The sequence below is a fragment of the Cavia porcellus genome, unplaced genomic scaffold (genome assembly GCF_034190915.1).
Source record: "Cavia porcellus strain 051 isolate PalLab524CR breed Dunkin Hartley unplaced genomic scaffold, mCavPor4.1 scaffold_12, whole genome shotgun sequence".
Classification (NCBI taxonomy): domain Eukaryota; kingdom Metazoa; phylum Chordata; class Mammalia; order Rodentia; family Caviidae; genus Cavia; species Cavia porcellus.
In genome coordinates, this window is record NW_026947495.1 from 18,721,964 (window position 1) to 18,794,052 (window position 72,089).

General features: G+C 36.6%; 1 protein-coding gene and 1 long non-coding RNA gene across 6 annotated transcripts; one reads left to right on the forward strand and one right to left on the reverse strand.

The window, feature by feature from the left end:
* Nucleotides 1–21,085: 21,085 nt before the first annotated feature.
* Insig2 (insulin induced gene 2) lies at nt 21,086–45,393 on the reverse strand. 5 transcript variants are annotated; one of them, XM_013142496.3, is made up of 6 exons: nt 45,240–45,393; nt 34,875–35,250; nt 28,509–28,633; nt 24,209–24,375; nt 23,974–24,073; nt 21,086–22,846 (listed from the first exon to the last, which is right to left on the reverse strand). In XM_013142496.3, exons 2-6 carry the CDS (start codon nt 35,116–35,118, stop codon nt 22,805–22,807), a joined length of 678 nt encoding a protein of 225 aa, XP_012997950.1. In that variant the 5' UTR covers nt 35,119–35,250; nt 45,240–45,393; the 3' UTR covers nt 21,086–22,804. The 5 variants fall into 5 exon arrangements, with proteins under 5 accessions (XP_012997950.1, XP_012997952.1, XP_063115032.1 ...); XM_013142498.3 differs by having other exon boundaries at nt 34,875–35,138; nt 45,240–45,370; XM_063258962.1 differs by lacking the exon at nt 45,240–45,393 and adding an exon at nt 41,205–41,342.
* LOC134478268 (uncharacterized) lies at nt 41,520–48,419 on the forward strand. Its single transcript, XR_010050768.1, has 3 exons — nt 41,520–41,636; nt 44,446–44,546; nt 46,396–48,419. It is a non-coding gene; the product is annotated as an uncharacterized LOC134478268 (long non-coding RNA).
* Nucleotides 48,420–72,089: the final 23,670 nt, after the last annotated feature.

The following is a 72,089-nucleotide window of genomic DNA, read 5'->3' on the forward strand; positions in this document are numbered from 1 at the left end:
AATAGTATGAAAACATAGAAATCAGCATTGGTAGAGATAAGTTAAAATTCTACAAATGATAAATCTTTGCTGGTGGGAAAACTTAGATTTTTTTAATAGACATCTCCTGCATTGCCCAATTCCTGTGTCTGTGACCTTCATTCTTAGTTTATGAATTAAATGTCAACCTTGGAAACAGAAAAAAAAAAAGAATTAAAGTAATCCAATGGAAAAGAAGACTAGTCAATCCTCAGAGAACAAGATAGTTAATTAAAAACAGTACACAAAGGCATGTGCTTCTCGTATTGATCTCCAAGTGCAGATCTCAGAGCCTTTCTTTGCCTTTCACTAAAAATGACCTAACAGATCTCTGCCTTGCTTGGCTTCAGATTTTTTTTCTTCCACTCCACATTCATTCCAGTAACTATAAAAGAGAAAAGACTTTATGACATCTGTGAAGTATAAGAACAACTTGTGACAACATAAAATATTTCCCCAAAAGCTAGTCCCCAGCCTGCCGACTTTGGGATCTGCAGCAGAAACTGAATAAATGAGTTCCTATCAACCTAAAGAGCAAATGAACATCCCCAGCCCTCTAAACTAGTACCGTGAATGCCAAATGAAGATGAGAGCAGCTAAAACTTTGGCATGGATTTCTTGGAGAGGTTCAGAATTTTCCTACTTCTCGTTTCAAATAAAAGACTGAAATTGTTTCATTTTGGTCCTTCTCAGATTCAAGGGAATTTTTTTTTCAATGCTCTGTCCACTCCATAGGCCTAATGTTATTTGCAAATGAAGAACCTATAAAAAAAGGAGATGTGGCCAATTCAAGCTTAACCTTGTTAATGATCAAGAGGCTTCTCCATTACGCCGAATGAGAAAAGTGAGTTGGGCTGGAGAAGAGTTGAAAAAGTGAGCTTTGATAAAGCTGAGTGTAAACACTGCCTGCAAGCCTGAAAACTTCAGAACCTCAAGTTTTGACCTCTAAGATCACTTAGTTCAAACCATGTGTTTAATCTTATAATGGCTTATTGGCTAGCAGGCTTTTCTTTCTGTTTAGGGACACAGGTTTTTATCATTCTTGTCTCTTATTTCTTTCCTCTTTCATTCCTTTGTTTCTTTTTCTTTCTTTCTTTCTTTCCTTCTTTTCCTTTTACCTTAGTTTTGTCATCATATCCTATTTAATAGAACCAGCCAACAGGGACTCTTTCCAGAAATTGACCCCTCCCCTCCCAAGAGCCAGGAAGATACCAGTTTTTGCTGAAGCTTCTGAAAAATGAGATATAAGTAAGAGAGGACACAAGGTCACAGTTGCTGATGGCATGCTGCCTTTGTTCAAGGCTAAGTCCCACTCAGCAGAAAAGATGAAGGAATAGACAAAGTAAGTCCTGATGGAAGTTCTTAAAATCTGAATCCCATGAATATGTGAGGCCAGTCTTTACTTTTCACAAGTCAATAACTTCATTTCCTGATTGTTGTTTTGAATCAGACATTTAAGATACAACCCTAAAAGCCCCAATTAATATAATTGTTGGCTCTGAGTTACCACTGAGCTGACCTCATCCCTCCATGTAATCTTAAAGCCCTGGGCTCTCGAGTCACCTCGTGCAGAAGGGCGTGTGAATAGGGGAGAGTGGCGTATAGTGAAGCACCAAGGGCTGTCCTTTCCGGAGTAATGGAGGAGTGGGTAAGAGAGAGGAAATAGAAGACCTCTTACAGTTTTATCCATGAATTATACTCCCTGATCTGACAATGAACATAATCATATTTTTTTCTGTCCTGCCTTCATTAAGGTCATGAATGTCAAAATATAAAAGATACAGAAATCCCTTCAAATTTTACACATAATGTTTATGGCTTTTTCACATGCAATTTTAATAGGAATTTAGAAAATAACAGGTCCTTTTTATGGTTACCGCCTTGTATACACATCAAAACTTTACATCTTTTTGTATGCCTACTTTAACCTTAAAATGAATAGAGCAGTTAATTGGTTAAAATTTAAGTAAAAAATGAACATGTATTAGGTAAAGTATCTTCCACATCCTGTATCCTTTAAGAGACTATTTAACACAATTCTCCAGTTTGAAAATAACTTTATCTCAGAACCACGATGCACATGGTTTTTCCCATCTTTTAGGATATTCAACTTACTGAATCAGAAAACAATATATTTCAGTCTCAGACTTTTGTCAAGAATTGTGCTAGAGAAGTTGTTTGACCGGCACAGCTCCCCAATGAGACAGGAAACGCTTCAGGTGGGTAACAGGAACTGCCAACTTTATTGTTGCGGGTTCTGGCTTATATATCTAACTGTGGCCAATCAGGCTGCCACGAGGGCTGCCACGAGGAGGAAGGGCTGGAATGAGACACGGGCTCTGGCTAATATACTCAGCTGTGGTGAATACGAAGTGAGCACGGGGTGACTAATTTGGAGAGGGACGTAGCGCATTGCGGAAGCTGGCGTGGTCCTTAGTCCCGGGTGGGGTATGGTATGTTGAGCGCCTGCGCCCAACAGTTGTTCATTGCTTCAATTAAAAGCTGTTTAAAAGGGGCAAGGATATGACCACCATGTATGTTTAGTTTCCACATCTAACATTTTATGGGAATGAGCCAGATTGCATCACATTCCTGTTGCGATATCCACAGTTGGTGGGGTCCATCCTGGGAAGAATGAGAACTTAGGCTCCATCCCAGGTATACAGTCTACCAGTGTGACCTTGGCAGGTCACATATAATTTCTCTAATCCTGTTCTTCACAGATAAAGAACTGACATAAGAAAATATTGGCCTTTTAGAGATGATAATATTTACCACATAAATTTATTGGAATAATTGAGTTTAGAAATATAAAACATATAATATTATTACTTACCAGCTACTACTAATGTGTACAAATAATTGTCTTTTATTATAAAAACATTTACAATTCATGATTGCCCATTTCCTAACACTTGTCAACAGATATGCTGTATTTCCATAAGCACTGCATGGTTTTCAAATTAAATTTCCATGTTTTATGAATTGGAATACTAATGCCCTGTGAAAGCTCCTGAAATGTCAGCCTCCCTCACTGGCTGATTCTGGGACTTGGAACAGGCACTTAACCCATGAGTGTTTTTGATTCTGTATGTGAAAACGACAGCAGTGGATAGTCCTGCATGAATTTTAGGTCGCTCCCAGCACTCCATTCTTCTTTGTGAGTTATATAGATCGGTCAAGTGGATGTGTGACCTACATGAATCTATGATATATAATAAATATGTCTTGATTTTAAAGGAATCTGTATTCTTCTCAAAAGAAATACTGTGGCCATTTAAAGCTAGTCTCCCAAATTAGAATCAACTTCACTATCAAAAGAGAGTATCTGAGAAGTGGTGATAGAACAATTCATACGCTCAGATTTTGTAAAAATCATCTCTTAAAATTTGAAGAAATTGAATTTTGAGGCATAATTCTAGTTAAAGTGTGCTGCTTTATGTTTATAAACTGCAGCCCCATATTTAAAGCTTAAACCCAAGTTGCCTTAATTTTTGAAATCCTAATGAGTCATATTTTTTTATTCTCCTGGAAATGCAACAGTCTTGCATAATTAACCATTCTTTTGGTATTTATTTTGAAGCCAACTGAAAATTTCTTGGCCACTTCATGTACAAATAATGCCAACTCCTATGCAATTTGACAAAATGTTTCTTCAGTTCCCATTTGCTCTGTCCAATTTTTTTTTCTTGAACTTTTTCCTACATTACCTCATAGTGACTATTTCAGAAATAATGATCTCTTTGAAAGGGGAATATCTTTAAGGCACCAAAGAAAAACTCAAAAGAGACAGAGCAACAAAAATAGAAAAAGAGAGCATAAATTAATGGATCTAGCAACACAGGAAAGAGTTGGGCATGAAGAGCCAGATTCTCCCTGACAGATGGCAAGCCAAGTATGCAGCTAGCTGGGCTTACTCCATTGCAAATACAGAAACAATAAAAATGTTTATTGATTTTAAAGGGATCTATAATTATGACATTCTAACTGATAGAGGTTTACCAAGGCAGAATAACTGTATTTGAGCGACTTTAATTTATTTAAGCATTAATCCTAGGATGGCAAAACTTCAAGAATTCCAACTTGTATGCATGTGTGTGCCTGAGTATGTCTTATGTACACTCAAAATTGGATCTAAAGTTTTAGTTGATGTATGCCCATTTGAAAATTTCATAGAGCTTAGAAAAGCAACTGTTGTGACCCTTATCTTCATTTGCGTTGGGCAAGCAAGAAAAACATCTGACAAAACCTGGATTTTGATGTTCAGGCTGGAGTTGAGAAATGCCCTGCAAATACCTTGAAGTCAACATTAGCTATGACAGAAGCAAGAATTATTTAATAGTGGCAGCAAATGTCAAAAACAAACTGTATCTGTCGTTTTGACAAGACACTATTGAAAAACAACCACTTTTTCAGCACTTGTATAACTGTGGGGGAGAACACGACAATTAATATCCTGAGGTCTTAGTAACAGGATTTTCAGGCAGCTCGGTGGTTTCCTTCTGATACACATGAAAGCAGCAGACAAGTGGTGGACATGTGCAAAAATAATCCGAAATGATGAGGCCCAGAGAAAAAGACTGATACGTCAAAAATCAAGCACCTTTTGGCTAATTAAAATGTAACTCCTCCTATGAGAAACTGTATTTTCACAGTTGTGACACTATAAAGTATGAGAACAGCCATCATCCCTAGGCAAAAATAAGATGTGGGCAGAATTAATTTCCTGTTTCTTAACTATTTCCTTTCCTCTGACAGCCTCGTGGCATCCAGGGGCACACTTTCTGAGCTCCTCCATGATCAGCAGACTGGCCAAGCTGGCCAAACCTCCTTACCTTCTGTCAAGCAACCAGTTAATCAATAGAATAGCTATTGGCCAGTTTTCTGTGCTAGGTCTTTTAACATCTTGCTCCCTGTGAACTATCCCTGGGAGACAGTTACAGTGAAATGGTCAGCAGGCCTAGTAGATTCATACATTATCTTGCTTTCACTTTCAAAGAAATATCAGGCAAGCATCTAATTTCAATGGAAATGCCCATGCACTGGGTCAGTCCATGTGCTTTGAAGTGAATAAGGAGGAAAGGGAACAAATATTTACTTGGATACCATTATGGCTTATTTTTAGATATCCCCCAAAACCTAATGCAGTCATAAATTGGGCTTTTTCAAAGGTGGCTGAATCTAGGATTTATAATGATTGATAGTGTAAAGCTAGGGTTAAGAATGCTATAATTGAGGATTGGTGATGACTAAATCGGTCTACTGATTGGTTTGACACCATCCTAATCCCAGGAGCCTAGATAGAATATAAAAGAGGAGAAAGAGGATGCTAAGGTCCCTTACTTGCTTTTCTACCTTCTGCCCACTATGAAATGTTTCTCCTCTGCAATGCCTGGTTGCCATGCCAATGTGCTATGGAGCCAGTCAATTATGAACAGAAACCATTACAAACTATGAGCTAAATAAACCTTTCTTCCTCTAGATTTGGGTGTCAGGTATTTTGTCTCAGCAACAAGAAAAGTAACTATGACACTGGCCCTTATGAACTAAGCTCTTTAAATGACTGCATTTAAGGTTAATAGTTCTGAAAAGGTGATATCATACCTTTGTGAAACTAAAGTATAAATAGCTTGACATGCTTGCTTTTGAAGAGGGTGCTGAGTATTGAACCCAGAGCCTCACATTGGCTAGCCAAGTGCCCTACCACTGGGCTATGTTCCTAGCCACTTGAAGTATTTGCCAAGGGTCCCAATATGGAGGTAATTCACCTATAGTTCCAGTTTGGATTTGCTTGATCCCTAAGGCCATCTTCTTCAGTTCTCTCTTTCACATATTGATCCAACTCAGTATTCTTTTTCAATAAAAGTTGGAAAATGTTGCTTAATAATGGGACTATGAACTTCAGTAGACAAGGCTGTATCAATTTATAGCCTCCACAATGTAACCTCCTTGGGCAATTTTGTACCCCTGCTTAAAAGAAACTTGCTGAGCTTGTTGATTATTCCAGAGCCATTTAAATTGCCAAAAGGAAACAGACTCCTATGTTTTAAGTTCTGTCTACCACAGTGACTTCTGACTGCAGTATTAACAACTACTAGACTAGATATTCATCTATTTGTATATATGATTTTACTATTTTATCTGCTATGGCTTAAATATGATTTGCCTGCCTTAGTTATTTCTCTCATCACTGAGACATAATACCCAACACCTATAACTCTGAGGATACATTTATTTGGCTCACAGTTTATAGAAGTTTCAGTCCATGGTCACCTCGTTGCAATGCAGAGCATTGTGGCAGAGAAGGAACAACTCATGGCATTGCAATAAGAAGCAGAGAGAGAGATAGATCAAGGAAGGAGGGAGAGAGATAGAAGAAAGACCTTCTAGGGATGAGTATTAATCTCCATGATCCAATCACTTTCCCAAAGCCCCACCTAGGAGCCTGGGAAAACATCTAGATGTAAACTGTAATAATCTCATGAAGGGATTTAATCCCCTGAGTCTTATGTTAATAGTTTTTTAAAAAGATGGAAACAATTTGACTATGGCATATAAAGGTAATAATAACTTTAGAAAGTGATTAGAGACATCATTAGGGTAGAGTACCAGTCACCAAATTTTTTGGCTCCAGAGACTAGTTTCATGAAAGACAATTTTTTCAAGGAACAAAAGGAGGAATGGTTTTGGGGGATCTTACTCCTTTTACAAAGAAACTCTCCAGTGATGTTTGTTTTTTACTTATTTTGGCAAAGGTTAGCTTGTGGGCTTACCAAAACTTTGACTAATAGAAATGCACAGCACAGTGACGAGGCTGGAATGGAAGTGGTAAATAAAATAGTGGGCAAGCCACATAAGGACTAAAACAAGTGTCAGAGTCTGTCTTAAAGGTGCCACCAGAGGCCATTATATACTTAAAATACATTGATTCACTTGCTACTGAAAAGCCTGGCACCAAATGCAGCTTATATGTCATTCATTGATGGTGTATGGATATGTGTGCAAGCAGTTGATTTGTTAAGGTCTTTATATACCCAAACTGCTTTGCTAATGTTAAGCTGCATTTGCTTAACTTCTCAGTACCAGCATCACTGGCTCAGATTCACCTCAGGTCATCAGGCATTAGAGTCTCATAAGAAACACAAAGCTATTTACCTCACATGCACAATTCACACTAGGGTTTGAACTCTTGTGAGAATCTCATGTTGCTGGTGGTTTGACAAGAGATAGATGAAAATGGTAATTAAGCAATGGGGTGTAGGTATAAATACAGATGAAGCTTTGCTCCTTCATCCATCACACAGCCACTGAAGGGTGGCCTATTTTCTTATACATTATAGGTCAATATCAGTTTTGGAGACCCCTTGGAGAGAGCCCTTCATGATTAAATCTTGATTAAATTTTATAAAAAGAGGGGAAAAAACTGCACACAGACATACACATAGTACAATGCATTGGGGCTGGGGATTTAGCTCAGTGGCATAAGCACCTGCCTCGCAAGCAGGCAGTCGTGAGTTCGATCCCCGGTACCAATAAAAATGAAAAAGACAAAAAAAAAAAAAAGTATCCATAGTATGATGCATCCAGAGTGTCAACAGAGCCCGTGCCCTGTTGTTTGAGTTTCTAGCTCCTTAAACGCATGAGTCTAAATGAATTTCTTTCTTTTATAAGTACTCTGCCTCCGGTATTTCATTATAACAACAACAACAACAACAACAACAAAAAAAACCAGCTTAAGGCCATTTCAAGAGCAGGACTTTTGCCTCTTGAAGCTATCAGCCTCTTCATGTTCAGTAGGTACTTTTCAGAAACCTTTCCTGATCAGTGTGTGACTGTTCTGTTCTTATCAAATGTGCCATCTATAGCCCATTTGCAAGACTCCTGCAAAGCTAGTACTTATATAGTACGGGCCATATCAAAACTGTACTATCCAGAACAATAATTTATACAACCTTCTCCCAGACTAAACCTTTTGAATGGTTAGATGTCAAAGTGTGTTAAAATTTTTCTCCATGTGTTAGATTTCTAGATGGGTCTGTGGCGTCTACAGTAAAACATCTACCGTGGAGACAGGTTTAAGGACTGAGTCCAAGACATTTACAGAATGGGAAGTTTTTAGTTACTTCCTCCTTGCTGGGCCAAAATACCTGAACCCCACAAGTTAAAGGATAAAAGGTTTTCCTGGATTAAGTTTGTAGAGATTTCAGTCAATAAGTGGCTAGCTTCAAGGTAGGGGTAATATGGCAGAGAAGATCACAGAGGAGAAACAGTCCATGAAAGAGCAGGCAGAAGATAGCATCCAGCAGGAAGCAAAGCCTGTCTCCCTTTCCCTTTTATCCCATCCAGGCTACAAGACTTTAGGGTGGTATCACCCTTCCCATTATCCACACACAGATGTATGCAAGACCAATAAGTGGACTAATTTATTACTACACATCCTTAATCTTGGTATCTGCTCCAGCCACCTCTGAAAAGCCCTACCATGAGGCTTTTGGGGGACATCTAGACATAAGCCATAATGCCTCTCCAGGAATGCTTTTATTAACTTTCTAAAGAAACCTTAGTTACACAGCAAAGACAGTCCTTTACTTTTTTTACAAAAGATCCAAGGTTGCATTATGGTCATTTATTCTCAGCAACAGTATTAAAAATGTGTTGGAGATACATATGTGATATAAGTCACAAGCAGTCAAGGGCTTGCAGAGACTATGTACAATGTGGTAACTCCTTCTTTATGGAAGCCAAGTCAGACCAGGTGCTGCAAACCTGTGGTGCTATCCAAAACACATGGATGCGCGCTGTATAAAAGGGGCTCAGTACCTGTCAAGGGTCTGCTGGCAGTGTTCAGAGAAGTCACAAAGGAAATATTTGATCCATTCTTTCCCCTCATTTCTCCTTTGAGATGACAGGAACAAACAAAAGAAAACCTATTTCTTCTTTCTCACAGGATGTTGTAAAAAGAGATAAGATGCAGCATGGAAACTTCCAAGAATCAGGACACCTGAAAACATCCAAATAGTTAAAATGGGTGCCCCAAAGACTTTGAACACCAAGACACTGGACATTTAGAGAACTTTGATCACTGATGTTTACTAAGCTTATGCCCCTTGCCTTCCTGTGAAGAAGCCCACTTCTCTTTGTTCCTTATGGATGGGCTTCTCACCATCTGTGTACCTGCATCCAGGTATTAAATCATATATCGTGTTGCCTTCACAAAAGCCTGTCAAGTGCACTCTGCCTCACATTGTTCATTTATAGGCATTACTGGTGATTACCAATATTTGGTTATTCCCTCCCTCCAAGGGAGAGATTAATACCTCAGCTCCTTTGCAGTTGGCCAAGGCCATGGGATTTTTTTTTTATCAATACAGTATATTGTTTTGGGGACCAATTAGAAAAAAGAGGGCCTGAAGGCCCTTGCCCTTTTGTTCTTTCCTTGGCAATAAATGAGACATGTTCGTGGAGGGACAACATATGTTATGAAGCCAAGTTTTCTATGATCCAGGTGTTTATGTCACACATGTAAGAAATAAATCTGATATGTAAAGGTGAGATTTCAATTGTTAAATTCGTATTATGGCACATACTATCCTAACACACCAGCCAAGTTACACAATAATGAAAACAAGTAACCACTTAAAAGTCAGGTAAAAATATTAATCATTTCTTTTTCACTAATTTATTTTTCTCTGAAAAATATTTCAACCTTATTCAACTTCAGGATGAATTTTACATATATTCTGGGAAAAAATGTGCTTCAATGTGTACTGGCATGCTTCTTTGAAAGGCATAATCTTGACACGTACCAGGTACATTGAAAATTCCACAAAGATTTGTCTTTATACGGAGCTTTAAGTTTCATGTGAAAGTTGTCAGTCTGCAGGCTTCCAGCCTGAGTGTGCAGAGGCCCTACACATCAGGTGTATCTTGCTAATGTTAAGGCAGTGGGGTGGCACTCTGTCTCGCTATTATGTCCTGCTGGAAAATCTAAAGCATTCATTTAAGCAGAAAGATTTTGTTTTAAAGCAGAACTGCCACTGTCATACTTTGCTTGAGCAGACAGTCCCAGAAGAAATAGGAGTGACATGTGATGACTATAAAGGGAATAGAAATGAGCTTCATTCAATGGCAGAAATTCCCAGGAAATGCATTTTATACATTTTTCTTCTAAAACAAACAGATTTGGCACTTGGATTCTTTCTTTCCTTTGTCTACTCAACTGTTTATTAAACTGAATTGGTCCATGATCACATTCTGTACAAATTTCCTTTAAAAATGTTTGTACAACAGAGACGAATCTTATAAAGTTGGAAGCATTAGTAGCAGTAAAATTTGTTATTTTCAGGAAAATAATAAAAAGAATTTTTTTTAATGACACAATGTTTTCTCAACTGCTCATTACTTTTAAATCCCACCTTTAGGGAGGCCATGGAATGATCAGCAGTTACAAATTCTGCTACGTGAAAGCAGAATAGAACCCAGTTGCTAGAGCAGTTTTGATATAGAATCAAAACTGCCCCTTATTCATGAAAATCCTCACAGAAACTGAAACCAAGGAAACAGTGAAAGGTAAAAATCACCCATATACGGCAGTTTTGACAAGAGGCTCATCAATAGCCCAGTCTTTCCAAGGCACATCATTATCTATCTGATCTGCCAAATCTGATACTTAACAACATTGTCTTCAGAACAGTTGACATACCCTCGAAAAGTCTATCTTGTAAATCACAGAGAGAGATGACAGGTCTCACAGATCTCATCAGTGATAAAAAAGAAGGGAGGCATACAGGGGCAGATACTAGGATTCCTGCTGGTAAAATGGACAGAATGTACTACATGTATTTCAAGGGGAAAGGTGATCTCTCTTTTCTTGAGACCTAGTGAGAACCCACTAACTTCATCTGTTTATCTCAACTCCTAAGTTGAGCTTTTAAAATGTAAATGTAAATGACTAGAGAGAATGATTTAGGGGCATCAAAAAAGTGATGACAGAAACTAGTGGGGCAGAGGTGAGGTCAGTAACAGCATGCTTTCCTCAGGCATACCTGAGGTCTTGGGTTCAATCCTCAGAATGGAGGGAGACACTAAAAAGGTGGTGGGAAAGTAAAACTATGACAACAGATTAGGCAAGGTAAAAGTATTTCACCCTACTACAAATTCACAGAAATAACAACAAGCAACTTTTAAAAAGAAGGAATCTACAACTGTACTATCTTTCATGGATCAGAAACTGCAGTATAAGGATTCCCTGAAAGGAAGAAAACAACTGAGAGCAGACAAATGGAGCAAAATCACAGCCTGAAAAACTCAAGGAGACAATATGCTAAAATGAAGACAGGGACCTTCCAAACTTAGAGAAAGCTGATGCCTGGAGTTGGAAATCTCATGGCCAGTTAATCTCTGGGTCCTGGGGAAGGAGCTGGGTTGGCCAACTCTTCAACACTTCTGTGGCCCACCCAGAAACAGCTCAGGAGCTGCCCACTGACACGAGTGGTGAGTGCACCCACAGCACATGGTAGTGAGCCTAAGGACTGACTAGTGGCAGGCTGTACATGCCCATCCCCAAAATGGCTCCTTAGGTAAGTTGAAAACTTTACAAGGGTAAAATTTTCAGGAAAAAAGATACAAGAATGATAGTACGCTTCCATAAAACAAGTGTGATCTTGGAAATTAAAACCATGATCACTGAAATTAAAAACAACTGATGGTCAAACACTGCATAGATATAGCTGAACAGCAACTCAGGGAGCTGGAAGATCCATTTATGGAATATTTCCAGAATGGTGCATGACTGAGAAAAGCTAAGAACTATACAGAAAAAAGAAGCAAAAGGAAAATGATCTCTTAATGAAAGCAAATATATATACACACACAGAGATGGTAAGGCAAACATAAAAGAAAACTTCTGAGAATTAAAAAGCAGCTTCTGAACAGGATTGAGCTAAAGACCCACCTCTTCACATAGTGTTGTGAAATTTCAAAATACCTAGGGTGATTATAAGTACCTGAAAAAGTAAATAAATTTTAAAAAGAAAGATTTCTCAGTTAAAACCTCAACCCAAGAAAAGCATCTGGATAGTGATTTCACTCAGTAGCAGAGTATAGATGACCCCCTTCCTTTCCAATTGACGTCTAAATCATTCCAGTGACATTGCAATCAATATGTAAGACACCCAGGCCGCTCACTTCTACTCCACCCATTCCACTGAACTCAGAGAACACACTTCTTTAGATCACTCTCCCGACTGCTTTAAGATCTGGAAGTATTACACTATATTCTCTTCTGCCTCCCACACCCACCCACAACCCTCCCATTAAACAGTTCTTAATCTCTTTTGATTTGCAGTCCTTTGTCTTCTCATTATCACATGGCATCAGATCAGCACTCCTGATTCAGCTTCTTTCCCCAATTTGTCTTACATTCAACAGTGTTTCTCTTGATCTTTTATTAAAAGCCTCCATCAAGATTTCATACAGCCTTTGAAATGCTAACTGGTGACTCTCAAATTAGACTCAGCCTACCCCGCGGTCTATAAACTTGTGGCCTGCCAAATCCGTGGTACAATCATGTTGATTAGCTGTCTTGCAAATATCTGATCTTTATTCTCATCTGAGTCCTCGGTGGCCTCAAAATTGTCTGACAATTCTTTGTCTCTAGTTAGTTCCTAAATTCTTGTTTTACAAATGTTTTCCAAAATATCAGTATTCTTTCTATAGTCATTTCCTATGCCCATGCTTCATAGAGGTGGTTCAAAACTCCAAAGTCATTCTTCCAAAGTTATCTAGTGGCTGCATGCTCCCCACATTTCCAACAAGGTCATATTATATAATAAGGACTTTAAAAAATTGCTTTAGGGAGTGGGACCTAGGCAAGGAATCCTGCCCCAGGAATCCCCTGCCCGGTCTGGGGGAACTCTCTTCCTTGCCTGGGAACTCTGCCTGCGGTTTCCTGCTGGGGCCAGCCAGTCTGGTAGGCAGAGAATCCCACTCCAGTGTAGGGGAACTTTATTTGTCACCTGGGGACTGGCAGGCTCGCAGTTTCCTGCCAGGCCCAGCTTGTCAGGCCTAGGCACGGTCTGGGTCTGGGGGAACTCTCTCCCTCACTTGAAACAACACTTGAAGCTCGAAAAAATAGGAAAATGACAAAACGAAAGACCAAAATGCAACATCAAACATCCAGCCCATCCCAAGAAAGCCTAGAAACCACATGCATAGAAGAAAACACATTCCACATACCTGAAATACCTGAAATAATAGTAGCTGAAATAAGAAGCAACTCTGGGAAACCTTAAAGGAATTCAAACTAGAAATAATCTCTCAGGTAAAAGAAGAAATGATAAAAGAAATGAAGGAGATGCTGAACATATCTAAAGAAGACACAGTTAAAACATTGGAGGACCTAAACAAAAAGATAGAATTCCTGGATGAACAATATAAGAAACAAACAGAATACATAAAGCAGATGCAAAAAGATATACAGGAAATCAAAAACTCCATTGAAAGTTGTAAAAACTGCCTCAATAAATGTGAAGATAGAATCTCAAACCTCGAAGACAAGATTGCAGCTAGCAAACAGGAAAGGAAAGATCTTTTAAAAATAACAAGAAATCAGGAAATAACAATTCAACACCTGCAAGACAATGCAAAGCGGAACAACGTAAGGTTGATAGGGATAAATGAAAAAGAAGGGGACAACATAGACGATGTCAAGAGGATATTTAGTGAAGTAATAGCTGAAAATTTCCCAAACACAAGATTAGAAACTGATATCAAGATCAATGAAGCATATAGAACTCCAAATAGCCATAACCAAAATAAATCTACACCCAGACATATAATAATGAACATCCCAGAAATTGAACAAAAGAATAGAATATTAAAAGCTGTCAGAGAGAAAAGAAAGATCATCTATAAAGGAAAACCTATCAGAATCACAGCAGACTTCTCAGCACAAACAATAAATTCAAGAAGAGCATGGAGTGAAGTATTCCAGATCCTAAAGCAAAATGAGCAGACAATTAAACAGAGCAGAAAGATAAAGATGCAACAGCAAAAAGATAAAGATAACATGTCAACAACAAACCAATGTATAACAGTTATAACCACTAATGTAAATTCTCAATGCACCAATTAAAAGAAACAGACCAGCAGAATGGATCAAGAAATAGAATCCAACCATATTCTGTCTACAAGAAACCCATCTAACCCAAAAGGATACTCAGACTAAAAGTCAAAGGATAGAAAACAATACTTCATGCAACAGGAACCCAAAAAATAGCTGGGGTAGCTATTGTGTTTGCAGATAACATGAATTTCAAACCAATAATGATCAGAAGGGATAAAGAAAGACACTACATACTGGTTAGGGGAAAACTTCAAGAGGAAGAGATAACTATCTTAAATATATATGCACCAAACTTCAGAGCATCCTGTTATATAAAACAAGTACTAACAGAAATGAAAAACCAAATTAGCAGTAACAAAATTCTAACAGGAGATCTTAACACACCATTGACACCAATAGACAGATCAACTAGACAGAAAATCAACAAAGAAATAAAAGCACTGAATCGCACCTGTGAACAAATGGACTTAATAGACATATACAGAGTATATCACCCAACAACAACAGAATACACATTCTTCTCAGCAGTACATGGGTCCTTCTCTAAAATAAAGCATACTTTAATTCACAGAACATATTTAAATAAATGCAGAAGGGTCAAAATTATCCCTTGCATTTATCAGATCATAGCACTTTGAAATTAGAAATTAATGATAAAAGATATTGCAAAAATCCCACAAACACATGGAAACTGAATAACACACTCTTGAATAATCAGTGGGTCACAGAGGAAATTAAAGAAGAAATTAAACAATACCTACAAGAAAATGCAAACACAAATACAACTTACCGGAATCTGTGGGATGCAATGAAAGCTGTCCTCAGAGGAAAATTTATTGCACTGAGTTGCCACATTAGGAAAACAGAACGAATACAAATACATAACCTGATGTTACACCTCAAACATCTAGAAAAAGAAGAGCAAGTCAAGCCCAAAGCCAAAAGAAGAGAGGAAATTATAAAAATCAGAGCAGAAATCAAAGCAATAGACACCAAAAGAACAATCCAAAAAATCAACGAATCAAAGAGCTGGTTCTTTGAAAGAATAAATAAAATCGACAAACCCCTAGCCAACCTTATTAAAAAAAGAGAAAAAAAAGCTCAAATTCATGCAATAAGGAGTGAAAGAAGCGAAATTACTATAGGCCCTATAGAAATACAGAAGATCAACACCTATTTCAAAAACCTCTACTCTCAAAGATTTGATAACACAGAGGAAATAGACAGATTCCTAGAAGCATACAAAGTATCAAAACTAGCTCATGAAGATGTAAAACTACTGAATAATCCAATTTCTATTAATTAAATTGAAAACATAATTAAATCTTTACCTACAAAGAAGAGCCCAGGCCCACACAGATTCACTGAAGAATTCTACAAGAAATACAAAGATGACCTAATGCCAACACTCCTCAAATTCTTCAATGAAATTGAAAGGGAAGCAATCCTTCCTAAATTGTTCCTAGAAGCAAATATGACTCTAGTACCAAAACCAGAGAAGGACCCAACTGAAAAAGAGAACTACAGAACAGTCTCCCTAATGAACATAGATGCAAAAATCCTTAATAAAATATTGGCAAATAGGATGCAGCAAATCATCAAGAAGATCATACACCCCGACAAAGTGGGATTCATCCCAGGCATGCAGGGATGGTTGAACATATGTAAATCAATAAATGTAATCCACCATATCAATGAAGCCAAAAGTAAGAATCACATGATCATTTCTATAGATGCAGAAAAAGTCTTTGATAAGGTCCAACATTCATTCATGATAAGAACCTTACAGAAAATTGGAATAGACGGCCTTTAGTTCAATATAATTAAGGCCATCTATGACAAACCAACAGCCAATATCATACTAAATGGCCAAAAATTGAAGGCCTTTACTTTAAAAGCAGGCACAAGACAAGGATATCCCTTATCACAATTACTATTTAATATAGTACTGGAAATACTAGCCAGAGCAATTTGACAAGAGAGAGAAATAAAAGGCGTAAAGATAGGAAAAGAAGAAGTTAAATTATCATTATTTACAGATGACATGATACTCTATATAGAAGATCCCCAAAATTTCATTGAAAGACTCCTAGATATAATAAATTCAGTAATGTAGCTGGATACAGAATCAATACTCAAAAATCAATAGCATTCCTATACACTAACAACAAAGTCACAGAGAGAGAAATAAGAGAGGCAACATCCTTCACACTAGCAACCAAAAAAATGAAATATTTAGGAATTACTCTCACAAAAGAAGTGAAAGACCTATACGGGGAAAGTTATAATACACTGAGAAATGAAATTGAAGATGATCTCAGAAAATGGAAAAAGAAAAAAAGAAAATGGAAAGACATCCCTTGCTCATGGATAGAAGAATAAATATCGTGAAAATGGTCATTCTCCCAAAACTTTTATACAGATTCAATGCAATCCCGATAAAAATACCATCAACATACCTCATAGAACTCAAGAAATCACTCCTAAAATTCATCTGGAGTGAGAAGAGACCTAGAATAGCAAGGACAGTTCTAAGCAGCAAAGGCAAGGCAGGAGGTATCATAATCCATGACTTGAAGTTACACTACAAGGCAACTGTAGTAAAATCAACATGGTGCTGGAACCAAAACAGAGTCGAAGATCAGTGGAATAGATTCAAAGATACAACCACAACTACAAACACACTCAACCACCTTATCTTTGATAAAGGGGCCAAACATGTTCACTGGAAGAACAACAGTCTCTTTAATAAATGATGTTGGAAAAACTGGCTCTCCATATGCCGAAAACTAAAACTAGACCCATGCCTGTCACCATCGACTAAAATAAAATCTAAATGGATCAAAGATCTTAATATTGAAACAGAAACACTAAATCTATTGGAAGACAAATTGGGTAAAAACCTTGAAGACATAGGAGTAGGTAAAGAATTCATGAACAGGACTCAAACCACATGGGAAATACTTCCCAGAATCAATAACTGGGATCACCTCTTATTAAAAAGTTTCTGCACATCAAAAGAAATCTCCAACATAGTGAAAAGAAAACCCACAAACTAGGAAAAAATCTTAGTGAACTGCCCCTCAGACAAAGGACTTCTGTCTAAAACATATAAAGAATTAAAAAAAATAAGATCCCCAAAACTCAAAGACCCAATCCAAAAATGGGCATCAGAGATGAATAAACAATTTTCAGATGAAGAAATTCAAACAGCAAATAAATACATGAAAAAATGCTCACCGTCACTGGTCATTAGAGAAATGCAAATTAAAACCACACTGAAATTTCATCTCACTCCTGAAAGAATGGCCAAGATCAAGAAAACCACCACCAACAAATGCTGGAGAGGCTGTGGGGAAAAAGGAACTCTCCTACACTGTTAGTGGGAGTGTAGACTAGTACCACCATTGTGGAGGTCAGTCTGGAGATTTCTCAAAAAGCTGGGACTGGAAGCCCCATTTGACCCAGCTATTCCACTTCTTGGCATATTCCCAGAAGAACTGAAAGCATCATACCACAGTGATATATGTGCATCCATGTTTATAGCAGCACAATTTGTAATAGCCAGATCTTGGAAACAACCTAAGTGTCCATCAACTGAGCAATGGATAAAAAAGTTGTGGTATTTTTATACAATGGAGTACTACTCAGCTATAAAGAATGATCACATTGAGATATTTATGAATAAATGGACACTTCTTGAGACCATACTCATAAGTCAAATAAATCAAACTCACCTGTATAAATACTGAATAGTTTCCCTAGTGTAAGAAATGATAAGAATACATAAAATTATATGGTAAACATGATTCCCAATCATATTGCTTTTAATACATATAATGTTATCACTCATTAATTGCAATGGTTTAGCCTAGGTTGTTCGATTTTAGTATTGATAATAATATGAATAGCTATTCTGAAGAAAACAACACATCATAAAAGCTAGCACTGGTTTAATATCATCTTGTTTTGAAGTCCCATCAAGCTGTTGTACATCTGTTTCCACTGGTTTTAACATGTGATATCTTACTATATTTTACTATATGCGATAGTATAAACAAAATTTTTTATAGGCAAAGAGATAATATAGAAACCATTGTTCATTTTCTGTTAACTGGTTCTAAATACCCTGTAATTTCTTCATTCTCCTGAATAGCTTCAGACTGACTTGATATGCTTGATGCTATAGTATATGAAGTTATACTCAAATAATACAAGGAAGGAGGCACTATGGTGACTATTATTATGTTAGAGTATCTGGGGATGAAACACAATGATGCTTAAATAGTTCGGTTCTGACCTTTGTTGTTCTAATACAGTGTCCTCTTTTACCTCAATCCCATCCTTTTTTTAAAAATTAATCTATTTTTTCTTACATTTTTTTTCAATTGAGGGAAAACTAAATTAAAAAATAGCGGGACATATTATAGTAACTTTTTTGTTTTCCTATTAACCTGATTTGAACCCCAGTATTGCTCTCCCCATCTTGTTCTCTGATTATTCTATATTCTGTTTTGTTTGAAAGTATCAAGTTTGAGGGCATAGGCAACCACTTTGAAGGCAATAAGATATACCATGACTCCCATTATGGTTTGACTATTATTTTTTGAAGTCCTGTAAGGTCTCCAGTGTAGGTTTTATTGGTCTTGTTCTGTACTGTTTTGATCATTTCTATTATACTTGACGATATAGGCAACTTTTTAAAAAAATAGCAAGAGGCAGAATGGTAACCATTTTAGATCACCTGATATTCTATTTTTACATCATGTACTATGCCCATCCTTTTGTTCTGACCGACTCTGTTTTGTTTAGCCACGTTAGGTTTTATTCTCTCCAAAAAATGATAAGAATTGTGGGAGTAAAAAAAAAGTGTAATTGTTATTAAAAAGAGAAGAAAGGAAGATGGTCTAAGGGATATAACTGCATGTATGTTTGAGTGTGTAGGATGGAAATCCATGTTACTGAACTTTTGTTGGATCATTGATCAGCATTGTGTGCAGTGTCATTGTATGAATGTTCACTTTACATGCTTTAATTTTATAATTTGGCCAACTATTTCAAAGATGACAATATGTAACCTGTTAACTAGGGATATCTTACTGTATTTTTTTCCTTGAAATTCTGTATTATTTGTACCCTTTTACTGCTTTGTGGTTTTTTAAAATTTTTTTCTCTTTAAATAATAATAATAAAAAAAATTGCTTTAGGTATTTATTTTGGTACCAGGGATCAAGCTCACAACCTCATGCTTGCCAGGCAGGCACTTGTGCTGCAGACCTAAACCCCCAGACCATTTTAGGAATTCTGATGGAATTTTTAGGTATTCTAATGAAAAATTTTAAGATGTCAGGAAAAGCATTTCCAACATAGAAAATGGAATACCATCTTCTTTATGTTTAATTCACCCTTCATATGTACTTCGCAGAACTAGCTGCTCTCTGCCTCATTCTGTCCACAACTCTCGGTCTTCTCCTACTCCTGACCATTTTCTTTTGCCAGCTTGTCAATGTGTTAGTACATCTCTGACCTTTTTCTTTCACCTAATGTGTTCCCTAGGTGATGTCACTCACTGCCACAGTTTATTCCAGCCACAAGCTGATGATTCCAAAAGGTGACCCAAAATACAAAGAATAGTCCCACAAAGTGCCACCCAAGGGAAAAGTATGTCTTCATCCACTTTGTCCACTGGATCTGGCACTGTACAGCTTCTGGCTTTTTCCAAGTTAAAATGACTATGAAAGGTAAACATATGGAAGTGATTCAGGACACTGAGGCAGCCATGACAGTGCAACTAAAGACATGAAACAAAACTTCCAGAATTGCTTCAGAAAGTGGCAAGAATGATAGGTAAGTGTCTTTCTAGCAAGACGGGAGTATTTGGGGGAATTAATGGCGATACATATTTTACGGTAATAGCTTTTAAAAATGGTGAATATTCACCATATTTTTTATCACAGTGCATAACCACATTTAAGAATTTTCCAGAACTGAAGACATGCACCCACAGATTCAATGTTTACAATGCATACCATTCAAGGAAAATGAAAACAAATCTGCATGTAAACACATCTGGGTAAAATTTAAAAGATCTTTAAGGATAGATAGAAAATGTAAAATATCCTGGAGCAAAAAGACAGAGTGCCTACAAAGGAAGGAAAATTACACTAACCACAGACTTCCATATGAGATGATGAAATATAAGTAGTTAAAAATCTTCCAAGTGTTGAAGGAGGAAAAGGAAAATGGTGAACCTAGAATTCTGCCTCCTAGTGTTCTTCAATAAAATGGACTTTTTCAGGTTAAAAAAATAAAATGTCCCCTTGTCAGACTGCACCAAGTAACTGTTTACACAGAATATATTTCAATATGAGCATAAATGAGTCAAAAGGAATACAAGAGTACTTAATAATACTGAGTCTGGATTCCAACTAGAAAATGCAAGATATGTGACATGTATGCACCATTGAAAGGTTCCGTGGCCTTAAGAAAGATAAAATTGCTCAGTAGAAATAAATAAATTTTACAACAAAAGTATTAGCAGGACTCTGGCTAATCTGAATTGTTTCTGAGGTTTTGTAGAATTTAGTCCCAGTTTTCAGGTATTCAAATTTCTGTAACTTTAAATACAAAGGGAAAGCAGCACTACCAAGGTAACAATGTTAAAGGTATTAATCTTTTTTTTTCATCCCAAAATGACCAGGTTTATATATGTATACATTTACCAAGATATTAAAATTATTTTTTGCAACATAATCTTTCTTGTTTTCCAGGTGATCTGAAAATAATTTAAGAATTCCAATGACATTCTTTATTTTCCTAACACTGTGTCTTTACTTTATTTCTTAGTAAATTCAATCAAACATTAATTTCACAAGGGTAATCCAGAGGGCGATATTCTAAGACTTATCATGTAAAAAAAAAAAAAAAAGACTCTTAGCCAAATGATGATTACATATTTAATACATCTTGCTTTTAACAGCAATTTTCAAGGTAAACACATCATAAACCTTATAACTTATTAAAGACTTCATAGTGCTTAAAAAGTTGATTCTAAAAATATATCTTATTTGTTCTAAATGAATAACAATATCTGGAAGATAGAATAATAAATTACAGTATTATATTTACCACCAGTATAGTTAAGCTTATGTATACATATTCAATATGAAATCCTTTTAGGATTTTCACACTTTCACCCTGAAAATATAAAACATTAAAGTCTGGCATACAAGATTTCAGTCTGATAGCAAGTTTTAAAACAAAAAATTTAAAAATATCTACATGACATTCTCGGAGAGCATGAGCACATGCATATATATATATATATATATATATATATACATATATACTCTCATTCAATCATACACACACACACACTCAACAGAATATTCAGAAGATTTTGCTCTTGGGTATCAGACATTGTCAATTATTTCAAAAAGAAAAACTAGGGGGAAAGTTAGCTAAGAATATATTTAAACCACACTTAAATGGCTTTATAGTTATTAAAAAGACATGCCCAAAATTATTACCAAGATCTTTAACATGCACTGAATACTATTTCAATTCATCCTTTAACAGACTTGAACTATTCACTAGTGGACATGAGTACATAAGAAATTATGCACCCATGCTTTCCCCAGACTGCTTGATAAGGTTACAAGTCCAGGCATGCCACTGACAATGAGTCATAAGACTAAGTCAGCTTAAGTGGTTTGTTTTACAGAATCAATAGACTATAGAACCCAACAGAATTAGAAACTTCATTTTGATCTGTTTGAAGTTTCTTATCGGTCCATGTGCAACAGCACTATGAGATTCTGTGTTGCAAATGACAGTTAATATCACTTTGCATTTTGTGACAAGAGGCTTACTTTGTTGTTCCAAAACATTTATTCTAGTTAAATTCACTAACTTTTAATTTTATGTTTTCTTCCAAGTTTAGACTCAAAACAGTTCAATGATGTTTATCACCTGCTAATTACATGTAACTCCAATAAAATCTGTTGAAACAGAAAATTATTTTCTGGCTGTTTCCAGTAAAGTAGGTTTGAAATCCTTCTCTATGGAGCTTCATTTTCATTATATTCTGAAATATTTGAACTCTCTAAACAACATCAAAATAAAAACCAATCATATATTTGGGAACTCATAAGTCAAATTGCTGTGACTGGAAAAACAAAAAGGCACAACAGTAACTGACAGAGAAAATACCGGCTTCCCATTTGCTTTTTATTTTTGGCATTCCTGTTATTTTATTTCACTAAGTTTATAAATTGTTCAAAGCATTCTTAGACTCTTAGCTGACAGTAATAGAATATTTTGGCACATTAACATTGCAATAAAATGTATGGTATATCTAAGAAATTAAAAAACGCATTTACTAATCAATGTTTTTTAATGTAACGCACATATATCTTACAGTTTTTAAGTCAAATACATAAAGGTTTATAACTGATTTACAGGTGAAGCAATCACAGATTGCAGTAGTAATGTGTGTTTTGTGTGTGTGCCTGTGTGGGTGCGTGCGTGTGTGTGTGTCTATACACACCAATCAAGGGAAAAACTGCATCCTGGCAATTTTACAGTCCAAAACTTTGTTTATATAATTTACATGCTCTTTTCTTCTTCTTTTTCTGTACAAAAGATATATTTTTGCCTTCTTCATTCTTGATGAGATTTTTCTGCAATAACTTTACATTCATACTGCAAAAAGTAAAAGTTAAAAGGTTAAGAGATAGAATCTCTTTGAATTGCAGTTTCCAAATATGCTAAGAAAAGGTTCTATAAATGAATAATACACGTGTACTTTACTCCTCAAAGAATTTGAGTTACATATTTAGCACAGTTAAAAAACGCTTATAGGAAAAAAGTTAATTCACATTCTAGAAGTGAAACAGCCATAGGTAAAAGATGACTTTTCTGCATTACAACGAATGATAGCAATTTATAATTTAGATCAATACTAGAATATTAAAAAAAAAAGTAAGTTTCCTTGAATGCTCGGTAAGGCAAATCAGCAAAGGAAAACCCATAAACTTAAAGGACAGGACTGGTGTAGTGAACTCAGATACTATTTTTTCAAATCATCTTATGATTTAAAAGAAAAAATTTATTACATTACAAAAGCTTCTGGTCAAAACAGAGATTTTAAAGTACAACTATAAAAATGAATAGCCAAGGGGCTGGAGATTTAGCTCAGCCGCATAAGTGCCTGCCTTGTAAGCAGGCAGTCGTGAGTTCGATCCCTGGTACCGGTAAAAATGAAAAAGACAAAAAAAAAAAAAAAAAAAAAAAGAATAGCCACAAAACTATATAAAGGAAACCAATGTAGTTAGAATAATTGCATGGCCAGATTATTAAAAAGACAGCAAAGCAAATCACTCAATTCTCCTAGCTGGCTAAAATAGTGACAGCAGTTATTCATGAAATTGCTATGGTCTCTCTTATAGTTTAACCCTTGCTACTATAACTGACGTTATCAACAACGTTGCTTCCTTCATAACTAAAATGATCAAACAACTGGATTTACTAGAATTCTAATTTATCAGTATTACAGTGTTCCTTTTCACTTTTACAACCATTTCTTTTTTCTCCATGTGATCAATAAATCATATACCCTTATCCTTAACGTATTTTGGACTTTTTCTCCAGTAACTTTTCTACATTTAATACATCTGGATTAAATTCTTCCAAATGGTTTATTTCAATGAGTGTAAAAGAGAAATCCAAGAATGCTGTCTTCACAAATTACCTTCTCTAAAAGGATCACTATTTAGAAAAAAATTCATATATATTTCATACCGACAGTAACAAAGTAAGTGCTAGTTTACCATTGCCAGTTGTCGACCAATGTTTCCCATTGTTATGCCTCCAGCAAAAAATATACATGGTAACCAGGAACGAACATAGAGAAAATCTGGAGATGTATACCTAGAATCACAAAAATATTTTAACATTAAGATAATTACAATGCAAATAAGTGATTTTGCAGATTCAATCTCAATTCCGAATGTTGTTATCATTTATCTACCTAGCAAAGAAGCACCTAAAAAAAATAATACTTACTGGTAAACACCATTATAAACTAGAAGTTGAGTGACCACAGTTGCCAAGAAAGCGATTCCTACTCCAAGGCCAAAACCACTTCTAGATCTATCAAAAGTCCACCACAGTCCAATGGAGAGTGCAGCCAGTGTGAGAGACAACTGTATGTTGTTATCAAAATCCACTTTCTGAGATCAATGTTAAAGAGTCATCTCAAAATCTGTAACCAAATGTCATCCACTCACTTTTCTAAAATGAGAGGTATCACTGTTGAAGGAATCGTTTATTCTAGAGCACACCCAGCCTTTTATCTTTCAATATATGTGATTAGATGGGAGTAAAATTGGCTCTGGAATTTACTAAGCACCAGATATTAAGAGGGACTTAATAAATTCCACTGACCTATTATTCCTCCTCCCAAAAATCTAGACACATTTCCAAATATAAGGTCAGATCATTATTTAACAAATGCTTTCTTTGCTAAAAATGCACATGCAAATTTAAGAACACTTGTATTGCTAAAAGAACACATTTTTGCAAAAAAGGAAACCAGTATTACTTCTCAAAGAAGTTCAGAATTACTTGAAAATCATACAGGAACTTGAAAATAGAAAAGCTGACAGCTATTTAACAGGATACCACATTCTCTATATGATTTACTGACAGACACATTTTATAATAATGCAGTTCAGAAACAAGAGTACCAAGGACACAGTATCCTTTCTATTATGTCAACTGTTCCAGTTTTAATTTGTTGAGGAGAAAGCCTTGAAGGGAACATTATCTCGCAACCTGCCAAGCTATATTCATGTCTGAGACTTTCTGGTATAGGTCAGTTTGCTCAAATGATATTATATTTTCTTCATTTACTTAAGCATCTATTCACAAATGCACAGCCCTTTTCTACTCCAAAATCTCTGGGCAGAACAAAGCTTTACAACTTTCTCTCTCTCTTTTTTTTTTTTTTTTTTTTTGCTAGGGGATTTTACCAAAGGAATTAATTTCAAGTGTCATTAAGAGGGCATTATCTATGTCCCAAACGCCATATCTTGGCTTTATAAGCAGCTCCTTGGAGCGGGAGGGAACTATCATAGTCTCACAAATGGTCATGTTATACGTACAAGTCCAAAAAAATGTATGTAAAACTATTTCCTGCTACCTTCAACACCTTGTTGTTGACCACCATTCTAGTACCTTTATCAAACCAGCATTCTGAACAACCAGCCTGCTGACATCTCAGTATCTGAGAGCTGTTGTCTGTCACTCCCTCGAGGTCACTTCTTGCTTAAGCTTGATTTATCAAGAAACCTATAGTTCATATAGGCATCCTTCCTGGAAAAGTCTTATTCTTTAGCTGTGATTATGTCTAAAATTCTAAAGAAAAGGTTTTGAACGCTGATTCCTCTGTACAATAAACATTCATATAAAGAATGGAATTTGATGTTAACAGGATCCATCTTTGCTAATTAACTTCAATAAACAAAACAAAAAGGTTTTGACGAAAACAAGTAAAATATATCAACCTTAAAAGTAGAATCATGCTATTTTTCAAAGTCTAAGTAACCTAATATGTCTATGCTATAAATTTTGTAAATGTTTTGAATTTTATAAATAGGGCAGTTAAGACACTATATTTAAGTATTTCATTCAGAGAGTAAGAAAAGAGTGAACAAAGGAAACACAATGTAAATTGTATACGAAGTTTTTACAATTCTTGTAAGGTTATTTCAATTTCTCAACTTAAAAACAAAAGCCATAGGTGAAATGACTGGGATAGAAAGGTCTACTTCAGCAGAGAGAGGAATTTGCATAACGATGAGGCTGCTGGGCAAGAGAATGAGATGTGCCTATACTGGCTCCAGGAGTTCTGGTCTTTGGTTTCAGTTCTGCTACAGATTGGTATAGTATATAAAAACAGTGAATGATTCAGACTCTTTTTTTTTTTTTTTTTTTTTGGTCTTTTTCCTTTTTATCAGTACCAGGGATCGAACTCAGGACTGCCTGCTTGCAAGGCAGGCACTTATGCCACTGAACTAAATCCCCAGCCCCATGATCCAGACTCTTGAACTTCCATATATCTTGTCTCTTTTATAAAAAATAAAAAATGGAACTATGTGATTTCTAAGTTCTCTTCTACATAGGACAGTCTGTGATTTGATCTTTAAACTCTCTCAACCACTATATTTGTATTTCATAAAATCCTAAATCTTAAAAACTTTACCAAAATAAACATGCTGGGAAATTCAAAAGAAAATACAAAGCCAAACTAACAGCCTCTGAGGTACTTTCAAATTCACCAACCTGCAGGACCAGTGAAACAGGGAATTATTTCCAGAACATGGATCCTTGCCTCTTCCCATGGTTTCTATTCCCTAAAATATTAAAAGGACTTCAAGACCTGGTGAAAGGCACAGGAATTGACTGGCCATATGACCTACATACTCTCTAGCTGACTCTGCTGGCCCTGAGTCAAAACAAGTTTGAGAGAGCAAACTTTTGGCAGCCTGAGTCATACTTTATGCTCCTCTAAGTTTCCAAGGTTCCTGCTACCTTCATTGTGCAGGCCAAACATTTTAGAAGAAAGACAGGAGTAACATTTCCCACATCCTTTTTTACAAAGTAGAGTCAGACAAGGGAAGAGGGACAGGAGACGAAGTGGGAACAACAAAAGAAAAAACTTGTATGAAGGAAAAAAATATGTTCTAGACTTTTCTGGAAGGAGAAGAAATGGTAGCTATGTAACCTTTCTCATGAGGATACTACAAAAAATATTCATTAGTCACTAAACAAAATGTTAGAATCCTCAAATAGTAAGACTTCTAAAACATATACTTTAGAGGGAAAAATACAAAGTCCACCAAAAAAAAAAAATGTATATACACTTCAACATTTGTCATACAGCGAATGGCCACTACTTTGAGCACCTCTTGTATCTATACAGCCCAAAGGTAACCTGTATTAATTTCATGATGTCTCAATAAATTGACTATTAAAATATTCATAAAAGTTTTTCTTTTTCTGATATACTTTTTTTTGGTGGACTCTATGGTTACTTCTGATCAAGGTATAAATTAGATATCCCTACTGATGCCACTTTTAAGAATGTTTTTCCTGTTTTGATATTATTAAAAACATTGACAGTGCTTTTAAAAATTGTAACTTTTTTAAATTAGAAAAATAAAAAAACACTTGTGTCTTAGTTACTTCTTGTTGCTGAGACATAATATCTATACTCAAAATTGGATGAGAAAAGGTTTATTTTGGCTCACAGGTTGTAGAGGTTTCAGTCCATAATCATCTGGCTTCAAGGCAGGGTAGCATGGTAGATAGGCATTGCAGAAGGGACAGTTCATAGCAAAACAAATAAGAGTCCTTGCCAGCTTTTTTTCTGTCCCTTTTATATGCAGGATACTGGGAACAGAGTGATGATGCCAAACCAATTATTGGACTGATTTAGCAATTACAAACTCTTAATCCTTATATTACATGCTCTAAATTCAGCCACCTCAGAAAAATCCCCACCTATGATTGCGTGAGGTTTTGGGGGACATCTAGACACAAACTATAACAAAGTATAACACTGTGGGAAACTGAGGCAGAAGGATCACAAGCTTGAGACTGAACAATTTAACAATATAGCAAGACCCTTCTCAAAATAAAAAAAAAAAAAATAGAACAAATAACTGGGATGTAGCTTAATGTACAGTCCCTGACTTCAATACACAGTACTTCAAATAATAATAATCATGATAATGACAACTCAAGTTGCCAATCATTATTAGCAAGTCTATTTATTTGTTTGAGAAAAGGTCTTGCTATCTTATTCTAGCTGGCACTGACCTCATTACACAGCCCTGGATAGCCCTGAACTTACAGCCTCCAAATTGCTGGAAATACAGGCATGCACCATCACATCCAGATAAGTAAATCTTCACTGAAGAAAAACAGGGAAAAATTATTTGAAAATGTATCTATTTGAATCACTGAATGATTGGAGTTTCCTGCTTTGACAATATGACTTCCAGTCTTAGAAGACTGTATAGAAGTAATTAAGCAACCTAATTTATTGCAAAAAAAAAGTTTTCCAATGTGTAAAAATTTGTAAATGACACAGAGTAACAGAAATTTAAAGGAAGAACTATTGCCTATACTGCAATTACATAACTACTGCTCTGATGTTTCAAGAATATGATTTACATTTGTTTGATCACTAAGTGGGCACATTAAATATGACAACAGTACAGTTGCAAGAGGCTGTTTAATCTTTGGTTTGTTGGAAGCTGCTTTATTATTGCACATTTCATTACAGTGTAAAGGATACAGCACTGGCATGATTTATACCAACAAAGACAGCTACACACCGCATTACACTGGACCACTCTCTTTTAAATTTATGTGGTTCTCCTAGATGCCTGTCAATGCAGGGGTATAATAATCCAATCACAGCTGTGGAAAAAAGAAAAAAAAATGTTACCTCCAATGTCATACTGATAAAAATTAAACTATAAGAATCACTATGGCCATGATTTGCATTTTAAATATTCTTTAAAAAGATGAAAAAACTCACGTTATTTAATATGAAAAAAGCTCAAATTGTTTAATATCAATCACAGACATTATTAATATCACTGAAGATAGCATTGTAAATGATTACAACAATAGCCTAAATTCTAATAGATGAGGCGCTCTAAGTGTATGACTCACACTTTAGCAGCTGGACTAAAGGATTCACAATACTTTTCTACTACAAATATTTATGAGACTTGAAAAGCATCAAACCAATTAGCACTTCAGCAATGTTTTTGAATCTACAATAACTGTGAAATATGCTTTTAAATGCTACAAAACTAAAAAGAAGTTAGAATCATAAATATATAGAACCACCTCATATACATATTGTTTCAGGATCCTGGCTGTCCTGTTCTGTAGATTAGTCTTGCCCCATCAGCTTCTTCTGTCAGTTTTCTATATCTAGCACCTTTTCCTGACACTCCTTTCCACCCTGGGGTACTTATAATACTGAAGGTCATACTGTCAAAGCAGAAAATTTCTCAACAGAAATCTGTATGTAACATTAATTCTGCACATAGAAAAAATGGAATAAACAGTCTAGAGGAATACAAATTTTCAGCTGAAATTCAAATTCAAAGTTAAAAACTAAGAAATCATTTTACTATATTTCTTAGTTTTAGAACATCTTGAATACTGTTATCTATAACATAATATATACAATATATAATATTGTATACAATTTTGTATATGGTTATTGTATACAAATGTATATGACTGTGATCTAAAATATTTGCCAACAATCTTTACTTATAAATCCTCAGTATTTTCTTCACTAAGTAGGAAAAACTTTTAAATGCTGAAGTAGTTTAAAAAGACTAAATCAACCAAAATATTTATTTAACAAATTGTAAGGACAATACACTTCCACAGATTTTTAACAGGAAATAGCTAGGCAACTTCGATTTGGTAATCTTCTTCAAAACAGAATGATTATGCTACCATACTGAGAATAAAGACATGACCATCACATCACGTGAAAAGCATGTTTGAAATGTTCAAAACCGCCTAAGTGTAATGAAATTGTTGTATCAGTATCTACGCGTGGGAGGGTCAGAAGCTTCTCCCCAGCGTAGTATTAGCTAACTGCGTCTCACAAACACTACATTTAATCTTCAGAGAAAAACAGAAGTCAATTAATATCACAAATCACAGCTATCAGACTGATAGAACATAATTCCAGAGGCTGCCTGGCCACTGGTCCGTCAGGAGATGAGATGCTGCAATGAAGCATGCATTTTCTAGTCCATGACTCTTCTAAGATTTGCTGAACATAGATGGCACCAATCTCAGCAAAGCAGAGCATGAATAGCAACTACAAAACCTAAGTTTCACATCAGTCCTATTTAAAAATTGTTGCTCTAAAATCCTGTAACATTACCTGATAATATTTCTGACACAGTTAAAATGGCAACACACATTCCTAATAATTGAAATACATCTAGATGCATGTTAGTTTTTTCTCAAGGAGTTATAAAACTAAAAGCTCACCTGCCATTCCTCTCTCCTAGCTCCTCACTATAATATATAGATAGAAATAGATACAGACCAATATAAGTATACCTGTATCTATTTATACTCAAATCTATCTCCCTTTCCTCACCATTCCCCTCCCCTTCCTTCCTGTCTCTCCCTATCCACCTGGTTTGCCTACTGCTGAGTAAAATCAACTAAGAGTAGGCACTCCAACTCAATTTTCTTCAGCAGTTGATGCAATGCGCAGAGAATTATCACGTGGAGAATACTGACATGTATGTGGAAAGATATAAATAAGTAAAATTGACTACAATTTTATGCATGTGATGTCAGACTTGCAAGTGAGAGACAACTGAGGAGAGAAAGCAAAAACACAAAAAGGAATTTAAACTGCCACCTGCCAACCTTGGGATTCGCCAGTAAAAAACAAATCCATTGAGTATGCATGGTTCTTGGTTGCTCACTGAGAGGAAGAATTCGAGATAGCTTGTCACTTCCCATTAAATATATTCTTTCTTTCTTTTAAATAAAGGCATGGCAGAATCTGATAGCAATATATATAGTGCTGCAAGGCTTCACTGTTTGGGAGCTCAGAATACATTTGAGCTTCTTTTCCCTTTCTATACCTTAAAAAAAAAAAAGAAAAATCTAAGAGAGACTATTAAAATCATGACTGTGTAAAATTATATGCCAACACAGTCCTGCTTGATCAGATGGTGCTCTGATGCAAAAATCACATTTCTTGTGATATCTTTAAATGACTTACCAGAAACTAGCTACAGTTTGCCAAGACTAAAGACCATTTACAGTAAGTCATCACTTTATGACGGTAGTGTGCTTAAAGCAATGAAGAAATAACAGAGTTAAATTACAAGGAGACGGGCTAAAAAGACAGAACCACTCAATGAGATATACTTCCATGAAAAACTACAACAGAATAAGATACTATTTTGATTCAACAAATATTTCAATCCTATAATTTATCTAAATTTATCAATTTGGTTCTTGGTATTTGATGGGGATTTAAAAGAAAAAAAGAGTAAGCAATCTAATTCCAGTGGCTAAATGAAATACTGTGTTAGGAGGGCAGTTCCTAGCCCTCACGCTACATCTGTTGAGGAGAGGTGGGTTCTGTCTGGTCTAGAGGAAAAGCTTCACAGAAAAGATGATCCTGGATTGCTTGTGTTCAGCAGGTGATGGATAAAGAAATGGTTTTCTCATCAATGGTTCTCATCAACAGTTAAGAGGCAGTTGAAAAGAGCCAGTATCACCAGGAAACTGTAGCTCTGGGCGTGAAAGGAACTCCACAGTGTAGAAGGATTCACGGGAAAATAAAAGCAGATAAAGTGATATCATAGAGGATTTATCCTGCAAGATACTAGGGAAGGAGGAAAATCGTGCCATCATACTTGTCCCAGAAAGAAGCATCTGTTCATATGGCAGTGAATGTGCAGCATGGGGAATGAGCCAGAGGCAACATGAGAGGCACAAAGATAAAGTATGATAATCAAGCAGTGGTGAGGTCTGAACTAAGAAAGAACAAAGATGTAAAACTTGGAAGCTGGAAGTGAAAAGTGAAAGAAAAGGAGTCTTACAGGACTCTCTAGGAGTGGGTGAAGGATTACATGATGAAATGAACAAGATTTTTATGTTTTTCTTTTCCCAGTTACCTACTGCTTAAACAGTCTGGATCAAATGAATTACTTGTGATGTTTGAGGCAGTTTCCCTACTTATTTTACCCACATGTGACTGTTGTCTTTTCTTCTCTTATTTATCTCTTTAAAAAGATTCCTTTGTGGCCCTCAGTAATGCTCAGGAAGTTTTTAATTCTAGTTTCAGGGCATTGCCCATATAAAGAAAGTAATCAGCACTATGAAACTAAAAGTAGAGAACTCAGAATAGGAAAATGAAAAGAAATTTATGAGACATTTCTACTAATCCCTGAAGACAGACTTCTAACTTTTACTAGGACTGCGTGATAGGGAACATAGCAAATAATAAATAGAGGCTCTTCTGTTCCTCGGTAGAAAGTGATTATTCTGGAGACTCTCTAAAACGTAGCTGCTCCAAATGCCTAAGAACTTAGTTGGACAGGAAAACCAAAAGATGACCATCAATTTTTCTGACATACAACAGTTAAAACTTAGAGAAGGGTTTTGAAAATGTGTATCCTATCAACATACGTACTCACAAACTCATATGCACTGCATTTCTTATATCATTTATTTATTTCCCTTTATTTCCTCTAAAATATGGAGGACAAGAGGAGCAGAAATTATGCGAGAATCCATATTCCATTTTTGGCAACTGCCACAAATCTGTTCTCTTCACTCTCACTCCTTAAGCACTATCCCACAAACCTGGTAGAAGAGTTAACTAAGAATCCAGATTTCCTAATACCTCTCCACTTTCTTTTGCCCAGGTATGTTTTGGAACATATGTTTTCAGAAGAAATATTTAAGCAAGGAATGTAAATGCAAATTTCCTAAATGAAAAGGTTTGAGATTAAATGTACAGTGTGATATACACTTAAGAGCTAGAAAAAAAAAAAAGAAACATAGGGACCAAGTGGCTCAACATTTGTAACCTTCCTTCCTAAGTGTGAGTTTGTGAAAAACAGGACAGAGCAACTGGCAGCAGATGCAGCTTTCTCTCTCCATAATGGAGCTAAAATGAAACCTCTACCAATTTCCCCAGAATGTGCAACAGACACAATGTATTACATCTAGTTCCTCAAGTGGAGGGTAGAAAGGAAGGATTCTGAGTAGGGAAGAGTGTCAGTAGTTCCTTCCCCCAGGTGTGACACCTGAGCCCAGCCCCACCGTTCACTGGCTCTGAGATTGTGGGCTTATCAATTTTCTTTTCGTCTCAGTGCCCTTACTCCTTCAAAAGAGGCACACTCTCCCAAGCCTGCTCTCCACAGCTCAGGGGTTAAGGATGTGCCTGGCACGTTAGCAGACAAGTGATACGTAACATTTCCCTCCTCTGGAGCCTGGGGATATAGCTCAGTGGCATAGCGCCTGCCTAGCAAGCATGAGATTATGAGTTTGATCCCTGGTACTATAAAAAAAAAAAAAAAATCCCTCCTCTGATCTTCCTTTTTGCTTGCCTTGAAAAGACATGTTCTTCCAAGTATTGAAAAATTTCCATTGGTAACCACACAAAGCTATATATCAGGAGAAAATAAAAAACTAGAAATTTTTTTGAAAAAAACTTGATTTTTCTCTTTTGAATTTGAATGAAAGAAAACAAATGAGAAGCAGCAAATATAACACTGAGTGATAAATATAATTTGTGCTTTCTTTGTCTGAACTATTTTGTTAATTCTCTCAGAGACTGACAACATTCCCCAAGAATGTTAACTCTGAAAAAATTAGGAATCATTGCCTTTATGACTTCTCTTTAAATGTGAGTACTGCAACGGTTACACATCAATATTTAAGCCACATTAAAACCTCAGCATCAGACTGTTCATGCAACAGAATTACATAATTATCCCATAAGTTTAATGAGGTCATTTTTTAAATGTCTCACAGGTTTTTTTTTTTTTTTGGAGGGGGAGGTGTTACTAGGGATCAAACTCATGACCTTGTGCTTGCCAGGCACTGTGCCTCTGAACTATATCCCCAGCCCTACATGTCTCACAATTTGATTCACTCTTTGAATTCCCCTTCTACCTCACGTTCTAGGATGTAACCCCCAAAAAACTACACTGTTTCAACATATGCATGAATTAAAAATATGGGTATTCAAAAAACCAATTTTCTATCTCAATCATAATTATCTTCTATCATATGATTATGGCTGCTTTATATTCTTTATAAAATAGCACTGTAGTTTATTGGTGTCAGTCATTAGAAAAAGCTAATCTATTATGAAAGCTCAGCATAAATAAAGCACTCTAAAACACTCCACTGTATCCATTACACATCATCCGCCCCCCAAAAAACATGCAAAGTAACTAACAGGATTCTCAAAAGAAATTATCTTATCAGTCCCTCTAAATATTTACTGTAGAGGTACATTTAAAAATAAGATACCAATCAATTAAAAGCTAAAAAAAAAAAAACTTTAAAAGTGAATGAAATCATTCCATTTTTTTCAAATTATGTACTTTTAAATAAAACACAGTGCATACATCAAACTCTTAAGACCTAACAGCAGTGACCTTTAACAAAATAACTAACAAACTGAAGAAACAACAAAATCAAGCTTTATCACAAAGGGAATCAGTTTAATTTTTAGGGTTAAATTTTAAAGGTCACAAAGAAACCAAACACAGAATGAGAAAAACAGAGAAATCAATGATTACATTGATATTCCATCTCAGAAGAGGCAAAAATCTTCAGCAACACAAATCAGATCAATGGAAGCCTGAGGCTGAGGGTGTGTAATGGACTTCAATAGGAAGAAGAAAACTTGAAGGATGACAGAAACATCCTATAGCTGGACTGTTGGCTGTGGTTCTGTGACTACACACATCTTGTTCAAATGCTTCAAATCGATTACTTATAGTAGGTTCATATGATGGTCTTCCATTGTACTTAAATTATACCTCAATAAAGTTGATTTTTTAAAAGTTTATTGGTGAGACAACATCCACAACCCTTTCTAGGCACTGCCAAAACACTCTATACGTACCTGAAGCTGTGCCACAGCATGGTGGTACCCACCACGCAGAAGAAAAGATGCTCGCAATTACATCGGGTGGAAATAAGGTCACATTTCTCTGAATCTGGAGCAAATTTAACACTAATGCAAGAAACACTCCAATAAAAAACAAGACTACTCCTCGAATCACCAAGTTTACACTCTGGCTAGTGACAGATGAGATATATGGGCCACACTTTTTGGGGCCAGGTGACTCCGTCTCTCCTTCTGCCATAGTTTCATAAGTTCAGTAAGCTGAAAGAAAAAAGGAAAGGCTTTCCAGCTGAAAAGCTCAACTATCTGTGAATAAAGGCAGACCGATGTTTCAATAGTGCTACATATTGTCCAAAGGGACCTACCAGTAATCCTGCAAAAGATAAAGAAAAAAATGAATCAATATGTATCTAATATGTGATCATATATTTTTTATTACACTACTAGGTAATTTTAAAAGACAATGAAATGACAGGTTTTATACTAATTTATTTAAATTAGGCACCATTGAATAAGAAAATATTCCAAAATATTTTATACATGACAATAAAAAAATGAAGTGTTTACTAGGATAAAATAAGTGACCTAAGAGATCCAAAGATTACAATAATATTAAAAACATCTTATCCTACCTCATAGAAAAATAGAGCAGGTAATCTGAGCTATTTCTGACAGGTCTTTGTATCTTTCACCTAAATTATCAAGCCCATCAGGTACAGTATTTTATACTCTACAGAAAATCAACAGACTAACTAAAGATAATGTAGTTTACATAATAAAATGTGACTTGCTCATGAGGACAATTCTACAGAAGAATAAAATGTTCTATTTCAATGTTTAATGTTTACATATTTGAATTGCTGCACAAAAGCATTCTATAATAGCTAGGCCACCATGAACTCACCTATACATACAGCAGCCACATAAGCCAGATCTGATCACACTCCCCTGGGCCACAGCTAGGTCCAACTCCTATTTTAACCCTAGCTACAATCATGAAAGTAACTCTGAGAAAGCCAGAAAGAGGAAGAAGAAGAAGAGGAGGTGAAGGAAGAGAAAGAGGATGAGAAGGAGGAGGAATAAGAGGAAGAGAAGGTAGAGAAGGACAAGGTGGAGGATCAGGAGGAGGAAGAGAAAGAAAAGGAGGAAATGCAGAAAAGAAAGAGGAGGAAGAGAAAAAGAAGGTAAGAAAAGAACAACTTCATGACTAGATTCTGAGAAGTTCAGACCCACAGGACCCCTGTTCTAATACACAGAACTCTGTTACTATAGTCAGTCTAAGTATTTGTTTACTCCTGACAAAAGTGTTGCTATGGTTAGGATATTGTTTGGATTCAGGAATTGGGAGCTTGGGCCTCAGTGTGCTGATATTGGCAAATGGGACTTGAAGATGTGGATCCTGGTGGGAAGCCCTTGGGTCAATCGGGACACTACTCTTGGAAGGGACTGTGGGATTCACCACCTGTCCGGTTTCCTGCTTGGTCATGTGATTTTCCCTCAGTCTGTGCTTCTGCCTTCTGCTATGAGCAGAACTGATGCTGACATCACGGCCTTATATCACTAGAAGTATGAAATAAATAAGCCTCTTTTCTTGGTACAGCTGGCCTGCCTCAAGAATTTGTTATAGTAATGGAAAATTAACTAATACAATGATCTTTCCTCTGCCTGTACTTACCACGAACAATGTGAGGTTTTCTGTGTGACACTCTAAGTACTTTACATATGGTAACTCATTTAACCCTAATAATAACCTCAAGATCAAGTGCAATTATTCTATTTTACTGGTAAGTCAAAATAGCAAAGAAAGGTTAAAGAAACTTGATCAAGTCTACATTCATAGTGAGAGGAGGGCCAGTCAAACACATGACTCCAAATCCTTGTTCTTAGCATGTTCTGATCCCTGAATGGTTGCATAGTTTTGTATTTATTTTAGACAAATACTAGTAGTTTTTAAGTAGGAAAATACTACAATTGCTATTTTGCACTTTATTTTTATCTTACCAAGCTGGGTGTATCTTTACAAGTCAGGACATAAACAGTATTTAAAATCATAGCACTTGTAATAACTACCTTATAATCATATGTACAGTTGGCTTTATGGATTATAAACTTTCTATGTAAATGTTATGCACTATAACATCTCCCCCTGTGTTTTTATACCCAGAAAGCTGCCTGCTTAGCACTCAGTGGAAGCTCCATACATTCCTACTTGTTAAATTAAATGAGGGTAACTTTTTTCAGTACCAAGGATCCAACTCACAACCTCGCACTTGCCAGGTAGGTGCTTATGCCACTGAGCTAAATCCCCAGCCCTGAGGGTACTAACCTGAACCAAACTACAGTGGGTTAAGCAGGCCTTTTAGAAGGCGACTTAGAACCCAATCATCATTTAAAATATATTACCTCTAAGTTTCTAATTTTCAAGCTATATTATGAGTGAATTTTAGAACAAAATTCAATGTATAAATTCCAGGAAATAAAGGTAACATTAGAAATAACCATTATGGCCCAGGAAATATAAGTCAGTATCACTGCACCTGACATCTGCCTGGCAAATGCAAGGTCCTAGTTTGATTCCTGGCACAAAAAAAAAAAAAAAAAAAAAAAAAAAAAAAAAAAAAGACAGAAACAAATTATCATTATAATGATATCTGTAAGTACTAGTAACTTCCACAGTCTATTAGTTCCACATGATATACATTTGGATGTTTAAATAAGCCTCTGCCATACTCAAAGTTCTGTGCCCAACACTCTCCCTAAGCTGATCCTCACCAATCTACTTAGTCTATAATTGAACCCCACAGTTTAAAGGACTGGAGAAAATAGTAAATATTACAGTGGATTCATGGGAAAGTTCTAAATGCCACCTGAAAATGTCCTGAAAACATCTTCACCTGACCTGGTATTCAGACCGTTCATTGCCATGCTGTGACATTCAGGTATATTAACATGTCATGTGTTCTGGACATTCATAGCATTAGTAGCATCACCATCATCATCATCAATGACAGAGTACTCATTAATTGATAGCCTACCCTTTGTGTTAGACATACAGTAACTGTGGTCTTCAAAATAATCCTACCTTTAGGATTTTACCTATGAAGATACTAAGTCAAAGAGATTTAGCAACTCGATTATTAATGGTCACAGGACATGCAGGATTAGAACTGGAATTTTACTTTAGGTTTAACTGATCCCATAATCCATTCTCTTTCCTCTATATCCTAAGTCCCATTCCACTTTAACTACTTACACCTACATAAAATTATGTGGTTACTGAAGAGATGGTTAAACATTATAAAACCAATGCAACTGCAGCATGTCTCAAGGAATTGATAGATAGCACAAAGATAATAAATATACAAACATTGAATTTTTTTTAAAAAACCACTAGATCAAAGGAAAAGATGTTCTAAAGTAAAAGCAAAATAAAACAAAAAACAAATGACTAACTTAAACACTATATGAAACCAACAACTTTCTTTCCAATTGGCTTCCCGAACTGCCCGAGGCAGACAAACCCCTTACAGCTTCAAGGGGATAAGTATGTCCTGAGTAAAGCATTTGTTTCCATCTGTAATTTTTTCCAAAAGGGAATTAATGGCCAAGTGACAGTTCATGGTTAATAGTATTGCTAAAAGAACAAAACAAGTTCAGTTTTATAAGATATGTCAGCTGTGCTAACCTCCCAACTCACAATCATTTGCCAGGACTTGTGAAAGAGTATTGGCATTCAGGATAGGACAATTTTCTGAAACTGCCTAAGCCTTGCATATCATTACACATCCCTGGTTTCTGCCCATTAAAATGTCAACTTCCGTCATGTATGATAACCAAAACCGTGCCCACATTACTTACAAATGTCCCGAGTGCCACAGATTGCTAGAAACCTTTTTTTTCCATTCTATTTCAAGACTACCAATGACTTTTTAAAATGTTTATTTTTTTTTCTGCCACAGATATTTATTCAACCTTTCCTGGTAGAATTTTTTACAATTTCATGCATACTTCATTCTTAAAGTTTTCTTTTAAAATACCCCAACAATTGTTTTATGTTTATTTAAAAGAAACCCAAAAAGCTAACTTTGTTCTACATCCTTATACAATACTATACAAATACTGGGAGCAGAAATCAATGCTACGATGTTTTAGAATTGTAGTATTCTAAAATTTAAGGCATTGGAAAGGAAGCAGGAGCTCATCTATTCCAAGGGGTATCTGTGCCTCATTCAAAACAAAAATGTAATATATACACGTGTGCATTTTTCTAAGGAAAGAGTTCAACGATCACATTAAGTACTCAAGCTCTATTATCCAAAAAACTCAGGAATCAGTGACTTAACAGTTCTCTGACTTCACCAGCAAGGAAAATGCCATTCAGAGTCAAGTAATTGACAAGCAAGACTGTATTCTGAACCTTACTACCACAAACATGTAAAGTGAACTCCTGGGAATGACTTGACTCATTAAAAGGATAGGAATTTCCACAAAATCATTCACCAGCTATGTGCAACAATAAAGTTCCTAAAGTTTATATCACTCATTAAGGAAGTCGGTTATTTTAAAGAGAAAACTAGGGAATAAGTATTGCTAAATTTGTTTGAAACTCTGCTCTTCTGATTATTTTCTGATACTTTTAAAAACAAAGTGTATTTATACCTTTAAATATTACTCTTGCATGAATAAAAAACTTTGATTCTCCAATTTTTAAAAAGAAAATATGTATTTGAAAAATTTGGATTATTTGAAAAATATTTTGCTGATCAGAGAAAAAGTCTCTGGTACCTATAGGAATTAGAAGACAGAAAATATCCCATGGATCCTCAAAAAAAAAATGTCAGTAATAACAGGCAGGTGTTTTAAACTCTCATTTTATAAAAATCAGATAAGCTAGCTTCGTAAGATCACAAACTATTACCAGGCACCACCAGAACTAGGCCCAACCATTCTGACACCATGTTAACTTCCTTCCACTTTACCACATTGCCTCAGGCTATAAACACAACAGCAAAACAATTTAAGTGCTGCCACACAGGAAAGAAATTTTAATATCATGTTGATAAACTACTAATTCCAAAATAATATGTTCAACCACTGGACATGAAAAAGTCTACCTTAAACCCTATCTGCAATTTCTATGAAGTATATGACCAAACAAAAATAGTGTGGATACTTTGGATAGCTCACATAGTTCACATAGAACAATGACAAATCACCAATACAAGAAAAACATTATTCCAGATGACGGATAGCCTATTCATGGGTTGACATAACTACTTTTAGAAAAATAAAAAGGTGATATTAAGTGACTCTGGGTATTGTTAATGAAAAGTAAAGCGTATGTTAACCACTGAAACGACCTACAGGCACAGGTGTTTCAACATAAACACAAAACTTCCTAGAAATCTTAAGAACCACATTCATTTTAACAACTGCAACATCCTCCTCTCACCCAGAACCAGTAAAGACCATCGTACTTTTTCCACAGATTAGCAGTCACCCCAAGCTAGTCAATTATCGGTGGAACAACTGTGAAACTAATTCCATCTCAAGGCATTTCTTTAGCATCTCTACAAAGCAGTAAACTATGGTATGTTTTCCTAGATTGTCTAATACCATTCTTTAATAACTTTTCCCAAAATTAACTGTACCGAGGTCATTATCATTTAAGTTTTAGTACTGTCCCCTGCCCCACCTCCACCATCTTTACTGTTTTCCTTTTTCAGATTGCCACCCAACTGAAAGTCCAAAATCCTGGTAACGTGTCATCACCTGATTTCTAGGGCCTGACAAGAACTCTCTTTGGTTCACCCACATATTTAAAAGTATACTATTCCAATTCGAAATGCCAAAGTCCTATTCCTCAGCTCACTGTCACATCATTTGGGCGCATTCTGCATTTGCTGGGATACCGAGATTATTTTCATCTACCCCCTCCCAAGCAGGTCTTTCTTCCCGGCTACAAGTCTCTAAGTCCTGACAGCTCACTATTTGACAGCTCGCCAACCTCAACCCCTTCAGATCTCCAGGGCCGCCCGCTCTCCGTCCTCCAGTCTTCTCCCATTCTGACACTGTGCTTCGACACTGTGCTCCCCTAACACCTGTCCTCAAACTCGTTGTCCCTTCTAGACCTCGCCAACCTCTCTCCAGATAACAGGAGCCCCTCGCCCCGCAGGCCCCATCTGCGGTTGTTCCTGGGTTTCCACGCCAGACACTGGCATTCCCAGGCTGCAGAAGTCTAGTTCCTCTTCCCGAGGGCCACCCCCTTCGTGAGGCTGCTTTCCGCAGCACACGTCACCTACGCTCTGCCGGGAGACCCCAACTCACCCCCGCCTCCGCCATCTTCTGGGACCGGCCCCCGTCCCCTCTCCGCCTCTTCCTCCCCCCTCCCACAACTCCGCCCGAGTTCCACTGCGCCTGTGCGGCCTGCTCGCGGCGCGCTGGCGATCGGGGCAGAGGAACTTCCGGCGCTCGCTGGCACTGGCTGGCGGATGGAGGAGCCGGGGCAAAAGGGTTTCCGCTCTGCTGGAAGTTGGCAGCTGGCGGGAGGCGTGAACCGTGGCGGATGGAAAGCTGCGCGAAGTGCTGTGGTTTGCTGACCAGGCAGTGGTGGATTGTGACGGGTGCCCAGACGCTGTGGGCGGAGCAAGGGAGTCGTGCACCGACACACGCACGCTACGGGGGCGGGGAGGGTGCTGCATAACTCTGCGTGTCCCTAATCTTGGAGCCAAAAGTTTTGCCTGCCTTGGAGAGCCGGAGGTCAGGTTCTTCTCGCAAATGACCTTGGTTCTCTGTATCTTCTGTACATTGGCCCAGCTTTATCCTTTGCGCTTTTTATTCTCCATACCAAGTCATAACTTAGGAACAGTACCATACTATTTTTCTGTCATCGCCATTCCACAGCACTTCTTATTCTTAATAGTTTCTCACAGACGAACAGGTAATGGATTTGGGCGAGGATTTTTTTCACAGGAAGGGCTTTAGAAGGTTACTCCCAAGTTGCACACATATTTTACAGACCTCTTACTGTCAGAAGGCTTATTTCTGATGAATCTAAAATCATGCTTTTGGAACATAAACCAACACACACAGATCTTTGGAGACTGTGCAGATGAACTTTTGTTTTGAATGGAAGCAATTTCAAGTGTAGAACGAAGCCATATATAAAGCCAGAGGACAATCATTAACAAATATTTTTAAAGACGAAAACAAAATGTCTCTTGTTTTACATTACTAAGCTATTCCATATATCACCTTTTTGGGTGGCTTAACCCAAAATGTATTATGAATGTGGACATATTACAGTGGCCTAGAGAATAGTTTTAAATGAAATATGGACCTAAAATAATTGCATAATAGTTTTTTGGTTTGGGGATTTTTTTTTTTCATTCTGAACTGGTAAATGACATGATTTTTGTTTTTGTTTTTGTCGTGCTGAGGATCAAACCCAGGTCCCCATACCTACTAAGTCAGAACTCAAGGATATGAAAGTTTATGTTTCTGGGTTTTTTGCTTGTGTTTGGTACTGGGAATTGAACTCAGGACCTCACATTGACCAGGCAGGCACTGGGCCGCTGAGCTACATACCCATCCCTGATCTTTTTATTAGAACATTTATTTCTGAAAAGTAAAAGACAAACTAAGTTTGTAACAGAAGTTTCTAGGTGGGTATCTATATAATCTTTGCTTTTTGTAATTCTTCAAGTTAGTTCCTATAGGTTTTTACTTGCCAATCTAGAAAACTGGGCCAATTATACTAAATGTATTAGGCATTTGTTTTTAAAAAGTGCCCAGAAAAGAGACAGTAACTTCAAAATGGCTCTTTTTGAAACCTGAGTTTTATATGCTCACTTCATGCCCCTCTGTATCCAACTTTTTCAACACTTACACACTGCCTTCAAGGTAAACCTGATTGAAGACTGTAGCCTACAGAATTTATGTTAATGTACAGACTCATTAATTACAAGGAGAAACAGAGATCTAAGAAGAATCATGTAGCATTAGTTACCATGATTCTTATATTCAGTGCAATGGTTCCTTGAAGTACAAGACTGAATATAAAATCATTAGGAGAGCTACAAGGACCGTAGTCTTCTTTGATTAGGTTTTTCAGTTAGTATTGAAGATCTATATGCAGCAATAGTGAAGCTATGCATTCTGTTGCAAGCTCAAGAATTGGAAAAACATGAATTGATTATGGAACCTGGCATGTGGATGGATGTACAGTAAGATATATGAGATTTGAATATCAGGCTTATGAATTTGGAATGAATTTTTGTTTTCATGGAAACATTAAAAGCCTAAATTAATTGATGCCAGATTATAAATTGGTTAAGAACTTTGAGAATCCTAGCAACTTTGGATTACTTTGAATTTGATGCAGTGTCAATGGAATGCTGATGAAGGATTCTTGAAACCTAAATTATACTTTGGCTCTGAGACAGCATGTGTGTAATTATAAATTATGTACAATAAATTTGTTTAGGTAGGCGTGCATCTTCTTATTGGTAAAATGAGGTATTAGATGAATTCACTGTTGGAAATAACAATGATTTGACAATTCTATAGTTTCAGAGGTTTCCACAAAAGTTTTTTTGCCATGTCAGAGTGAGATATTGTTAGACTAAAGTTAATTATTGCCTAAGGATAAATGATTAACTTAAGCCTTACAATAAGTTTTTAAGAACCTTGAACTTGGAAACTTTACCCAATTCAAAACCATTCAAAAAATTTTTTTAACTACATGGCAATTTTTCTACTTAATAGCTGGGATCCAGAATATTAGAAAATGTCCTAGCATGGATGGTTTTGTTTTTGTTACAATATTTTAATGTGGGATGCTGCTATAATTTAGATGTGAGGTTCATGTACTAGAAGCTTGAGGTCATAGAACCCTTAAGAGATGAATTCAAATGGAGGGTAATCAGGTTATAGAGACACTACCCTCATGAATGGATTAATGGTGGTTAGTTTAATTAGGATCTGGTGGGAGTAGATTGGTTTCCAAGAAAGCAACTTGTTATACAAAGAATGACACTGACCCCTTCCTGTCCCTAATCTCCTGTTTCCTGTCTCATATGATCTCTTCCTCTTGTGGATTCTCCTCTCCTTATACCGATTCATAGACTAAGGTTTATGACACTTGATTGCATTTGTTGGTTTCAGTGTCTCTTGACTCTCAGCCTCGAAGGCAAGGATCATGTTGTATTCTTCATGGATTTACTTTCTTTGAAGATTGAGGGCTATCTGTACACGCTGCTATCATGGTGCCATCCACTGTATTGTAATGTAGGCAGAATGCCCTTACCAGAGGCCTGAGAGTTAGGGCTGCTTGAACTTAACCTTTCAGCCTGTAAAGCTGAGCTAAATAAACCTGTTCTGTATAAAGTATCCAGGTTAAGGTGTTGTACAGTAGCAATACCAAATGGACTATGGCGGATAACATATAGTTGAAAGACAAAAGAAAGTCAAGAAATATTGCCCTTTTCTTCTTTTTAAAAATTTCTTTGCCTTTTTAAAAACCTTTTTAAAATTGCTGAATGAATTTATCAATCCATTTATCCCTTAGGAGGTATCACCTGAAACCTAGCAGGTACCAGGATATTAGAAGGAAAATGCAACAAACAAGGCCTTCACTTATGAAGTTGACAGTCCAGTGGGAGACACACAGTAAGTGGTTAAAATAATATGTAATTGCAAATTGAGACAAGTTCTCTGAGATGGAGAATATGTGTGACTTCAAGTGTCACTTGAAGATTGAGGGCTATCTGCGAAGAGCAGGATATGAGGAAGTGTGAAAGCAAAACCCTGGAAACTTTGTGCATGCCAAGAAGTGAAAAAAAGGCAGAGTCACTAATTAGGAAGTAGCAGTTAACAAGGAAAGTTGAATTTGTTTACTAATGTCACAATTGACCACTTATTGTGTGCCAGGTACTGTATTATAGTAATTCTGTCTTTGGTGCCCCAGTCGCCTTCGAAACACACATAAAATAGTAAGTGAGAAGGTAAGGCTAAGAGAGGTGATTTTCAACCTCGGCTACATATTATGATCACCTGTAGATCTGTTAAAACTGCTACAGCCTGAGCCCCATCTTCTGTATATTCTGATTTAGGTGAAAGAGGGCCCTTTTAATGTAATCCTAAAGTAATTCTACTGCAGGCAAACTTGAAAATCACTGATTTAACTTAATTTGTCCAACATTACTTAGCAGTTAAGTAAGTGGTAAAGGAGGCATGAATTCCACCTAGATCTGTTTGATTCCAAAACCCGTGCTGTTTGCTACTTAGTAGCATAGAGTAAACAGTTATTTCTGGAAGCTGTTAAACACCAAGACAAGAGGATGAATGAGACAGAGTTCTTACCTTCAATAAATTCATAACCAGTAAGGCGGAAGTCTCAGCAAACAAATCTAGGCCAGCCACACAGACACAAGTTAACTGAGAGCCATTGGTGAAGACAGATATGTTCTATTTGAAGCTAGAGTGATATGAAGAGTAACTAATAGCATGCAATCTGGGTAGGCAGCTATTGCACTTGTCACCTGAGAGATGGTGCAAGCCTTCGAGCCTTGAACTAAAGCAGTGGCACAGGTCACAAAGAAAATTGGCAAGATTTGCTGACCACTGATGTTGGTGATGAAAAGAAAGAACTGGAAACCACCTTCAAAGTTTTAAGTGTGAGAAAGTGAATGGAAGTAACACCATTGACCTAGAGCAGAGTGCAAGAATTGAACTTTGGGTTAAATGAGTTTAAAATACTTCAAACTTTGAGGTAGAAATGTCTAGTTCAGCAGTGGGAATGTGCATCTGAAAGTCAACTACAAAAATAGGTCTAGATAAAGATCTGAAATGACTGCCTCAGATATTTGAAACCATGCCTTCTATAATATGTATGCTATGTATAAATTTTTTTACAAAAGATAATAGGGAGAAAAAATTCCAGCATTACCATACTTGAATATGTCAATAATGTTTTTATTTATCTGCAGTGATATTAAGCACAGTCAGTTCATGATTATCCAAGATGAGTTTTTAATCCTTCCCAGACTTTCCCTGGCCACAACGTAAATTTAACAGATGATACATAGCTTTGGAATGCAAACCAATTTTAGATATTGACTAAATATTTCAGAAGGATGCTATATGATGCATTCAGAAATGTAATGGAGATACCCTAGAAACAATGTTCCCACATAAATTTTCTGTACCCCTAATTTTGACTTATAAGTATTTTTATAAAATTACTTAAACCTACAATTTTTATAATATTCTAAACATAAAACTAGATAGAAAATTCTTAAGATTAGGCTTGTACACATCTATAAAACAAGTATTTGCAAAACCATAAAATAGATAAGCTTAAAATAGTAATGTAAAAGACATTTTATTTAAATTAATGCATGACATAAATATTGAAATATTTGCTGCAGAAGAGATCTTGAGATAAAACATACTTTTAATTTTGTCATATGATAGTTCAGTTCTCTCACTGTGTATCTCTTAAACCTTTGTTTTACAGGCTACCTTCCCATTATTTGGTCTTCAATTGAATACGTGATAATTTAAGCCCAACTGTATTTTTTCAAAATCCAACCTAAGAAAATTACAGGCCAATCTTAGGAGAAGTAATGTGGCAATATTCTATTAAAATGTCTTTAATATGATTCATAACTTGCTTATATTAGCATTCTAAGATTATCATGTAATTTAAATCATATTATTTTCAAATTCTCTACAGAAGTTGCAAACTACTGAGAATATATCCATGCCTTCTAAAATCCTCAAATACCACTTTGCAAGACAATATACTAGATGATTTGGTGCTTTTGGTTATGTATGTTTTGTAAAATTCCTTAGCATAAATCTCTAATTCCCAAAATATGTTCCATAGAATTAATGTTAACAAGCATTTCGTGAGACATGGAAAAAATTTTTGGTAAGCTTTGAATTAGAAAAAGTTAACTATTTTCAATGTGGGAATGCTAAGACCCTTTAATATGCCAGCACACAATTTGACCCATGGAACATTTGTCTTTTTCTCATCTTCAGAGTATTTAAAGAACTAATATTTAAGTATGTGCTTATAGCTGTTCAAATAAATATACCCAGGAGAAGTTGAAATAATCAAGTATTTTACTGTCAAGCCTATTTTTAGAATCATTTATCAGTCATCATCTACATAGAAAATAAAAGAATCATTAGGTATATGGTACTATTTTTCAGTGCTTTGTGTATTGCTTCATTAATAATACAGGTTCAATAAATATTTGTTCAATTAATTGAAAATATTCCATGAATAGCAGTTTCTTCTACTTTCATTTCATGATCTATATACAGGAAACAGCTTCTGGAGAAAAGACTGACTATAGTCACAAAACTATTTTTATATAGCTTTCCTATGTAACCAATAATTACCTTGGGGTACCATGAAGCAATTTGTTTAGAATGTGTACCATCCATATAGGTGCTAGCCACACGTCTATTTATGTTATTTAAAATAAAATAATTTAATTCCTACGTGGCACCAGCCACAGATCAGGTGCTCACTAGTTATGTGTGAACAATTTATAGATTACAGAACATTTATTTCTATCATCACACAGCTATATTCGATGATTTATATAAATTTATCCTCCAAACAACTGACAAAGTAAAGATAAAAACTACAGACAGTATAAAACCATCACCTATCAGCTATTTGTCTACCTAAATTTGACAAGCTCTTTTATTGTGGTAAAGACAGAATAAATGTAACACAAGAAGTCCCATGGTTTGGTTTGGTTTGGTTTGGTTTGGTTTTGCTTTGTTTTAGAAAAAAGCTTGCATTGTAGCATTTGAGGCCCTCAGACTTGGCATTAGTCTCTTCCAGAAGAACACACCAAGTTCAGAAGGCAATTTGGATTCTCTATCATGGAAAAGTGGCCTCTAGAAAGCCTACAGATGAATATTACCCAGGTAATAGCAGCTGGCTTGGTTACTGAAAACAAGCTGTAATACATTTTTAGTCTCTCCTAACAGCATCAATGAATTGAAAAGATAAGACAGGTATTGGCAGGCCAAAATCAAAGCGTGGGACTCCAAGGAATATGCACAGCAAGAAGGCCACTCCTGAATGGAAATTATTTGCTGATTTAGGAAAATTGAAGTTTTGTTTGGACAGATTTTTCATACAGAACAAATGTAAAACTATAGGCTCTGATTCACTTTATAGTCATAGGCCTCAAATTTAAATGATGGGACCCCAAAGTACAGCACATTTAGCATTAGGGTTATCAGAAGTAAAATTCTCTTCTATATAAGGGAAGTAAAAAAACAGTGGGAAATTAAAAATCTGAGAATCAGAAGCTGTGAAAATGTAGCCAGCAGCTGGCCCTCAGGTAAATTGGCATCCAAAATTCATTCCACCTCAGCACATCCTAAAATTCCATGTCTCTAGTTTTTGTGAAGTGATCTTATGCTAATGAGAGTCCAAAATGCCCGTGAAACAGACCCGTCTAATAGTTTTTTCCTAGTTTTTTACAAATATCTAACCCACTTCTAATAATCTGCAAATAACACCTTTATCATCTTCCCACAGCCTTTTTTCCCCACAGCTTTTATCTCACTTGTCATAGGAACAAAAATGACTTTTTTATTATCTCATCAATTTATAAATCATGTAATTACAAGACACAACTGGCAATAATGGTAACAGAATCCCTGTGAACAAAAAAACTAATTGCAGGGGATGGAAGTGCTGTAGCAGGTAGTTAACCACAGGTGTTGCTCATGACACCACAGCCATTCTATAACGTTGGTGGGGACTCAGAGAGGAAGGCCTTGCTCAAGGTTTACTAGTAGGTGAGTCAAAATAGATGTTAGCTCTTCTGATTCCTAATTTGGTGCTTTTTAAAAAGTAGAATTAATCTTGATTTAAAGATTGTGCTGTAAAGGTCTGAGGATTTAGCTCATTGGCATAAGCACCCTTCATGGCAAGTGCGAGGTTCTGAGTTTGATCCCTGGTACCACAAACAAACAAACACAAAGAAATGATCATGCTTTAAAACTTTTTCCCCTAAGTTCTGGGAATCAAACTGAAGGTCTTACACATGCTAGACTAGTCTGCTACCACTGAGCTATACCTCTGGCCCCAAATCTTTGAAGTTATAGAAATGATATGTTTTTTTAACTATATTACTTTAACAGATTCTGAGAAGCTGAGATAATTATTGGTATACTGGTAGATAAAGCTTTTACATGTTTCCTTACTGTGGAATATTCAATATTGCATTGGTTTTACAACTGTACTAAATATACGCCATGGTCATCTGCTGTTCTGTAGGAATTATAAATCTGAAATGGTTTCATAATAATGTTACATACTTTCTTGGATAAGACTGTGAACTTATTACATGTTTTCTGCATTTACTGACATAAGCATACTAATATTTTAATCAACCACAAACTATATCATATTCAAACAAACTGGGATTGGACAAGGAGTAAAACAAAAGAAATACAAAGACACTTACCAATTGATCTAGTCACAAGCAGGCAAACCCTCCTGAATTCTTATAGGTATATTGACTCAATCTGTGATTATCATTTGGATCAATGCTGGCTACAACATGTAGCCAAGGAAAGGGATTGAGGGTGGAAGACATTTCAATCTTCAGAGTTCTGGAAGAAGGTGGGGAGGGTGTTCACCTCTAGTGGTATAATCCTTTTGGTTATTTAGGAAGCAGTAACAACTGAAATCAAAAAATAAAGTCAAACAGTTCCTGCAAGGCTTGGAGTGTATCTTCCGGTAACTAACTAAACAAAGCCCAAATGAGGTCACCAAGGATGAAAAAGAAAATGTAAAATACAAGTCTAACACAAAGTCAGTGACGTATAAAGTATCAGGATGAGAAGATAACAGGAAGAGATTATACCCTATAAACTGTGTGTCAGAGAGGTAGTGATAGAGACCAAGAATACAGAGACGAGTATTAGTCATTACAAGGAGCTGTACAATTTGAGGTTTTAAGAAAAACAAAACAAGGGCCAGGGATTTAGCTCAGCAGCATAAGCACTTCCCTGGCAAGCATGAGATTGTGAGTTGGATCCTGGTACAAAAAACAAACAAACAAAAAAACAAGATATCTAAGATTTCTATCTTCCAGTGTTACCATGCTCTTCACCTCTGGTACATTCCTTTATTCACACTGAATTCATGCAGGAGTGATTTATATAGGTTCAGTCTTTCCCAAAGTCAATGCATATGAAGTGAAGCTAAACTAATAGTTGCCTAACAGTAAACACTGATTTTTAAAAGTGATTAAAGAAGTAGCAGAAAATTGCCCAGTTTTCCAATGGTACCTGGTATGTATACATTAATGGGCAAAAGCAGGTTTCATCTCATGACAGCACAAATGATCCAAATAGTTAAAATTTCCCAAAAGAAATATGTATAAAGTTAGATGATGTAATAATAGACCCAAAATTCATCACAGAAATCAAGAACATGAATTTAGATCTGTTTTGGGATTGGAGTTCACCCCATCCCACAAAAAAAAATTAAAAGAATTTCCCATAGCAATAAATTATATAAAGTAATTTTAAATTTAATCCCTTGGAATTTGAAAAGTATTGGCTTTTTAAAGGATAGAAATTAATTGTTTTGCAACACAATTAAAAGAACTTAAACTTTTTAAAAGTAGATCTTAGATCTTCTAAAATGAATTTTAGTGTCAAACTACATTTAAAGCCATTATCAGAAAAGCCATTACAAACTGAGAACTGGTATATATAGCTTTGGTGTTTGATATTCACAGAGGATTCATTAGCTAACTGCTCTAGTCTATAGATTCCATGTTCCTCTATTGGTTTAAAGTTTGATACACCATCTTTTCCTGAAAAGAGCTGTCACACCTAAGACTGGGGTAGTGAAAGAACACATGCACTATGTTCCATTTTTTTTGTTTTTGTTTTTTGGTGCTGGGAATCAAACTCGCAACCTTGCACTTGGCAGCCAGGTGCTGTGCCACTGAGCAGTATCCCCAGCTTTTTGCACAATTTAGAACAAAGCAGATCTGTGTTTTAGTGTTTGTTCTCTCCTATCTGCTAGTTATTCTTGAGAAAGTTACTTGACGTCTCTGTTTCTCCATTTCTTCCTCATTAAAGTACTTTCTGTTTTAAGGAAGAAGTATGATAAAGTAGTGATAGAAAGTCCTGTTTTTGTAGATGTTGTTCTTAATCGCTTTGCAATTCTTGACAAATCTTCATAGCTCTCAGATTGAGAACATAGATTTTAACTGTACTGAGTTTCTTTATAGCTCCCACTCATTCCCACCTCTTCACTGCTAGCCTTTCAGTTCTTAAATCCTCCTCCTGTAGTACAAACTGTATAGATTCTTGTCCTGGCTAAATACATGGTTTTTCTTAGTCATTTTCCATTTTTCCATATGATAGTTTCTCTTTCCCCTTACCATAATGGTCACTTCCTTCTGGGCTGGTTTCGGTCTGTGAATAGTACCTCCTATCTTGTGTTACTTCCAGAACAAACACCAGAGCTCCCTCCTCACATTCCTCTGTTCTGAATATTTTAACACAATGCTCCATCACAGCTGCATTTTTGGCAGCCACATCCCACTATTAAGTTGTATTGAGCTGTTAAATTTAGACAGCTTTTGAATCTTTTCCATTTGCCTAAACCACGTTTTTCTGTCTTGTTCTTTTTTTGGAAGAGTACAATTTTTGAGTGTTTGAACTTTTTCCATTGGGGGTTAGGAATGGGTGTCTAAATACAAAAGCTTATAATTTCTCTGGTGAATTCCTTCTTGTTAAAACACAGCCAATATTACTACTAGTCATAATCATTTTTGGTGTGAATTCCATCACTGAACACATTGCTGAACCATCTCATCTTGGGATGTCCTGTAGCATCAACCTTCCTTCAAGTCTGCAGACCCTTATTCCAAATCATTGCATGACGCTCTGTATACTACAGCACCAAGCTCTGAGGACTACAGTAGACTTAGGAGGCCTACCTTTTGGGTGACATAAATTCATGGCTTAGAAATAACTCTTTGCTTATAGCTATCCTGTGTGCCCAGCTCCCCTTCATAGAAATTGGCAAATTCATGCAGAAATTCAGGCCAATCACTTCATCTTCTCATGCTAACTTCTTTACTGGACACTTGCAAATCATCTCTTTAAGGATTTGTTCTAGAAGGTACTCCAGATATCTATCCCAGATAGAAAATTTGAAGCTTGCCTAACTCGTTTGGCAGTTCACCTCTGTTTTGAGAATAAGACATTTGCCAATCGTCAACCCTACCTAATTCTCAAGTTTCGTCAGAAATTATTGACAGTTATTCCTTATCCCAAAGCTCTTCTAGTATCTGAGAAATGTACCTCATCTAGGTTATGAGCCTTACACTATTTTGAGTAGTCAGTGCTCTTATATATTCCTCATATACCTTATTTCTAAAACCATAGAGTTAGTGCAGCCCTTCCCTGTGTGGCAGTATTTAGTGGAGAAAACATAGAAATTAAGCCAGTTAAGTAGTTCTATTGCCCTTAACTTTTTTTTTTTTTTTTTTTTTTTTGGCATTGAGGAAGGTGAAAAGGACCTTATAGATGCTAAGCAAGTGCTCTTTCACTGACATCCCCAGCCTCATATCTTTAATATTATCTGGGACTAGTAGCTCCTTTGGAATACTTCTTACCACATGTGAAAATGTGCCTTGTATGACTTGCCATACCAATCCTGACTCAATTACATTTGTACTGCTCATAAAATGCGCTTATAAATGCTTCTGCTCTACAGACTGTTCTCTCTTCACTCTGACTTTGTGACTTACTTATGACTTTTAAATTACCTTTACTCCTTAGGCTTTATACTTCTCACACTTGAACTTTGTCCTTTGGTCTCCCAAAAGTTAAATGCCCTACCTCAGCAAATGAGTTTTCTAGGTGCCTACGTGGGTCTGAAATTCTCACCAGTGTTCCAGTTACCTATTGCCATGTATTAAATCAGATGCTGCTGAATCTCCTCATAAGTCATGTAGCATCCCTTCTTCCCTGCTCTTCTAGCCAACCAGTGACTCAGATTGGCTGAGATTTACAGAGAGGAGACATAGGCTGAACACTCAGTGAGAGGAGAGTCAGAAAGTCTACAGATAGGCTTTGAAAACACTATAGTTGGATGAGCAGAGCCCAGTCCACAGAGCACAGACACCACAAAATGAGATATTTATTACTCTTCTCCATGACGGGGTAAACATTCTTTGGCAAACAGCATTTTTCACAGGACTCACTTCATTCTGGATATTAGTGTCTAATATCCTAACAGCCTTGTATTTCTGTTTTATCTTTAAGTGTGATCGTTTGTTTTTTTTCTGTTTTCATTCATCAGAGAACATCCTCTGAACGCACTTTATTTTGTCAGAACCTCCTCCTTTGATTCTACCCCGCTGTGTTGCTTCTTCCTCATTGCATTCTATCAAATCTTTTCTTCCATCTGCAGAAGCCACTTTAACACATACACACGTTAGATGCTTGCATGTTGTTACTGCCCGTCACCCTTTCTCACACTGAGGAAGATATAGTAGAGTGAGTAAAAGTAAATAGACCTGAGTTTTATCTGCTGCTTTATTTGTGTAACCTAGAACATAATATTTTGCTTCTGGTAACCTCAAGGAATTTTATGGTAAGTCAGGATGACAGTGAAAATAATAAATTTATATAAAGAATGCAACACATAATAGGCATTCATCACATAATATTTCTTAAATCTGTTCATCTCTTATTCTTTTAATTGAAAACTGCTATAATGTTTTCACTCTGTACTTTAGTTCTACGTGAAACATACTAAACACCCTGGCAAGTGACTTTATAATGTTATGTGTTCTTTGTGAGTTGTTGCATATTGTTGTGACTAATTTTAGTAACAGTTTTAGTAAAAATCTACTGGTGTAATTATATTCATTCATCCTTCCTGTTTTGAAACTTTCTAGCCCCCTAGCTAGATAAGAAAGCCCAGAGGTGCATCCTACATAATGTACACTGTTCCTAGATTGAACAGTTGCATGTCAGAGCCAAGACTGACTGTTGCCCAAATTTCTCTCTGCAAACAATACCAAAACACCTTCCTATAGAGAAGCTAATGTAGAAGAATGTTGCTTGTCCAGAATGATTGCAGTGCTTGCAGGTGTATAATTAGTCACTAGTCAGTGTGTAAATAGTCTGTAAATTGGTTTATTTGTTAATGTGAAAAGCTCTGCAGAAATACAAGGTATTATAGGAACCAGGGCTGAACATGGGAGATAAGGTATTGTGGAAGAAGAACAAGTGAGTGAGGCGTCAGTGTGTGTCATGTATCCCTCTGCTGGGATAAAGCTCAGATTCTCCCTCCTTATTTTCTATGAACATCAACTCCCCTGAGTGAATAATTTAGAGGACAAATTACCACTCTTCTGGGTACCAAAGCCAGCCATAAGCTGAAATTAAATTAAATCATAAAACCTTACAAGAAACTGAGAGATGCATCAAAAATATAAAACCATAAGAATCCAGAGCTAAGCATGAAATATTAGTGCAATGTCCTTGCCTCCCCGTGCTGGTGAAGTGAAACACTGAAAACCACCCTGGTACAGACTTAAAGGACCACTATCAAATATCTACTAGTAAGTACTTGGCAGTGGCTACTGTAATGATTTCAATTCCAGTGGAGAACTAGAGAGAGGCAGGAAAAAGAACACTAGATCAACTTCAAGTCCCCACACCAACTAACTAGCTAGGTGACCTTGAGCCAGTCACTATCCAGTCTGGCCCTTCATTTCCTTGTTTTCTAGATAAAAGCAGCATTTGTGGTGCTGCTTTTTTCCTCTAATGGCTCAAAGATTAAGCTAATAAAGACCTGTATAAAATTTGTCAGTTAAGATAGAAAAAGGTCATTATCTCTAGAACTGCTGCAAGTGTCCTTATTCTCCTTGCTAATGGGCCAAAGGATAGAGAAGCAACTTAATAAACAGAAAACTATGAAGTTTTGTGTTAAAATATTGTGTCCCCATATTCCTCCCTCCAAAGGGAAAAGATTTTTTTTCTTGGTGTCTTAGAAGGCTGGTATTAATTACCCTGTGTCCAGGAATCACATAGCACTTTAAACACCCAAATTTGGCTTCCAAGAAGGGAACTCACCAAAACTGTACCAAAGTAAAAAATCCAAAACACCTAGTCATTCTGCATCAACAGAATGCCGAAGGATTGTGAAATGATTCCTTATTTAATCATTACAAAGCAAGGACGTTTGGAAGTAGCTTGGCAACTATTCTGCTGCCAACGTGGCAAGCAGCTCCAAAACAAAGTAAAGGTCTACTAAACAGGTGGTGTTTTTTAGGCTTCCATGACCTAGATAATTCAAAAATCTAGGACACAACCTCTGTCCAACACATTACACTTAACTCTGTCGACATTAGCTAAGCTTAATTAGCATTCACTGCCATGAGAATTTCATGGGAACAAAGAACCTTGGTGATATCCTCAACTCTTGGCCTTCATAGGTAAGAGTTTAGTAAAAACCACTATCAGAAATGCTCAACTAATCAGTGATGCCCAGGTTTCTGGACTTCACTGGTCAATAAAATTTCAGTATTGGGTGGAATCATGTTGGGGGGACATTTGGTGTCATTATTTCACAAAGTATAAATATCTATCCACTACTGTTATTATTTCATAAAAGAATACTATAACAGTAGAACACGGATGGGCGCTGTCTCTAAATATAGTGCCACCCTTATATTGCTTCCATTTATTTCTTGGGTATATTAATTACATTTTCTTTATTTGGTAGGCAGAGTAAAAACTTCTTCTTGGGTAGAAAGTCTTTTAACAATTTTGAATTCAGCGGTTTGTAAAACACTCTTACAACTAGGGAGCCTCTTTCTCTGACAATTGCAATCCTAAATTTCATTAGGTCCTACTTGAAGTCCAAATTCTTTGGTTTGTTTGGTGTTTTGTTTTGTTTTGCTTTGCTTTGCTTTATTTTGTTTGAGAAAGGCTCTGTGTATACTACAGGCTGGCCTTAAACTCATGGTAATTCTCTTGCCTCAGCCTCCCAAATGTTGAGATTACACGCATGTTCCTCAGTGCCTGTCAGAAGACCCAATTCTATTTCAAAACTTTTCCTGATTACCTCTGACCAAGAAAACCTTTCTACTCTCTGAATTCCTATGTGCTCATTATTATAATATATAATCTAACACTTTTATTTTGGCAAACGGATTTTGAAACTTAGAGTGTTTCGGAATTAAAAGGTATTTTTTATGTAAGAATCGAAGTTTTATTATGAAGAGAGTCACAGTGTTAGACATGTATAAAGAAAATTCTAATTTTTTGAAAAGAAAATATAGAATTCTAGAATGCAGATGAATCATCCAGTATTCAAAATGTGTCTGAGGTTGCCTGAAGCCTTTTAAGGTTGACAATAGAGAATCAAATCATGGATATAACTCAAAGTGGAACAAGAAATGGTAAAAGGAAGATGAGGAGGGGAAGAGGACAGAAAACGAATTAAGATGTGCCATATATATACACGTATACCCACTCCTCACGATGAATGTAATCTTTATGTACTGCGAACATGTACTAATAGAAATTGTTTAAAATCTACTTTGATCAGCCTACTGATGTATTGAAAATCCTCTAGAATTATATCAAGGATCATCAAAACTTATACTCTAGTATTTTCCCTTTTCTTCACCAACCTAAGTATTCATCAGAGTAGTCTTTAATCTTCCAAATGGTCTCATTCTCCCATTTAGAAACAATGGCAGAATTCTCTTGAATAAATATTTCCTAGATCAGCTAATCTATCCCCTTGTTTAACAGATGAGATATCTATGGCTTTTGCTTATGAGAAAGTGAAAACATTTGCTGCAATAACCAAGAAAATAAGGATTAGGGATTTTTAGCATGATATATGAGTTTATAGGCACTTTAAATATGTCTTCTTCTATCCCCATGTGATACACAAGCTCAGTGCAACCTTGAAGTGAGACCAAAATGATGTATTTTCCCAATTCTCCAGACTCATATCTGTTTCCTTTTTTCTCTTGACTATTTTTAATATCTTTCTTTAATAGTCACTATTTCTACTCTCTTCTCTCCCCATCCCAGTTCACCCATAAACTCACTGAAATCTAGGTCCTCAGGAGAGCATGTGATAAATTCATCTACATGGTATATATTTTTCATCATCCCTCCTGGACTGCTTTACTTGTGGCAGACATGGTGCTGGGCTTTGCTTCGTGGATGGCTTCACCCAGAAATCCTTATAATTTTAGAAAGTAGAAAGAGAGAAGTCAACAAATTGCATCTGTATTCAAGGGATAAGGGAGGTTTATTGTTTCCTTAAATCACTATATTTACAGGCAGTAGTTTATATCTAAGACCAGCCAGATTCCCCATGGTTGAATGCTTGCCCCTTTCTTTTATTCTTCTGCTACCATTACCAGAGTTCTAGAGATTTAGTAATATGTCCTACTCTGCACTGATAATAGATCCTTCTTGATTTCCCTTTTTGAAGACTTTTTGTCCTTAACAAAAAGCCAAACACTTTACACTGAAATCTGTGTTTGACATATTTTTTAAAACTTTTAGATTTGAAAAGGGGGATGGCTCTTCCAGTGTCATGGTGCCAAAGTGCTTACCCCTAGCACATTGTGGAGAGAAACCTAGCTGAATAGGCAGCTTTCTGTGACTTCTACAAGATACAGCATGTATAGGCAATACCCTAGAAGACCCTCAAGCTGCACATTGGTTATTTCCTGAGTTGATGCTGCTAAGTTGTCTATAGTGAGTTAATTTATTGCTAGAATTTAAACCCATTAATGGGAGGACGCAGCACAGTGAGCAATGGATCCAAAGGGAAGAGCTATATTGGCTCTCAGTGACTGCTGGAAGTTGGGACCTGGGGCCCCGTGAAGCAGCCAGAGTTACCTGACCACGCCGGAGGAGACTACGAGAAGCTCCTGGGCTCTGAAGCCGGACACTGTGCAGTTTTCTGACTGATCTCCGCTGTGCTGGGAATGCAGTGAAGACATGCGGAGCAGTGTGCAGTGGACCCAAGAGGAAGATCTGCATTGATTCCTGGTGAGTACTAGGAATTGGGTCCTATGGCTGCTGTCGCTGGCTAGAGGACATCTTGGAATTGGGCAGAGCCCGGCACCGTGGTTATGTCAGATAGTCACCCCTGGTGCAGAGAGGTCTGGTGGAGGACAGCGTGGAGTTGGGCAGAGCCCAGTGCTGCGGTGATATCAGTCAGCCACCCCTGGCACAGAGAGAACTGGCAGGGTCTGCTGGAGCTGAGCTATGCCTCTGGTTGGGACCCAATAAGCAGATACAGAATTGTTGCAACTTTGTGACATCCACAAGGTACAGCCTAACTTGTGGATTGACTGGCTCAGAGGCTTGAAGCTAGCCCGTACCATCCCTGCATCCCTGCCTGTACCTCATATAACAGCAAATTGGGGAGGGCAGCAAAAATTCCAATCAGCTCGCTTCAGAAAGACTCTAAGCAATACGGAGAGGGCCAGAGACCCCCAGGACACACCAGTCTGAAAGAAACCAGAAACATGATAAGAGATATAAATTTTTAAAATCTCCAGCTGCCAAACCTGGGAAAATAAGCCCAGGAGAAGTAAATGCAGAAGAGAACCAGTGCAGTAACCATCCAATACTAGGCACATAAACATAAAACATACCTTCATGACCTCATAGATGAATTTAAAACTGTACTTCTGATCCAAGTGAAGCAAGATATAAAAAGATTAATTAAAGAAATGATAAGCCCCTCCCAAAAGAACACAGATGGAAGAACGGAGGAAATCAGAAAAGAAAGAGAAACCTCTGATGAAGAATTTAAACATAACCTAGAATACGTGAAACAGATCCAAAGAGGTTCACAGGAAACTAAAAACTCCATTGAAAACTCGCAAAGTGTCTTGACAAAAACTAAAGTTAGCCTTTTGAAACTTGAAGAGAGATTTATGATATATGATTGCAAAAGAAAAGATATCTTAAAAATAATGAGGAACCAGAAAGAAACAATTCAAAGGCTAGAAGATGACAAAAGGATACATATCTTAAGAATAAAGTGTGTGAGTGAGGAAGCAGGAGTAACCAAAAATGAACTACAAAGCATATTCACAGATATATTAAAGGAAAACTTCCCAACCATAGGAAAAAGAAATGATACCCAGATAAATGAGGCATACAGAACTCCAGCCACTTACAACCAAAACAGATCTACATCCAGACATATAATAATCAAGATTCCAGAAATCCACCACAAGAACAGGATACTAAAAGCAGCCAGGAAGGAGAAGCAGATTACCTGCAATGGAAACATTATCAAAATAACAACAGACGTATCAACACAAACTCTCAAATTGAGAAGAGCCTGGGGGGAAATAGTCCACGCCTTAAAAGAAAATAATTTGCAACCAAGATTGATGTACCCAGAAAAACTCTCCCTCAAAATTAATGGAAACATAAGATGTTTCCAAGACAAGGAACTGTGGGGACTGTGGGAACTGTGGGAGTTCATGGCCACCAACCCAACCCTACAAAGAATGCTGGAGGACATTCCAAAGAGAAAGAGAAAGGGATACCAGGATTCCAACAACAGTGGCGAGAGGCCTCAATGAACAGGGCAGACAGTGGAATGAGGGAGTAAGGTGGACAAATTATAGCAGTAAAGTGGAGTAGCAGACATGAGGCAGAGACAGTGAGGTATAATCTTTAATATAGATAGCCTTGATACACTAAAATAAAAAAAACCAGGCAGAGTAGATTAGGAGACAGAATCCATCAAGATGCTCTGAATGGGAAATACACTCAACCCAAAGGAGGGTTAATAAACTGAAAGTCAAAGATGAGAAGCAAAGCTATCTGTGACAGGAAACCAGAGAGAAATAGGGACAACTCACCCAGCAGCCACAGATAGATTGGAAAGCTCTGACACTTTTAGACAGTGTAGAACTACACAGCTGGAAGGAAGGAAAACCCTATGACTTAATGAGTAAAGGAGTACAGCTCAAGATCAATCTCTGGAGTAGAAAGGTTCAGCAACACTCACATAGATAATGGGCTGGCCCCCTAATCTAAAAACTAAAGGGGCTAGTGAGACCCAAAACAGACAAAGCATCCTGAGAAGGGGAAAGGTGAAAAATAGCCTTAAAAAGGAAGGCAGAGGTCATTGTTAATAGTTTATCAGGATTTAAAATTCACAGTAGTCTTATCACTCTGTTTAATTTGATTTTATTTTGTTCCAGTCTGCCCATTCATATCAGATTTGAGGGCACAGACATCTAACCCAAAAATAGCAGGTTATACCATGGTAACTATCCTTAATTTCCTATTAACTTAAACTGAAACCCTGTATTACTTACATTGTCTTACTATGACTGATCTTATTTGAAGCTGGTTTGTTAGACCACGGTTTTGCCTTGACTGATTTTATTCGAATTTGGTATGCTTGATAGTATCAAGTCTAAGAGTAGAGACAACTACTCTGAAGATGTAAAAGATATCCATACCGGTTTTGATTATTAACCGCTCTCAAGTCCTACAATGTTTTCAAAGTTGTGTTTTTATAAAAATAGCTATGTGATACTATGTTTAACTATATTAAACCTGATGATGTGGGCAAGTCTATTGAAAATAACAAGAGAAAGCATAGTAACTATGGCATATCACCTAATATTGTGGTCTTATGTGATTTTTTCATTGCATGTTTTTCTAGGAATTTGTTGTGTTGTCTTGTTATAATCTGTTTTTCCCTATAATACAGAGAGGAGAGATGTACATGTAGAAATTCACACATGGAAAGAATTTTTTAAATTATTTATGGGAACAGATTATATAATGCAAGATGTAATAAACAGATACTCTGAAGAAGAAGAGACACTAAGAAACCCAATGCTAATTCTGTAACATTATGATATAAAATCTAGCAATACTATTATTCACTCAGAGTGATATTAGTGATATTATTCATTCAGAGTGATATTAGTCTAGTCTCTTAAGTTCAATTTCAGCATACGTAAAGATAAGGATAGCTACTACAAAGAGAATAAAAGACATTATGGTAGTTGACTTCCCCAAAATCAGATCTTGAAGACCTAAAAAGCCTTCATAATCCTGTAATGATTTGATTAGTTCTATCATGTCCAGTATGTATTCAATGTGTGTGAAGATGGGCAAATAGACAACTATTTGGAAAAAAACTAGAGACAATAAGATAAACAGTGAAGATCTTAGTGGACTTGCTTTGAAATCTGTGTTTCTTTAGATTCTTTATGAACTATTTTGTTCTGTTTTGATATGTTTAATCTTACCCTCTTTAAGATAAAAAAAAAGTGTGTAGACTGATACCCATATTACTATGGTTTTTTGTTGGATCATTGAGCAGAACTATTGGCAGTGTTACTATTTGAATGTCACTTTGTATGCTTTAATTTTGTAACCTGAACAACTATTTCTAAGATGACAATATGTAACCTATCAACTAGTGATTTCTTGCTGTTTATTTTTCTGTAATTCTGTATTATTTCTACCCTTTTTTCTCCATTTTTTTGTTTCTCTTTAAACAATAATTTAAAAAGTTAAAAGAAAAACTTTTAGATTTTAGTCTTAAATCCACACATACCCAGTCCTAGAAATGAGAACTCCCATCTCTGAAACAAATTTACTATGTGGCCTTCTGCAGTTCTCTAAACTTCTCTGGCCCAAAAGTTTCCACATTTGTGAGCAGGAAAATTACTCTTCATAGAGACTGTGATATTGGAGGGTTGGGACCACACCTTTTAATCTTCCATATGTTAGTGTATAGAGCTTTGTCTCGGGCTCTGCCCATGCAGATGCTCAGGAAATGCTTGCTAACTAAACATTTTATGATCACTGGTAGAAAGACAGCATAAATGCAAAACACGATTTTTCCCTTGCCCCAAGTAACCCAGGAGCATCATTCTCATTCAGAGATGACCACATTTCAGAAAGTGTGTCTCATAAAACATACAGTTTAATGAAGCCATCTGGGAAGATGATTGTCAAATAAATGCAAGATATTGATATTATCTGGCTGCTTGGGGAAATACCATGTAAATGAAGGTGCAACCTAGCTCCATAATTCAAATCTATTATTGATGTATACTGTCTTTGGATAATAGACTTTGTAGATTGATATTTCTCACAAATCCAAGGCTACATTTCTACTACTCTTTTCAATTTTGCTATTTTTGCAGTAAGATTTTATTTTACTATTTTGGAAACTATTTTGTTTTTTCAGCAGGAATTTATCAGTCTCAGCTGAGTCTTAGAAGAGATTTTGCATGTTTCTTTATTTGGTTTTGAAGCAAGAGATAGAACAACACAGGTACTTCTTTTCTGCTTGAATAATTGTACATAGTGCTATTCAGTTATTCAGCATGCAACTGATTTGAGTACTGCCTTTTGTAATCTAGCAGCATGGGGCGTTCTACTCCTGATGTTATACTGAAGGCTGTTCTTGTATCCTGTAGCCATCCAGTGATCTGTACCTCTTGTTAATCAATGTCACCTCCTTTCTCTGAGAGACAATTGCTAAAATAGTACCAAGTATAACCATGTCAAAAGTCACACAAGGATAACTTCCAGCTAGCCTTGGCACTCCCACTATTTCATGTAGTTTGGGAAAGGAAGAGAGTATCTCCTGTACACTTAAGAATCTGTCTTACTAACTCTGCTGAGGAAGTGGTCACTAACATTGGGGCAGCCACTGCTACAAAATGTGAACCAAAGTTCTAGATTCCTCAGTATCTCTGCAGAAAGAATAGTACCCAGTATTTGAGCCCACTTTCTTAAAATATCAAATCCATTCAATTCAAACCAATGCCTCTTACTGTGCATTCACTGCATGATGCACAATTACAGCCAGTTATGCCATTCTTCCTACAGGTGGGTGAAGCTCATGAACATTGGCAGCAAGTATGGTGGCTTTTCTGGTCCCAGAAGCCACATGTAGTATTCACTTGACTAAGAGAACATCCATGACAGCGCCAGACAGGCAGAGGCAGAAGGCTGTTCCACATGCTTTACCTGGCTGATGACTTAAGTGGATGGGATATGTAGGGATATGTTGTTGATCTTTAATCTTTTTCATATTGGCTCATGATATTGAAGAAATTCTTTATCCTATTCTTTCTATTATTGCCTCCCGAACCATGGTCTAGAAGCAATTGTGTCCAGGGTTAAGGGCAAAGACACTTGCACTCTTTACACCACACAAGGATGTTAATGTACTTAGATATTGGGTAAGAAAAGTCTACCACTCCTTGTTTTCCTTATTTACTGCCAGGAACAGTTATCATTTATCCCTGATAGAACAGGTATATTCTGTTTCAACTTAATGAAGCTAACGTAAAGTCCAGAGTCTTGGAAGCCATTTAAGCACATTAATTTAAAGGTGCTATAGGCAGATATGGCATGAAGTATAGGATACTGCCATCACCAAGCTGGAAGAAGAGGAGATAACAGTGTTCATGCACACTCTCAGAATTATCTATAAGCCAGAATACCCCTAAAAGGACTTGAGGATCCATTTCAAAATATATGCAGCAACACGGTAGAACAAAAAAGAGACTATCCACATGAAAAGGTACTAGGCTCAGGGCCAGTAAGGAAGAAAACCTAGCTTATGCCTTCAGGAAGTTCTCAGAGAGCTCATAGTAGATTTTATATGCACATCTGTTAATATTCAGAACATTATTATTCATTTTTAGGAGATCCAAACTTTATTTTCTCTATGTCACAAAACATAAAATTAAATTGCAAAGGTTATGATAAAATTCTTCCAAACATCCCCAGGAACTGCCAAGGGCAGAAATGATCCCATCCAAATAGCTCCTGGTGATATCTCAATGACTTACATGTTAAGAAAACAAACATATTTCCCAAAAAACCATATAAATATATGAAGAAAAGCCTTCTCGTAAAACATTAAGCAACTTGGAATCAAACATTTATTTTTAAAGGACCAATAGAAATTGATTTTCAGATAACTACACGTTTTCTTAGCTAACTTCAGTGTAGCCACTGCTATGGGAAGACAAGTGTGGGACAGTCTTTCCCTTGAGTTACAATGTTGGTGGGAAGATGAGGTTTTGCACACAAAAGAATTAAAGGAATATTGATTCACACTGCAAAATATGTTTAAAACTGCTTAATGTCTGAAGACTGTATGGAGGAAAAAATGTGTTTGACCATAACTAAGAGGCAAAAACTTGCTTTTAGAAATTAATTGAAAGGGGCTGGGGATTTAGCTCAGCGGCATAAGCACCTGCCTTGCAAGCAGGCGGTTGTGAGTTCGATCCCTGGTACTGGTAAAAAGATTTAAAAAAAAAAAAAGAAATTAATTGAAAGAGAGAAGTGAACTGAGTGAAAAAAGGACTCGAGATTTAAATGTGGGAAGAACAGATAAAGTATCTCTTATGCGAACAAAAACCAAAATGTTTTCTAACCATTCCTTCCAAGTGATTTCCCATAAACATCAAAAGTATTGGAGTGATATAAGGCTTCATACACTGTCATAAAAATGATTGGGAGAGCAAACAAACCCGGTCTGGGAATCAGTGCTGTGCGCAGTCTGCCACTGGACTGGGAACAGCTAGACCCAAGTCTCTCCCCATGAGTCAGTGCCATTTGTGGACTGAGGTGAAAGAGAACAAAGCCACAGCAGCAAATAAGCCCTGTCTGGGAACCAGCAACTTGTGAGGGCCACCACCAGACAGGGAACAGCTAGACTCAAGCCTCTATCTGTGAGTCAGTGCCATTTGTGCACTGTGGGGAGAGAGATTAAAGGCAAACCAGCCAACAAGCCCAGTCTGGGAACCAGCACCATATGCAGACTGGCACCAGACTAGGAAAAGCCAGACCCTTCCCCTTTCCCAGTGTGCAGGCTGGCAATACAAGAAGAACCATCCCCTGTAAGCAACCAGCTTATCTGGAGAAACACAGGCTGTGAGGATAGCTACAAAGGTGAAATGCAGTTGGATGTCTGTTACACTGACATTGCAGGTCTAGGGCCATTGATGTGCTCATAGGTTCTGAGGAGAGCAGTATGCAATGTGGCATCTTGGGGGATCTCCTTCTCTGGGTTGTAACCTTTGTTGATTCCCTATGGTCTTGTTTTGAGGTCCTATTTAATTTTCATTCTTTTGTTGGGTTGAATTTTATTCTCTTGTTTGATTATGTTAAATCTGATCGCAAGAGCAGCTATTTCAAAGATAGCAAGATATATTTTGTTAGCAATTTCAGATTTACTGTTGGCTTGCTTTGAAATCCTTTCTTGCACTCATTGTTTTGTTTTTATTGTTTGTATTCTATTCTGCTCCATTTGATTTTTACTATGTCCAAAACTGTCTGCAGCTATTTTGAAGACATCAAAAGGCATTATGGTAACTATTGTTGATTTTGTAATGTTTCGAAGTCCTGTATCTCTTACACTGGTTTGTTTTTATTGGTTTTATTCTGTTTTATCCTCTGTAAAATAAAAGAAAGAAAGAAAATGGGAAATTTTGAGTCAAAAGTGGATTTATTTGTGTGTTTTAAAAAGAGATAGTTTCTTTTTTCTTCACTGCAAAACATATGGGAAATTACAGAGAGAAAAGCAAATTTCATTCATAACCCTACTACAAAGAGCAAATTATTCTTAGCAGTTTGGTGTATACTACTCTAATCATTTTTTATCCATGCGTACCCACATGTTAACGTATTTTTGTAACAATGGAATCATGCTAGGAGCACAACCATTTAATGAATTTTAACTTAGTAATCATAATACATCATTTCACATACAAATAATATAACTTAACATGGTAAGTTAAAGATTGTCCTCCAAAATTTCAAATCTATCCAGAACCTGAGAATACAATACCTTCATTTCAATAATAAGTGCATTATCTGAATAAGCAATGCAAACTGACCTATAACCTTTTGGTCATGTACCCACATTAAAACAAGCTATACTATGCACCGTCAGTATATATATATATGAAAAGTATTAACACATACTGCTGTCCTTGGTGCACATTATAAAACACTGTCAAAAATTTCACAAAGATGAAGTAAAAATTTTAAAGTTTTGGCATTTGCTTTCCATACTCTAGTGATCATTTAAAATATTCCCCATCTTAAAGTTCAAACAGCCCACTTTGAAGATCCTTGATAGGATCTTAGGAACACCTTAGGAACAAGATATTCTAGGGAAAGGATGGTGTTACAGCTGTGTCTAGATGTCTCTTCAAAGCCTCAAGCAGTCATAAGTGGGTTTCTTTTCAGAGTTGACTAAATCCAGAGTACTTGATTGACTTGCAGTACAATACTAGGATTTAGAATGCTAAGATCAAGGGTGGGTGACTAGTAAAACAGTCCCCTTGTTGGTATGGCAGAGGTCTAGTCCCAGTAGCCTGAATACAACACAAGGGACAGAAAGAGGCTTGTCTTTCCTCTTGCTAGTTTTGCTTATGTCTGCCCGCCGTGAACTGTTTCTCCTATGGCAATGCCTGTCTGCCATGCCACCTTGCCTTGCAGCCAGCTGTTTATAGACTGAAACTTCTGCAAACTATGAGCTAAATAAACCTTTCAACGTTTAACTTCAAGTGTTGGGTATTTCATGTCAGCAATGAGAAAGAAGTAAATAAGACAGATGGACTCTAGAATTTGCTGATCATCGAAATGTACATGGAGCCAATCAGAAAAATAATTCTGGAGAATATGAGAATGTATCTGGCACAGATTGCCAAACTGCTTGATATACTCACTTTTCTAGATTCTATTTTAAGGTTATACTGCGTGAAACTTCTGGCATGTCTAGGTAGAACTGACAACCACCTTCCTTGGATTTTCTTCTCCCTATACAGACATCTAACATTTACAGCACTTGATTACGTTTATTGGTATCAGGGTCTCCTGACTCTAAGCCCCTCAAAGGCAGGGATCATGCTGTGTATATAGTAGGTTCTCACTAAGTCAATAAATTGACAGAACTGGATAGATATACAGTTCATATAAATTAAGATATCCTCAAAGCACTGAAGAACAAAAAGAAAACCTGAAAAGACACTAACAAAAGCCTATTTGACAAATGATTAGATTTAATTAGATTATAATGTTTGACTTGTTTGCAGCAAATTTCACAGAATTCCCAATGAATTCTCCAGATAATTCAACAGAATTTATGGTTGCCTCGCTCTTTTGCACAGCTCTTCCTTTGCTCCACAAAGGAGGGGAGTAGCCCTGAATTGGGATGTGTAGGTGCTTGTTAATCACTCATTTGTTTTATAAGCTCTAAGCTCAGTCCTGCCTGCTAAATATAGTTCAAGATGACAATCATTTTCATGGTTTCAGTCAAACAAAGGTTCCAGAAGTATATGGAAAAAGAGAATAAAGTCAAAAGTTTAACATCAACAATAATGAGGAAAAAAATAAAACAAGTTTAAGTACTATGCTCCTCATTTTTTGCTTTCCTTTTGCAGCATTTTAGTATTCATATTCTGCCATTGGTTGGCCCACTGGGGGTAGGTTGCAGTGGGCAAAGTTTCAGTAGCTACAGTAAATAAGGAGGCTCAATTCTGCTACTTGCTTATATCCCTCAAGAGCCAATTGAGTTTTAAAATCTATTATAACTGCTGCTGTGTATGTGTCTTTCATGTAAACTTCAAGTTATAACTAGTATCTTCACAATATTTATTTCCATATTTTTCTCCAAATCATTGTTTTCAAAAAAGAGTTCTATACAATGCACATAGATGTTTCATGAGAAAAAGTTCTGTGGGGAAGTTAAGATTACACATGCTAAAAATATTTCTTTGCAGCAATCTTCTTATGTCCTTTAATTTACCAATACCTCTTGTCAAACTTTAAAAGGAAACATGGCTTGTACCACAAAAATATCTTTTATCTAGAATTATCTGTGAAGATTTGTATTCCTGTTAATATATTTTAAGCAGTGCCACCCTTCTGATTCAAGGGTTTGGTTTAAACTGGGTACTTCTGTCAGTAAAGAGACAGATATTCAGAACTGCCTTGATCATGTGGCTTGGAATACAGCTCTTGATAACGTGGAGAAAACAACATAAAGACACTCTCAATTATGCATACAGCTCCAAGTTCATTCTTTCTATAAGCTACCACCTCTGTACCCTAGATTCTATAATGCCAATCCTACAGAAAGATATAGGCTAGAAAAATGGCTTAGTAGAAAGAACTCTAAATAGGTCACCATGGTTTTAGGAATATACCACTCAAGACCTGATGTACACATAAGTTCTTCCTGATTGCATGTCAAAAGTAGTAATGCCCTCTCTCTTTGGTTGTTTTTTTTTTTATTCAGAGTCTCATTTTTAAAACTTTCAACCCCAACATCTTTTCATAGAATCTTTACTTTATATTTAGCTCTGATTTACACTATGCTTCTACCAACAATGCTCTCTCTCAACCTAGTTCCAACATTCTTCTGTTTGCTGCTCCTGCCTGAAGGCAACCCTCATCCTCTCCATCTGTTACAGTTTATAACTAGAAAAAGCGTTTTGTGTTCTTGGGTGGGGCTTTTCATAGGTGGCTGGATGTACAGTGTGTGGATGTGGATTAAGGATGTGGTAACTAAATTAGATCAATATAGTTCTGGAAGTGGATAATGGTAATGGCCATCCTGGTACCACCCAAAAGGCTTGTAGTTTGGATAGAATAAAATGGAAAGGAGAGCTTGCTGCTTGCTGCCTTTTGCATGCGTGGTTGTGGACTGTTTTTCTTCTGTGATATTTCTCTGCCATACCATGTTGCCTTGGAGCAGACCAACAATGTACTGGAACTTCTACAAAATGTGATCTGAAATGAACTTTTCAGTTTTTAACTAACAAGTGTTTAATGTTTGGTTTTAACAACAAGTATCTAAGATATACCCATTGTAACCTTCCCTCATTTTACTAAAACCCATATCTTAATGCCTATACCAGAGTTCAGCAAAGTATGGTCTTTTAGCCAAATCCAGCACCGATTCTATTTTTGTAAATATAATTGCACTGAAACACCATGTCCATTCCTGTATATATTGAAAATGCCTGCTTTCTTACTTCAAGGGCAGAATTGAGCATATGTGACAGAGAATATATAACCAGCAAGCCTGAAATACTTACTCTGTCCTTGATAAAGAAAGTTTGCTGAACTCTAGTCTGTGCCATTTCCTTATTGCCTATTAAATACAGCATTAAAGCGTTGGTGTTTCTGCATGTTTTGATAAGTTCTAAACTCCTGACAGCAGTATGCATGATTTGCATTTTTTATTGTTTTGCAACATCTAGCCCAGAATAGGTTATCAAAAACTAGTCAATTGGTTAAAATTTTAATTGATTTTTTTTTAAAGATAGAATTTACCCCAAATTCTTTGTCAACTTGAGAAGTTTGAAAGTTTGACTAAGAGATTTAGCCGGGAATCAGGATCTTTGTTTTGCAAATACCCTCATCCTATGCAAGAGGAAGGCACAGCGATTTTATGAGCGCTACATCTGACCTGTGCAGCAAAGGAAGAGGGCAACCTGTATACAACATAAGGAAGGAAAAGAAGCTTCTCCCCGTTTTGTTCTGGCTTCTTTTACTGACTGCTGCCTTGAAGTGTTACCCTGGTACCATGTCACCTTAACTTGGAGTCAGGTTATTATGAACCTCTACAAACAGTGAGCTAAATAAACCATTCCTTCTTTCGTTTTGGGTTTTGGGTATTTTGTCCCAGCAATGAGAGAAAAGTAACCAAGACAGAATTTGATACCAGAAAAGTGGGGCCATTGCTGTGACTATACCTGATGACGCATTTCAAGAGCCTTTGAAAATGGCCTGTGGAGTGTTTGGAAAGATTCAGAGGTGTCACCTGAAAGAGAAGCCCTGGAACAGCTTAGGCTGTTTTGTATGGGAGAGTCTGGTTCCAGACCTCAGAAGACCAGAAAACCAGTTAAAGACCAGGTTCCAGAGTGTTTTCCTAGGAAAGACTGCACTGGGTACTAAACTCCAGATGATGTGTGTTATGGCATGGCAGAAAATTTGTCTGCATTTTACTTGTGTCCAGGGACTTTGCCTGAGACTAAGATAAAAGGTGGTGGACTAATTAATCTGGAGGAAGAAAATTCAAGGCTCTCAAATGTTGAGGCTGTGGCATGGCTATTGTTGGAGACTTTTAGACAGATTTATATTGTGAAGTCAAGAGCAAGGTGCCCAACAGGATGATTTAAAACATTATGAGTATGGCCAGAATGGAAGCTCCAATAAAGCCCTGAACTGCAAAGATTGAGCTGAGGAAATTGCAATTGTTCAAAAGGAACAGGAGAATTGAAAAGATGGCCTGAAGGCATCACAAAAAGTAGCAAGTCTCTAACCTTTGCAGCCTCAAAACCACAAAAGCCAAAGACTTTGCTTTGAGGCAAAAGTTGCAGAGCACTACATTCAGAATAGCAGCAGTCACATGGAGTTCCAGAACAGCAGGCATAGAGACTTTGTTCCTTACAATCAGGTTCAGAGTACTCAGTGCTCCAGGTACTCGACCCCTACCGTCAAGAGAAAGGAAAGCCTGGCTACTGCTCCTACTGGCTGCAGCCCTCTGCATTATCCATGTATTAACGGTTTTATATGCATACACAATGAAAAAATTCTGAGATTAAAAAGATTTCTACCCTGATTTCAGAAGACCAAGGAGGCCTGATTTCAGAACACCTAGGGACAACCATGTCTTTCTCCATGATAGTGTGAATTTTTTTTGGAAAAAAACAAAAATAAATAAAACTTGTATAACGTTAATACTTCCCCATACACAATATACTGTTTCCAGTTACTAAAAACAGTTGCAGATTCCCACTCAGCACACACCATTGCATATCCACACTCCTTAAAGGACTTAGCAATAGTTGATCAGTGAAGTTCTCTGATAGCCACTGAGCCAGTCTTCTTCAGCATCACTCAAAATCCCAGTCCAGCTTCATGTACATGGCAGGATTGAGGCTCCCCACTTACCCCAGGCACCACTCTGTGGTAGTGTGTCATTCTAATGCTAGAGATCACTTAGTAAATAAGCCTCTGAAGGAACAGACTGGAGGTAGCAAGAAACAATTTACAAGCCTATAGTATCTACTCTGAAGGCTTCTCCTGCTAACAGTCATCAAGGCAAATGAAAATCCTAAGCTCAAAAGTGCTGAAAAAACATTAAAAAAAAACACAACAAGGAAATTCTCCTCTTTATCAATGGACTTATATCCTCAAATAGGGGTTAGATCAGATACTCAAAAGAGCTTTTTTTTTTAATGCTAATGAGCAGGTCCTAAAGTTGTGTATATGATTGACACGTGCACATCTGCATTCTCATGGTTTCATGTGTTTGCATGTGCTTGGCTGAATTACTGCTTTGTATAAATACACCTTCTATTTGTTTTACCCACAAATAGAAAGACAAAATTCTCAGAGCTCCCCTGGAGCTGCCTCTTGCTTCCACTCCTTCCAGCAGGCCTCCTTATCTTTGTTTCTCAAGCCCCTTGACATGGGCTTAGATGTGATATGATCCTCTCTTGGCCTGACCCTGCTTGGTGGTCCAAGCAAAAAGATTCTGATTTTTCTATTTTTGAATTGCCAAAGTATATACATTCAAGTCTATAGAAAATAGAATTTTATACTACTAACAATTCTATGCAGTTATAATTTTCATGGTGTCCACTGGTTGAGAGATGATAGGCTGTATTCATAGAATTTACACTCAGGTGGTTTGATAAATACCTAACATGTTGAAAAGGAGTCTCATGCAAAAGTAAACATTATTCATCAATGCTTTAGTTTCTGTTCTATTTTCACTCAGCTAAACAATATTGTAAGTTTTTGTTCGATTTTTGTGTTTTCACTTATTGGGCTTCCTTTCTAGATTCTTTACCTAATCTAATCCAAACAAGAACAGCACACAAGGAATTCTAAATATGGCATAGAGGAAAATGTGTATATCCTTTATATTATCTTTTGTTCACATATTGAAGGCTATGGAAAGCAAATGTGGTGAGGTGCTGTTTAATAGCATGTTTCATGCTTATCGGTAATTTTTCCTCTCTGACCTTATGCCTCAGACAATTAATTTTCTTGAACTGCTCACACACTGAAAGAACATGGAGGGGGGAATAATGTTAGTAC

What these genes read in the sequence shown, in the direction of transcription:
- Insig2 (XM_013142496.3), bottom strand. Translation starts at nt 35,118, where the DNA reads ATGGCAGAAGGAGAGACGGAGTCACCTGGCCCCAAAAAGTGTGGCCCA. An exon ending in GTATAAATCATGCCAGTGCT is followed by an intron (nt 24,376 to 28,508) that starts GTATCCTTTACA and finishes CATTGATCTCAG; the next exon opens with AAAGTGGATTTTGATAACAA. An exon ending in GTTTATAATGGTGTTTACCA is followed by an intron (nt 24,074 to 24,208) that starts GTAAGTATTATT and finishes TTGTGATTCTAG; the next exon opens with GTATACATCTCCAGATTTTC.